The sequence below is a fragment of the Castanea sativa genome, chromosome 1, assembly GCF_040712315.1.
Source record: "Castanea sativa cultivar Marrone di Chiusa Pesio chromosome 1, ASM4071231v1".
Classification (NCBI taxonomy): Eukaryota; Viridiplantae; Streptophyta; class Magnoliopsida; order Fagales; family Fagaceae; genus Castanea; species Castanea sativa.
Genome location: NC_134013.1, coordinates 16918415 through 16990503, shown reverse-complemented (window position 1 = coordinate 16990503; position 72089 = coordinate 16918415). Strand labels below are relative to the sequence as shown.

General features: G+C 37.3%; 3 protein-coding genes and 2 long non-coding RNA genes across 8 annotated transcripts; 3 read left to right on the top strand and 2 right to left on the bottom strand.

The window, feature by feature from the left end:
- Window positions 1-27891: 27891 nt before the first annotated feature.
- On the bottom strand, window positions 27892-29133 carry LOC142621708 (transcription factor MYB123-like). Of its 2 annotated transcripts, none has more exons than XM_075795053.1 (3): window positions 28913-29133; window positions 28672-28801; window positions 27892-28588 (listed from the first exon to the last, which is right to left on the bottom strand). In XM_075795053.1, the coding sequence occupies exons 1-3, from the start codon at window positions 29043-29045 to the stop codon at window positions 28087-28089; spliced, it is 765 nt and encodes a 254-aa protein (XP_075651168.1). In that variant the 5' UTR covers window positions 29046-29133; the 3' UTR covers window positions 27892-28086. The 2 variants fall into 2 exon arrangements, with proteins under 2 accessions (XP_075651168.1, XP_075651169.1); XM_075795054.1 differs by having other exon boundaries at window positions 28672-28817; window positions 28913-29091.
- Window positions 29134-40901: 11768 nt separating this feature from the next.
- LOC142622312 (transcription factor MYB1-like) lies at window positions 40902-42588 on the bottom strand. The gene is made up of 3 exons (XM_075795764.1): window positions 42387-42588; window positions 41948-42077; window positions 40902-41528 (listed from the first exon to the last, which is right to left on the bottom strand). Exons 1-3 carry the CDS (start codon window positions 42517-42519, stop codon window positions 40988-40990), a joined length of 804 nt encoding a protein of 267 aa, XP_075651879.1. The 5' UTR covers window positions 42520-42588; the 3' UTR covers window positions 40902-40987.
- Window positions 42589-51503: 8915 nt separating this feature from the next.
- Window positions 51504-55758, top strand: LOC142626739 (uncharacterized). Of its 3 annotated transcripts, none has more exons than XR_012842628.1 (4): window positions 51504-52118; window positions 54114-54650; window positions 54923-55005; window positions 55095-55758. It is a non-coding gene; the product is annotated as an uncharacterized LOC142626739 (long non-coding RNA). The 3 variants fall into 3 exon arrangements; XR_012842634.1 differs by having other exon boundaries at window positions 54774-55005; XR_012842633.1 differs by having other exon boundaries at window positions 54774-55758.
- Window positions 52129-54059, top strand: LOC142626751 (uncharacterized). The gene is made up of 2 exons (XR_012842641.1): window positions 52129-52988; window positions 53115-54059. It is a non-coding gene; the product is annotated as an uncharacterized LOC142626751 (long non-coding RNA).
- Window positions 55759-58760: 3002 nt separating the features above from the next.
- LOC142621481 (uncharacterized) lies at window positions 58761-59321 on the top strand. The gene has a single exon (XM_075794737.1). It carries the CDS (start codon window positions 58761-58763, stop codon window positions 59319-59321), a length of 561 nt encoding a protein of 186 aa, XP_075650852.1.
- The last annotated feature ends 12768 nt before the right edge of the window (window positions 59322-72089 follow it).

The window sequence follows — 72089 nt, the reverse complement described above, 5'->3', positions numbered from 1 at the left end:
ATTTAGATAATATTCGACATCATTAGGTAATTTACCAAAAACTAAAGATGTGTGTGTGTGTGTGTGTATTATTTTCAGTTTTATTGGATGACCAAACGGTTGTGCAAGCTGTATGAGGAGAGAGAGAGCTAATTTGGTGTCCAAAAATCAGCCTTCATTTTTTTTTTTTAATTGTGTGTGTGTGTGTGTGTGTGTGTTTTGAAAATCAATTGTGTTGTTGAACTCGTTGTCAAAAATAATGTAGAAAATCAAAATTAAAACATAAAGATTCGTACTTCAATTTTGTCAGATTTAAATATTGTTGCAACTTGCATGATCCACAAGGATTCTCACATATTCAGATGGGATTAAAGATTTGTTTGGACTGCTTATTTTGTTAAAACTGAAAACTTATTGCTGAAAGTACTGTAGATAAAAGTAAAAGTTAGTTGAAATAGTACAGTAAAGCCTGTGAATTGTGCCAAAAAGTGCAGTAGGGCCTATGAATACTAAAATAATTTATAATTTTAATCTACATCTAAACACGCACTAAGGCTGTTGATTGGTGGCAGCGTAATCAACATTTAGATTTTATTGTTTTATTTAGGCTGAATGAATCATTGCACAATTGCTATGACAATCAACATTTTTTTACTATATTTGATATGGAAAAAATTATTATAAAGATATTAATAATTAATTAAGAAAAAACGTAATAATATATAATATTTGACACATGATCTTTCCTCTCCTCCACTTTTTCTTTTTCTAGTTTATTTTTCCTGTCATATGGATTGTAAGTGCAAGCCTAGCAAATGTTTCTTATAATTTATTTTATTTTATTAAATAATTTAATAGTTGAACTAGAGGGAATTTGATTATTGAACCCTAGATGTCTTTGTTGAAAACACCAAAATGTGCCAATTGAATGAGCTACAAAGCTTTCGACAATATTTCTTATGATTTAAAAAGTAGTATTGTTATGGTTAAGAAATAGTAACGATTTGATTATTAATATTACTAGTCATTTTCTTTTTTTCTTTTTTGATAGGATAATACCACTAGTCATTAATTTATGTAATACAACATAAGGTTCAACAAAATATGATATTTTCTCTATTTTTTAACTAAGAAAATATTAAAAGTATTACAAGTTTTACTATATAAAACTTAGAAACTGATGTGGTAATAAATGTGATTGGTGGGTTTGTATATATAACTATATTTTTTTTTTAAAAATGTGGCACAATTCTAATGGAGAATATAAATATAGAATATTTGATAGGAAATCTTTATTGGATTTAAAAAAAAAAAAAGAATATAAACTTGGAAAATGTAGACTTTCAAATATATATATATATATATATATATATATATATATATATATATATATATATATATATATATATATATGACAACCTATGAAAAATTCAAAGTTCTTCATTTAACAAAATATGATTTATTTTTGTCTAGAAATGAAATTTGATACTTATGGTGATTATTATTAGGTATTTATTATGATTGTATTAGTATATGGGAGTATGGAACTATCAATCATATAATTTAAAGAAAATGTGATGTTACAAGATTCTAATGGAGGATTTTTTTTTTTTTTTTTTTTGTTGGTTGAGAGAAAGATCATTGCAGCATCTTATGTAATAACTTGAAAATCGAAAACATAATAATTATAAAGATCATGAGGAAAAGACTCCATCTAGACCAATAAAAGAAAATAAAATCTTGCTTTCTTGGCTAAAGCATGGGCAAAGCATTGCCTTGCCTAATTGTATAAGGAAAAAAAAAAGCTATGTAAAAAGTTAGCAGAAGACAGAATGACATGTAACAAATTCCTATGTCAAAGAACATTATATTAATGGATTTAAAATATAGCATATAATTTAAATTCAATAATATATGTTAGAATAATGGCAAATAATATTATGAGGTCTTAAAGGCTTACATGACAAAATATTATTAGGTTAACAAAAATTCAAATGATTTTGGCTTTGTTTTATATATATTATAGCATGGACGATAACCCGTGCAATGAGGTGAAAGTTCAACAAAATTTGATTTTCTCTATATTTTAATTTTTTTTTTCTATATATGATTTTTTTTTTTTGAGCAATCTATATATGAAATTTGATCATTATATTGTAGCAATTAATACACATTTGTTAGCATTATTTTTTTTATTAAACTATATATTCTACCATTTAAAAATTATATTTTTATACTGTTGAATTTTATTTTCTCAAAAAAAATTGTTAAAGGATATTAAATAAAATAATATTTAATTTACTCTAATTTGTGCCATTATAGAACTTGTAAAATATAATCTTCAAAAATAAAGAACAATATTTCTTTATTGATATTAGGAAAACTTCTTTTACATTGTAGGGTACAATATAAATTTACACTATAGACACATAAAAAGTGGCATATATTGTACACATTTACAAAAGTATACAACATTTATCACTTTTTACAAATATGTACAACATTTGCCTCTTTTTGTATATTTACAATATTAGTTTATATTGCAAATGCAATATAAACAATAAAGGTTCTTAATGATAATTTAGACATCCGGAGAAAAACCATGACGTTTCTTACTTTCTTATAAGTTATAGAGACTAGAATCTACTGGCGGAGCTACCAGAGAGCCACAGGGCTCCTAGGTTTGAAAATTTTTTACATATATTTATGTATGTACCAAAATTTTCTATAATTTAAATTTGAATCTCACGGCCCCAAATTATCTCTTTGAACATTTTATAATACTATTCTATAGCTCACAATTTTACTCTACTTCCTAACTTTCTATCCAATAAAATATTAAATATTAAAGGAATTTGGTTTTATATATCGTGACTCAAACAAAAAGTCATATAACTTCAAATTTTTCTTTTACATTCCGTTTAGGACAAAGAAGGGATAGTTCATTTTTCTTTTACATTTTGTTTTTGCAAATTGTGACCAATAGCAAAGCACCACCACACATCTTCACATCACTTTCACTCTTTCATATCAGGTTATAGTAAGAATATATATACACACACATATACATATATAAGTTTTTTCTCTAATTGCATTATTTATTTTCCCCATATTTATTTTATCCTCTTTATCACTAAATTTTTAATTGATTTCATTTATTGAAGCTAAAAAATTCTCAATTCTTATTCGTATTTCATTCCATTCAAAACAATGTTATTAATTCAATATATTAAGCTACATTCATGTTTTGTTATAAACGATATCATTTTATCTAACTAATGTTTCCAAGAATTAGGATGATTTACTATTAATTCTTATTGTAATTTAATTTTTATAATTTAAATGTATCCAAATGAAGAACTACTTATATATTCTTTAAAGGAAAACATATACCTGTTTAAAAAGAAAAACACCTGACCGTCGGTTGATGTGTTTTGTGACAGCAAGTTTGCAATCTCGTTAATATAAAGTGGAGCAAATAACTAAAAAGGAAAACACACCAAATATCATTATATTTAAATATAGTGAAGAGGGGTGAGATACAAGTCCAGTTTATCCCAAATGGAGCCATGGAGGTCGATCATAAGACCAAAGGGTTGACTCTCGATAAATTCGAAAAGCATGTAGTGAAAATGGGACTCATGAATCAAAATACCTAGGTGGACGCTACCTGGATTATTTGCATATAGTATGTTAGGTTCTAAATATTTAGGATAAATGTTTAGATCCTTAATTTATGTATATTGGCAAACCGAAAACAAAAACATGATCAAAAATTGTGTTCTACAAAATTTTAAATCAGGCCCAAACTCATGAAAATGTTTAGGATTTCAGCCCAACACTACTAGGTATAAAAATAAAACCCTAATTACGTTTTAGAAGCTCTTGGAAAACTTGTGAATTACTCTTGTGAGGTTTCTGTAACCTTCTAACTCTACAAGTGTCTACTAGAACAAGATCTACAATCAAGAACTGGTAAAAACAAGTTGCTGCAGAAAGAAGAGTTTAGATTCTGTGAAGCTCGACCAGTCGAAAGAAAGGTACAACTAATCGAAAATCGTGTTCTACAAAATTTTAAATCAGGCCTAAGCCCGATAAAAAATATTTAGATATTAGTCCAACACTACTAGGTATAAAAAGAAAACCCTGATTACATTTTAGAAGCTCTTGGAAGACTTGTGAATTACTCTTGTGAGGTTTTTGTAACCTTCTAAATCTACAAGCGTCTACTAAAACGGGATCTACAATCAAGAACTAGTATAAACAAATTGTTGCATAAAGAACTACTACTAATAGTGATTGATGGGACCGACGAACTCTCTTGCCCAGACGACCTCATCAAGAACATTCGTCCACCTTGCCACAACATGGACGAAGGCAGGCGAATCACTAATAAGAAGTTTCAATACCTCGGACAGTTACCAATTAGTTGTCAAATCGTTGGAAGCTCATCAACACCCACATTAATAAGCCCTGAGGCATTACAAAAAGAGCACTAAAGCCACAATTAAAGCCCCAACGGCTCGAAACTATGAAGCTATATATACAAGTCTATCAGAACCAGACTAGGTACATACAAACAACCGAAAAACACTCTAGCACACATAATTCTGATATTCTGAGCTCTCTTACATCCTAAAAAGCTTCCATTTACTGACTTTATTATCGTAGGCTCTGTGGCAGGCACCACACTGAAGACCATCTGGGGAGAGTTTTACACCACATTTGTAGTTACAGTAACGAGGATTCAACTCTGTCTGGACGAACCTACATTGCTAACAATTTTCGCATTATCAATTTGGTGCCATCTGTGGGGACAACATTTTTGCACTAAGGTTTGAAAGCATAGTTTCAGTCAATTTCCAAGTTTAGATGGAATCCAACCAACATCCTGCAGCACTGGCTCTGCAAATCCAAGCACTTACAGCTAGTGTGGAGGAGCTTACTAGATAGAACCAAGAGATGAGGCTGCAACTCTAGCAGGAAGAAAACCATTCCGAGACCTACCGGGATGACGAGGGAGATAGCCAAAGAAGAAGTGATCGCCTACGAGCGGCTACTCTAGATGGACCAAGCTCGGATCTTCACCGGGAAATGAGAAAGGAGATGGATGAGCTAAGGAATGTCATAAAGGGGAAAACAGACCGAAGTCTAGATAGAATGGTTAGGACGATGGATTCACCCTTCACGGTGGCAGTCCTGGAATGCTCAGTGCCGTCGAAATTTCACCTACCTCAGCTTGAACCACTCGACGGACTGAAAGACCCCCTGGATCACCTCAACACTTTCAAGATGACCCTAGGCCTTCAACAGCCTCCTGACGAAATACTGTGCCGATTTTTCCCCACCACTCTCAAAGGAGCTGCATAAGAGTGGTTCATGAAGTTACCAACATCGTCCACTAATAGCTTCGAGCAGTTGGGCAATTCCTTCTTACGTCATTTCGCCGGGGTACAGCGCCGGAGGAAGCCAGCAGACCACTTACTTACCATCAAACAAGGAGCAAAAGGAGACCTTAAGGTCGTGCGTGAAGCGTTTCACTCGAGAAATTTTAGAGGTCAACGAAGCTATTGACAAGGTGCAACTAACAACCTTTAAAGCTAGATTGAAATCTAGGGAGTTCGTGGTCACACTTGCGAAGAATCTCCTAAAGATGATGGCAGAGATCCTATTGAAGGCGTAGAAGTACATGAATGCCGAAGATGCCTTAGCAGCAATAAAAGACGTAGAAAAGTCCAACGAAAAGGGGAGGAAGGAAGACGATCGGAGAGGACGAAAAAGGGAGCGTTTAGATCGTCAGAATAGTGAAGGGGTAAAAGGAAAGATGATAAAGCTCCTCGGACGGTAAAATTCACTCCTTTAGTTATGCCTGTTGACAAAATTTTAGCACAGATTAAAGATGAGTATTACCTTAAATGGCCAAGGCCAATAAATTCATCTCCTAATGTATGTGACAAGAAGAAATATTGTTGTTTCCATAAGGATCACAACCATTACACAAAAGATTGCAGGGACTTGAAGGATCAGATAGAAGAACTTATATGAAAAGGGAAGTTGCAGAGGTTTGAAGAAGGGAGAACCCAGCAGGTCCAGGGACAATGATAAGGACAAACGCGTAGCCTCTCTAAGGGACGAAGATCATGCGTCTCAACGACCACCAAGTGTGATCGGGGAGACAAAGACAATCACAGGAGAACCGTCAACAAAAGGATTGATTAGATCTCTTAAGAAATCATATCAGAGGTAGGTGAAGCATTCATAGGACACCACCCTTGAAGCAAAGATGGATGGACAAGGATATATTTTTCTCGGAAGAAGACGCTAGAGGAGTGAAGCAGCCACATGACGACTCCTTGGTCATAATGCTTACGATAGAAGGGTTCAATACCAAGAGAGTCCTCGTAGATAATGGCAGCTCTACAGACATCATCTATCTCTCTTCTTTTCGACAGCTAAAGTTAGATCCAGGAAGGCTGCGCCCTTTTGAGTCCCCTCTCGTCAGCTTCGGTGGGGATTGGGTGTATCCCAAAGGCATAGTGGCATTGACAATCACAGTGGGGTCTTATCCGCAACAATTGACTCATCAGTTGGACTTCCTAGTGGTAGATTGTTCCTCTTCATACAATGTGGTCATTAGGAGGCCCACACTCAGTCGCTGAAAGGCAGTCATGTCCACCTATTGCCTGAAGGTAAAATTTCCAATGGAAAACGGTGTAGGTGAAGTAAAAGGAGATCAAGTACTGGCTGGGAGTGCTACTAAGCAATGTTGGTTGCAAAGGAAAACCATACATGGATGATTAAGGAAAAAGAAGATGAAAAGGTGGAAGCCTTAAAGACTGTGAAGCTGGTAGACAGAGAACCAATGAAGACCACAAGAGTAGGGATGCCCATGAGTACGGACATGAAGAAGAAACTAGTCTAATTCCTTAAGGAGTGCCTGGACATCTTTGCCTGGAGCTACAAGGACATGCCAGGAATATCTACAGAGATCATCCATCACAAGTTAAATGTTGACCCCGGGAAAAAGCCCGTCTAGCAGAGACAACGAGTGTTCGCTCCAGAACGAAACTAGGCTATCATGGACAAGGTAAATAAAATACTAACAGCGGGCTTCATCCGCGAGGTCTACTACCTGAACTGGCTGGCCAACTTCATCCTTGTAAAGAAGGAAAATGGGTAATGGAGGATGTGCGTGGACTTCACAGACCTGAATAAGGACTGCCCAAATGACTGCTTCCCCTTGCCAAGAATCGACCAGCTGGTGGATTCCACAGTTGGACATAAGCTTATGACTTTTATGGATGCATTCTCGAGGTACAACCAGATAAAAATGGTGGAGGAAGACCAAGAGAAAACTGCCTTCATCACAAGCCAGAGGCTCTACTAATATAAAGTAATGCCCTCCGAGCTGAAAAAATGCAGGAGCCACCTACCAAAGGTTAGTGAACAAAATGTTCAATCAGCAGATCGGGAGGAACATGGAAGTGTATGTGGACAACATGCTTGTCAAGAGAAAAAAAGAGTCTGGGACGATCTCCAAGAGACGTTCACAACTCTCAAGCAGTATCAGATGAAGTTAAACCCCAGCAAGTGCGCCTTTGGGGTGGCGTCAGGAAAGTTCTTAAGGTTCATGATGTCCTAGAGAGGAATAGAAGCGAACCCAGAGAAGGTGCAAGCCATACTAGAGATGATGTCCCCCAAGACAGTGAAGAAAGTCCAGAAGCTCACAAGGAGAATAGCAGTGCTAAATAGGTTTGTCTCAAAAGTAACAGAAAATGCCTGCCCTTCTTCAAAACTTTGAAGTAAGCCTTTGCTTGGACAGATGAGTGTGAGACAGCTTTCCAGGAACTCAAGCGCTACCTGAGCAATCTACCCCTCCGGAGCCCACCCAAGGAGGGAGAAAACTTGTATTTGTACTTAGCAGTGTCAGCTACAGCTGTGAACGCTGCCTTGATTCGAGAAGAGGACGGAAGACAGCTCCTAGTTTACTATATCAGGCAGGCTTTCCAAGGGGCAGAAGCCAAATACCCATGCATAGAGAAGATTGCATTCGCTTTGATTGTAGCTTTTCACGCAAGCTACACCCCTACTTCTAAGCAAACCCTATCTTGATGATGACGGACCAACCTATAAAGAAGTTGATGAACAAGCCCAAGGCTGCAAGATGGATGATCCAGTAGGCTATTGAGCTCAGCCAATTTGACATTGAATACCACCCTAGGATAGCTATTAAGGCGCAGGTATTGGCAGATTTCATCACCGAATTTACAATCCCAAAGGAGGAAGAAGCTACAGACGAAGTGGAAAGATGGATGATTCAAACTGATGATTCGTCAATCCAAAAAACGAGCGAAGTAGGGGTCATTATCATCACCCTAGAAGGAGAGACGCTCAAATACAGAGTCCAGCTAACTTTCTTGGCCACCAACAATGAAGTTGAATACGAAGGAGTACTGGCGGGACTAAGGGTCAGGAAGGCACTAGGAGTCAAAAACTTGCTCTTCTAGAGTAATTCACAGCTTGTCATAGGCCAGATAAAGGAGGAATTCGAAGCAAAGGAGGAAAGGATGCAAAAATACCTAAAGTTGACGAAACGTTTGACATAGGAGTTTAATCAGGTAGAGTTCACATAGATCCCCAGAAACTAGAATATGGGGGCAGATAAGCTGGCAAAACAGTTGTCGTTAGAAGCAAGACCAACAAATACAAACCTGAAGATTGAAGTTCAGAAACGTCCCAGCATTGAAGAGGTCCCCACCTTCGCAATCTAGAGCGAAAGCAGCTGGATGACCCTAATCCTGTCCTTCCTTCAGGACAGATGGCTTACATAGGACATCGAAAGGCTAGGAAGGTCCAGAAGAGGACAACAATGTTCACGATCTTGAATTGCACCTTGTACAAAAAAGGCTTATCCATGCCTTACTTGAAGTGCGTCAATGAGGAGGAAGCCAAATATATTCTGGAAAAGATCCATGAAGGAATTTGCGGAGACCATGCAGGCCTGAGATCCCTGATTAGCAAAGTTATTCGAACGGGTTATTTTTGGCATACCTTGTAGAAGGATGCAAAGGAGTTCGTCAAGAAGTGCAACAAATGCCAAAGGTTTGGGAACGTCCAACTCATCCCATTTGAGAAACTGACGACAATAGCCTCCCTATGGCCGTTTGCCCAGTGGGGTCTTGACATCATTGGCCCGTTACCTCAAGGTAAAAGACAAGTAAAATTTTCACTAGTTTCCATTGATTATTTCACGAAATGGGTTAAGGCAGAAGCACTAGCAACCATAACGGAGGCGAAGGTCCAGAACTTCGTATGGAAGAATATAGTTTGCCGATTCAAGATACCGCGGAAAATCATATCAGACAACGAGCGGCCGTTTGGCACTCAAGGTTTTAGGGACTTCTGCTCAGGGTTAGAAATCAAAAACCAATTCTTATCACCTGGTCACCCCCAAGCTAACGGCCAGACGGAAGTGACGAACTAGAACCTGCTCAAGATCATCAAGGTTCGGTTAGACAAAGAAAAGGGCGCATGGTCGAAAGAGTTGCCCAAAGTTTTGTGGGCATACAAGACTACAACAAGAACCCCGACAGGAGAGACCCCCTTCAGTCTCACCTATGGCACCAAAGCAATAATCCTAATCGAAGTAGGAATCACTAGCTTGAAACGATAAGTCTTCCACAAAGGCAGCAATGACAATCAACTAAGTGTCAACTTGGATTTCTTGGACGAATCCAGAGACGGAGCATCCCACAAGATGGCAGAGTACCAGCAAAAGATGTCAGATGACTTAACATAGGAGACCTCGTCCTGCGTAAGGTCACGCCTGCTACCAAGGATCCAACCTAGGGGAAGCTTGTCCCAACCTAGGAAAGACCCTACTAAGTCACCCATTATTCCAGGCAAGGTAGCTATCACCTAGAAACGTTTGACGGGAGAAGACTGCCGTGACCATGGAATATCGAGCATTTGAAACAATACCATTAGTAAATGTAATGGATGATTGTATTCATGTTTGAAATAAAGAAATGAAAGAATTATTCAGCAACCATGATGTGTAAAAATAAGAAAAATTTGGCAATCTGACCAAGTAACAAAATTTTGTCTAGACAGATGTAAGTTACTAACGAAGCCAAAAATGACAAAATCTCTTCAATGGGTGTAAGTCACAAAAAATTGGCCAAGTAACAAGATTTCGCCTAAACGGATGTAAGTTACTAACGAAGCCAAAAATGACAAAATCTCTTCAATGGGTGTAAGTCGCAAAAAGTTGGCCAAGTAACAAGATTCCGCTTATATGGATGTAAGTTACTGACGAACCCAAAAATGACAAAATCCCTTCAATGAGTGTAAGTCACAAAAAATTGGCCAAGTAACAAGATTCCGCCTAGACGGATGTAAGTTACTGATGAAGCCAAAAATGACAAGAGCCCCTCAATAGGTGTACGTCACAAAAATTTGGCTAAGTAATAAGAGCCCTCCTAGACGGATGTAAGTTACTAACGAACCCAAATATGACAATATCCCCTCATTGGGTGTAAGTCACAAAAAAAATTGGCCAAGTAACAAGATTCTGCCTAGACAGATGTAAGTTACTAACAAAACCAAAAATGAAAAGATCCCTTCAACGGGTGTAAGTCACAAAAATTGACTAAGTAACAAGATTCTGCCTAGATGGATGTAAGTTACTGACGAACCCAAAAATGACAAAATCCCTTCAATGGATGTAAGTTACGAAAAATTGGCCAAGTAACAAGATTCCGCTTAGACGGATGTAAGTTACTGACGAAGCCAAAAATGACAAGATCCCTTCAATGGTTGTAAGTCACAAAAAATTTTCTAAGTAACAAGATTCCACCTAGACATATGTAAGTTACTGACGAAGTAAAAAATGAAAAAATCCCTTCAATGGGTGTAAGTCACTAAAAATTGGATAAGTAACAAGATTCTGCCTAGATGGATGTAAGTTACTGACGCATAAGAGATAAGTCACAAAAAAAAACGGACCAAGGAAAATCCGCCAAGAAGGAAACAAACTACTGACAGATGTATATCATTTCCTAATCAAACAAACCCCCAAACTGAGGCAGGTAAACAACGAAGCAGACAGAGATCACATATAGTCAAAAAGTATCGTACACAACAATGCAAGAAAGTAAACAGGTAAACACCAAATAGTCAATAGAATCAAAAGCCCAAAAACACGGGGCAAGAGACATTGTTCTTAAATTAGAATAAAAATACTGTTTTGAAGTAGAATAAAAAAGTCCAAGAAACACACTAGGCACCCAAAAAAAAAAAAAAAGATAGGCAAACATAAAGTAGGAACATGAGTAGGTTCAAGTAGTGGTTGCGTCATCACCAGTAGGAGGAGGCAGAGGAACATCTCCGAGAGCATCACCAGCAAGAGCGGCAAACTGAGAGGCCTCGTCCGCCACCATCTCCTGGTCTACCTCTTCCAGGTCCAAGTTCTTCAGATCCACTCCAGAGGGATGCCAAACTAGGTACCAACGAAGGAGCTCAAAGTCCTTGTAGTACCAACTGAAGAGCACAATGTTGTACTCCTCAGTTTGCTGGAAAGCTTCAACAGCCTTGGCAGCAACAGTCTTTATTTTCTCCTTCACAGCCTAGAGTTGCTCATCCTTCTCCAGAGTCAGCTGCCTCTCAGCTCTAAGGTCGTCCCCTAAGACCTTGACCTTCTTCTTGACGGTATTGGCCTCGTCTATGGCAGAAATGAGATCCTTCTTCAATTTAGAATTCTCTGCCTCCAAAGCCTCCACCTTGGACATCGCCGATGCGACCTTTGCTTCATGGGTAAGGTATTCCGAAGTAATATGAAGACACTCCCCCAGCACCTGAAAAGAGGATCCAACTTTTAGAACAATGCAAAAAGAAGAAAAAGAAATGGGTGAAATTGCACAAGTACACTACCTGGATGAATTTGTGGATATGTCGACCCACAACCTCATTAGAGGATGTGCCAGAGAAGACCCTCAGCTCCTTGGTAGTGAAAGCCTCTTGTGCCATTGCCAGCGCAAGGTCAGCGTCGTCCCAAACGCTGGACAATGGGAATCAACCTTATCTTTCCCCTTATCGGCCACGTGTTGCTTCTTCCGGATGGGAATAATCTCTTCAACCGAGGTAGCCAGGGAAGCTGTCCTCGTCGTCTCAGTGCTGGGGGTAGCTGGAGTGACGGAGACCCCCTTCTCCACAACACGCACTATCCTCTTCCCAAGATTGGAAAGGGGCTCGTTCTTCTTAGCCCTCATTTTTGCATACATCACTTGGTTAAATTTAGTCGTCATCTCTACAAAAGGAGAGAACTTGTTAAAAAAAAAGGGAAAGAGGAAAGGGAAAAGCAGAAACAATGACAAGCCAAATAAGTACTTGCTCTTCTTTTCCTCAATCTCTATGGTGCGCAGGATGTAAGTGAAAGGCTCCGGACCAAGGCAGTGTAGAGCTAAGGTACGGGGATCGACCAGATCATCGAAGTCATCAATCATTTTTGCGTACTTAATAGCTGCCTTAACACATTGCTTGTACCTGCTTTTGAGTTTTGGTTGTCTCTTAACTGCACAAGAACAAATAAGAGAATTAGCTACGACAGAATGTATACAAAAGAACAAAAGACGAAGGACTAGCAAAAAAGACGACGCACCTAGACTCGGGGTTCTCCATTAACGGAGCAACCTAGGGAGATCACCCCAAACTTCGTTAAAGGGAGTCTCCCACTCATCCCCAAACATAAAAAAGAATCAGGATTTCCAATGTCTGAATGACAAGGGCAGGTCCCTGATGATCCTAGTCTTCCTCACCCAAGGCACCAGTTCGTAGTACCCATGTTCCTTGGACTCCTTTAAACGATACAAGTAAGTAAACTCGTCCACCTTGATAATATCTCCTTCAGTGGCAGCTAGCCATATCTCCATACAGCTGATCACTATCCTCCATAAGTTTGGTATAAGTTGCTCGGAAGCAATGTTGAAATGATCTAAAAGCTCCATGATAAAGGGTTAGACAGAAAATCTAAGTTTGCATAGGAAAGCAGCCTCGTAGAAACACACCTCCCTAGGCGAAAAGTGACAAGCTCGTTCCTCCCCGTGAGGAAGACGAACCATAACCCTCTTAGAAAATTGAAACCTATCTCTAAACTTGGAGAGCATTTCAGCGTCCAAGCCACACACCTCCCCAAGGGCGTGGAAAGCCTTAATTTCCCATGGGCTAGAAGCCGCAGTGTCCTCCACCTCCACACGATCATCACTAGACGACAACCCCGTCTCGAGCTCACTAGATCTCACCTCCGACATCGCTCTTCACTCACCTACTAAATTCTCAAACCAATCAACTGACTGACGTAGTACGGGGAACAAATCAGCCAACACTACACTTAGGCTATTACCCTAAAAAACAAAGCCTTTAATTAAAGGGAAAAAGGAATGGGAAACACCTAAAGAAGCCCCCAAACGCGCAAAAAGAAACCAAATAGAGGGGCAAACTTGAAGGAAAAAATCTGGTTTTGCATCTCATGCAAAACCCACAGCGGAAGCAACGAACTAGGATCTATTTCATTCATGATTGATAACATGCACTATGTAAATTTCAGAATTTAAGAACAAGATAGCGTACCTTGGTGTGGAGAAATTCAAAACAAATATTAGAAGCACTTGGGAACACTTTTAATCTTCACTCCAATTCCACTTTACGCCCAAGATGTGTGGTCTCTCAATCAGTTTTTCAAGGGGAGAATGAAAGTGTGTCTCACACTCTCTCACACACCGTTTCTTTTTCTTTTCTAATTTCATCTAATAAAAATTCTGTATGTTTCTCCCTTTATAACTAACTGATTATCTAATTGGGCTGGCCTATTAGGCCTTTCCAATTGGGCTTTAGTGTGTGGCTTGGAGTGGGACCAAAAGGGACCAATAAGACACTAGCTCCAATGGGCCTTGGGTTTTTTCGTCAACTCTTGACAAGCCCAAAGTTACCATTAATTATATTTAATACCACTATATAAATATAATTGCACTCTAGGCCTTATTAATAAATTATATCCCAAGACTTTATTATGCATGCAACCCCTTCATTAAAATATTCGTAGTAATCCAAAATCATGAATATAGACTGCCACTTTGAAGATTACTACATTTTAATCCTTGAGTACCCGGTTTAATCCTTTATGTTATTCGTCATATATTTATGAAATCCAATTTCATAAATATATACTTTAGTAACTCCTTACTAAAGTGGTTGGGTCCAACACTCTGAATAACTAAACCTGATGTGGGATGAAAACACTCAAACCACCCAAACCGTCCGTGGACGGTCATCACCTCGGCAGCCGTCCAGAAGTTATCCTCAGGACGAGGGTAACGAACAAGGACGTCCAGAGGGTGATAGCGAAGCTACATCCCTTGTCCGTGGGGTGCGCACAGCTTACCCTGAGAGGACTCGTCCACATGAAGATCCATGGACTAGGATTTTACACTTGGAATCAGCAGGTGCACTCGACGAAGGAAATTCAGGACGAGGGTACCACACTTGGGAGAATCTCCAAATATAATGTGACAATCCCTTATCCCACGCATAACAGTCATGTATCCGTTGTGAAATAGAAGTGTAACTCCTGGACGGTTATGGCAGTTACGTTTGAGCCTCGAATCCAGGAGAGGTTCCCATTTCGATAACCGTCTATAAAGGCACTATATAAAGACTGATTCAGACAAGGCAAAGGTATGTTCAGTTTTTACTCAAGAAAGTTGGAACTCAGATTACTTAGAGGGAAAAACTAACTTTACCATCGGAGGATTTTTGGCCAGCAGCCCCGGTCGCCTTTGATACGCTTTTCGTTCTTTTTCAGGCCGTAGAAGGAACCAGTAGTCCTTTCAAGTCCGAAGCATCCAACCTACTAATTTTCTTGGCATCATCAGTTGGCGCCGTCTGTGGGAAAGGTAAACTTGTTATTCTATCCCAGACAAAAGGTTGAATGGTTCGAACAAGATCAAGGGCTACCAGCCCAGGCCACCAGGAGAGTAGGGATGCTTCCAGCAATCCCCTTCTTGATCGCAGATCAGCACCTGTAATGCAACCGCCTTCTATGCAGCACATACAATCCATGGCTGCCGCTATGGCAGAACTGACGCGTCAGAACCAGGAATTGAATAAGGAGATCAACTTCAGGAGGCAGCGTCAAGGACACATGGAGGGAAGGGCCCCAAGTCAGGAAGGAGGAGAGAATGTAGAGTCCGAAGATCAAACAAGGGGTACCGCTTCAAGAAGGGTGCCGCACTTGGAAAAAGAAATGGACCAGATGAGAAAAGCCATGGATGAAATGAGGGAAAACATGAGGCGAGCAAACCCAGTAGATGATATGGTCCACCGAACGGACTCCCCTTTCACAGCCTCCATCAACAGTCACCCTCTACCCCCGAAGTTCAAAATGCCTTCTCTAGACTCATACGATGGAAATCGCGACCCCTGCGATCACATTGCAACTTTCAAGACGACCATGCATCTGCAGGGGGTCCCAGACGAGATCATGTGCAGAGTTTTTCCCACCACACTCAAGGGACCAGCGCGAGTGTGGTTCAGCAAGATTCCCCCAAACTCAGTGGGATCATTTGAAGAACTGAGTAAGCTGTTTGTCAACAACTTCATTGGAGGACAGCATCACAAGCGTTCCTCCTCTAGCCTGCTGACCATAGAGCAAGGGGACAATGAGAGTTTGCGATCTTTTATCACCCGTTTTAACAGAGAAGCCTTAACGGTGGACGAGATGGATGACAAGCTATTGCTGGCCGCTTTCCACAATGGGGTCAATTCTGACTTGTTTATTCATAAGCTCTACGAGCAGGAACCGCAAACTATGGCCGAGCTTGTCCATTCGGCCCAGAATTTTATGAATGCCGAAGACGCCATCATAGCCAAGAAAAGAAAAAGGGCAGAGCGCTCGGAGGTGGGCCACCATCGCTACCAGGACCAGGGACCTCGTCCGAAGAAAGTTCGGGTAGACGAGAGAAAAGATAAGGATGGTAAGAAGGCCGGTTCCTGCAAGGAATCAGCAATACACGCCCACGACTATGCCGTTAGAGCAGGTCCTTATGCGGATCAAGGATGATCCGTCCTTGAAGTGGCCGGACAAAATGAAGGGAGACCCCAACAAGCGTAATAGGAGCAAGTACGCCGTTTTCATAGGGACCACGGGCATGATACGGACGAGTGCTTTGACTTGAAGCAACAGATAGAAAATCTCATTAGACGGGGAAATTGAGGAACTTCCTTGGACGAGACCAGAGAGACGAGAAAATGAAGGCCAAGGTGGAAGAATCGTCACGCCCCCCACTAGGAGAAATAAGGGTAATTATAGGAGGAAGCTCAACGGTGCGGTCGTCCAAATCAAGGAAGACGTACCCGAGGGTGGTGCGAGAACATCCAACGGTCCGGACGACCTACTAGGACGAAGGAGGTAGACCAACAGCCGTTACTTTCACGGACGAGGAGGCGGGACGAATTCACCATCCACACGATGACGCGATAGTCATCACCCTACTCATCTCCGACTACATGACCGGGGAGGGTATTGATAGACAATGGCGGCTACGCGGACATTCTCTACTACCCCGCGTTCCAACAAATGAAGCTAGGACGAGATCGGCTTCGACCGGTGAACTCGTCGTTGGTCGGATTCGGAGGAATGAAGGTGCAACTGTGGGCACCATCATGTTGCCGGTAGTCGTCGGGACGTATCCGCGACGAGATAACCAAAGAGGTGAATTTCCTTGTTGTTGATTGTGCATCGTCATACAATGCCATAATTGGAAGGCCAACTTTGAACAGTGGAAAGCGGTAACCTCTACCTACCACTGTCCATTAAATTCCCGACCGAGCACGGAGTAGGCCGGGTACAAGGAGACCGGTGGGCGCCAGAGAATGCTACCTAGCCATGCTGGCCATGGACGAGCATATACAGACGATGAGCATAGACGGAAAAAGGGTTGTGGCTGAGCCCACTGAAGCATTAGAGGACGTCCCTTTGGACGATGACCAGCCCGAGAAGTCTACCAAAGTTGGGGCGAGCATGGAAGAGGGGGCGAAGCACGCTTTGGTCCGGTTTCTGAGGAAAAACCTCGATGTCTTCGCATGGAGTCATGAGGACATGCCTGGAATTGATCCAAACGTCATTACCCACAGCCTGAATGTGTGTCCCTATTCGAAACCAGTGCGTCAGAAGAGAAGAGTTTTTGCTCTCGAGCGAGATAATGCCGTTAAGGAAAAGGTGCAGAAGTTGGTCACCGCGAAGTTTATCCGAGAAGTTCATTACCCAGACTGGTTGGCGAACGTAGTCATGGTCAGAAAAGCCAATGGCAAGTGGCGGATGTGCGTGGACTTCACTGATCTCAACAAAGCTTGCCCCAAGGATAGCTACCCATTGCCACGCATTGACCAGTTAGTGGACTCGACGGCAGGTCACAGGATACTTAGCTTCATGGACGCTTTCTCAGGGTACAACCAAATTCAGATGAATGAAGTGGATCAGGAGAAGACCTCATTCGTCACAAGCCAAGGGTTGTATTGCTACAAGGTTATGCCCTTCGGTTTGAAGAACGCAGGGGCGACCTACCAAAGGCTGGTTAACCATATGTTCCGTCCTCAAATCGGGCGAAATGTGGAGGTTTATGTGGATGACATGCTGGTAAAGAGCCAGGACGAGGATAAACATCTCGAAGACCTTCAAGAGACTTTTGACACATTGCAACGGTACCACATGAAGTTAAATCCGAGCAAGTGTGCTTTCGGAGTTTCGTCGGGTAAGTTCTTGGGGTTTATGGTGTCGCACAGGGGAATTGAGGCGAATCCGGATAAAATCCGGGCGATGCGAACATGGAGCCACCGAGAAATATCAAGGAAGTCCGGTCTCTTCTTGGACGAGTCGCCGCCCTCAACGGGTTTGTATCGAAAGCTGCGACAAATGTTTACCTTTCTTTAAGGTCCTTAGGAAGGCTTTTGAATGGACGGACGAGTGTCAAAAGGCCTTCCAAGACCTGAAGGCGTATCTAATGACGGCCCCATTGTTGAGTCCGTCTATACCTGGGGAAGAGTTGTACTTGTACTTGGCCGTGTCCCCACACGCAGTAAGCTCAGCGTTGATCAGAGAAAAGGGAAGAGTCCAGAGGCCGGTCTATTACACAAGCCACGCGATGAGAGGGGCAGAAGGACGATACCCGATGATGGAGAAACTAGCCTTCGCGTTAGTCACGGCTTCCAGGAAGCTGAGACATTATTTTCAGGCACACGTCATCAACGTCCTGACAGACCATCCCATAAAAAAGGCGATGAGCAGGTTGGAAGCTGCTGGACGGCTGGTGGCCGTTGAGCTCAGCGAGTTCGATGTCAGGTACCTCCCGAGGAGCACAATAAAAGCGCAAGCGTTGGTAGATTTCATTGCAGAATTTACCCCCAGTCAGGACGACCTGAACAAGGACGAAGGAAATGAAATGTGGGTGGTAAATGTAGACGGATCGTCCACAATGTATGCAGGAGGGATTGGAATTGTACTGAAGTCCCCTGAGGGTGACAAGCTGGAGTATGCGACCCGTCTGCAGTATCCAACTACCAACAACGAGGCTGAGTATGAGGCTCTACTCAAGGGGTTGGAATTGGCCAAGTCCTTAGGGGTGGAGTCGTTAACAATCAAAGGAGACTCTCAACTGGTCATCAACCAAGTAAATGGGATGTGTGATGTCAAGGAGGATCGAATGAAGAAGTACCTTAACAAAGTGAAACGCCTTGCCCGAAAATTTTCAGCCATAAGTTTTATTCAACTTCCCAGGGAGGAGAATGCAGAAGCAGACGCCTTGGCAAAAGCCGCCTCGGCAGGGGTCATAGACGAGTTCGACGACATCCAGTACATACCGAGTATAGACATCCCTGACATACAGCAAATAGGAGGAGGAGAGAATTGGATGAGTCCGATAATAATGTACCTCAAGGATGGGAGGCTTCCAGAGGACAAGGATGAGGCGAGAAAGTTGAGGGTCAGGTCGGCCAAGTATGTCCTCATTAATGAAGTGTTGTACAAGCGAGGCTTTTCCCAACCCTACTTAAGATGCTTGGCTCCTGACGAGTCAAACTATGTTCTAAGGGAAGTTCATGAAGGATCGTGTGGAAATCATTCAGGGGCAAGGTCCCTTGTCCATAAGGTCATCCGTGCCGGCTACTATTGGCCAACAATGCGGGCAGACGCTAAAGCCTATGTCAAGGTATGTGACCAATGCCGGCGTTATAGCAACGTGCCTAGACGGCCGTCGAGTACCGAGACCCCAATGACGGCCCCATGGCCACTTTGCACGGTGGGGCCTGGATATCTGGGTCCTTTCCCCGTAGGAATCCGTGAGATGAAATTTACGGTAGTTGGAATAGATTACTTTACCAAGTGGGTAGAAGCCGAGCCTCTTTGCGGCAATCACTCGGCGAACGTGAAAAATTTCGTATGGAAGAACATCCTATGCGGAGTTCGGAGTACCCGGGGTATTAGTATCCGACAACGGACGTCAATTTGACAACGCACCCTTCGGGGACTTACGCAATCATTTTGGAATTAAGAATCACTACTCTTCACCCTCCCATCCACAAGCAAATGGGCAAGCGAAGTAGCAAACCGATCCCATGAAAATCATCAAGACTCGGCTTGAGGGGGCAAAAGGGATATGGCCGGACGAGCTACGGGTGTTCTTTGGGCCTATAGGACGACCGCACGAACTCCAACGGGAGAGACCCCGTTCAAACTAGCCTATGGGAGTGAAGGCTGTCATACCGGCGGAGGTCCACACGGCGAGTCACCGAGTGATGGAGTACCGGGAGAAAGACAACGGGGAACAACTTCGCCTCGACCTCGATCTTATCGATGAGGTAAGAATGGATGCGGAACAACGGACGGCAAGGTACAAAAATCTCATGGCCAGACAGCATGACGCCATGGTGAAACCCAGACGGTTCGGTGTGGGGGACCTTGTCCTTAAAAGGGTCTCCTTGGCGACCAGGAACCCGGCTCATGGAAAACCGGGACCCAATTGGGAAGGACCCTACGGGGTGATCAGCGCAAAAGGCAAGGGTCCTACTACTGGAAGCCCTAGACGGGCGGAAGTTAGAGCATCCTTGGAACGTGGAACATCTGCGAAGGTACTATCAGTGATGAGCGGGGACAAGGGAAGTCAGTGGCAAAATTACAGTTGTGATTTGCGTGTTTGCTTATGTTTACTTGTGCTTTTACTACTATTATGGTGTGTTATGAATAAAAGTGCACTAGTTCTTAAACTTTTGCACTACTTACAGACTAGCTTATGAAAGACGATGCTATGTACTTGATATCTTAATAAGGCACTAGCTTGTAAGCGTGTGCCAAGTTTGTGAACAATGTTCATGTAATAATATGGTTTGGATTTCTTATGTACTTGAATTCCAGTTTCCTTGATAATATCCACGGACGAGGCAAAAGCCTTAGACGAATAAAATTTCAGGACGAAGGAAAACTCGTCTAAGACTTCTTTTAAAAAAAAAAGGGGATAAAGCAAGCAAAATGCTAAGGCCTTCCCGTCCAAAGCTTTCCTTTTAAAAAAAAAAAAAGGATAAAGCAAGAGAAAGAAGCCAAGGACTGCTCGTCCAAAGCTTTCCTTAAAAAAAAAAAAAGGATAAATCAAGAGAAAGAAGCCAAGGACTGCTCGTCCAGATCTTTCTTTCAAAAAAAAAAAATATATAAAGCAAAAGGCCAAGGCCCACTCGTCTAAGGAAGAAAAGTAAGTCTTAAGATATAACATTCCATAGACGAGTACTCGTCAAGACGAGAAAGCATAAACATAATAAACTGCTTTCGAGAAGGCGAATAATAATTGCCTAAAGGACAGGCTAAAGTAATGCAGTCATCATCAGTCCTAGGTGGGTCGTCCATAAAAAGATTGTAGACGGTCATTCAACACTTAGAGTATAGTTTAAAGGACAATGACATAAATGATAAACAAACAAAGAAGATATTCTTTAACTTGAAAAGGGTAGACGGCCACCGTCCAAAAACCCTTATAAAATAAACAGTAAAATACATTGTTCATAAGCTCGTCTATAACACTCTAGACGAGGAAATTGTACTTAAAAAACATTTCAAATTCTCAAATACATTTTAAACAAAAAAGAAGAAAGAGAAAAGAAGAAAGCTAAACAACAATAACAACTTCAAGAGGAAGGGGCATCAACGTTGGGGTCGTCCTGAGCCGGCCTGGTGGAAGCGTCGTCCTCGATGTTGACATCGTCTGAGCCTGTGTGGACGAGGGAACTTGTAGCAGCAGCAAGGTTGAGTTTAATGATGCTAAAGTCAACTTCAGGAAAGTTGTCCATAGCATCCATTCTAAAGTCCTCAAACCCTGCTGCGTAGTTTGTATCCATCGGAGTCGGTGAACTCTTTGGACGCTTTGAATTCTTCCTTTGCCTCGTCTTTAGCCTTCTTCAAAAGTAGATTCGGCTCGTCGTTCTCCTTTTGAAGAAGTTCAAGACGCTCGTCTTTCTGGCGGTGTCGGATTTCAGCTCCCCCACCAAAGCCTTGAACTCCTCGGCCTCGTCCTTGGCCTTGTTCGCCACCTCTGCCCACGTCCTGCCGGTCGTTTTTGACCTCTTCTATTCTTTTCTCCGGGAGGACCCTCGTCTGTCCATCTCTGTGGCCTGCCTGGACGCAGCTATGAACTTGGACATTGCCTACATAGAAGAATAGGAAGTTTAGATGATAGAAGTAATATTGGGAAAACATGGACAAATCAGGACGAGGCAAAGATGGTTACCTTGAAGAGGTCGTGGACGCCAGAGTGCTCGAACTCTTTCAAGGACATGTCGTAGCACGCAGCTACGTCCTCGCCCTTCACAGCCTCTTGGAATCGTTCCCAAGCCAGGTCCTCGTTCTCTAATAGATTAGTAGAAGTCTTTCGAGGAGGCTGGGACGAGTCAGGAGCAGGAGACTTGGACGGAGTGGCACTGAGAGGCGTGGACGAATCTACGTCAACGACCAGGACGGGTGGCTGAGGAGGAAGTTCAGTCCTAACGGTTTCAGTCCTGGACGGCCCGGACTTAGCTTTCTTGCCCCGACGACTTGGCAAGCTAGCCAAGTCCACATGCTTGGACAGGCTTTTTCTTTTCTCTCCAGAGGCAGGACGAGGCTCAGGTCTAGCTACCTCGTCGACAACTTCCTTCCCCTTGTTTCCCTTCATGGTTGCCATTCCTAAAAAAAAAAAAAATAATAATAATAATAATAATAATAATAATAATAATAATAATAATAAAATAAAAAAATAAATAATAATAAATAAATATACAAGTAATCATAAACAAAAATGAAAAGTGCACATCTTAAGAGGAGCACTTACGTCTACGGGTAGTTAACTCGTGTGCTAAAGCTTCGACGGACGGTTCAGGGCCGAGTCCCCACTTGTGTAGACGCTTAAGGGTCACTAACGAGTGGAAGTCTCGTTCAGGATGTAGACGGGCCCTGTGGACGCGGTCACGATGGAACTTGCTCAAAGAGGGTCGTCCAATGGCTGGAAAGGGAAGAAAGAAATTAAGGTCAGACCATCGTCCAAATAGAAAGTATAATATAAAAGAAACAAAAAAGAAGAACGTGACATACCTTCTGGACGAAGGTTCCCTATGTCTCCAGTATAAGGAGCAAATGAGTCTCTACCAATCTCAACGGGATGCCCCGCCCAGAAACCAGAGACGAAGAAAAACTCCGTCTTCCAGTTTCTGTCAGACGAGGGCAAAGACTTAATCAGTCTACAGTCATTGCCCCTGGCTGTGAACTGATGGAAGCCTCGAGATTGATTTATCTCGGAGGGTTTATAGCAGTACAAGAACTCGTCCACGGTAATAGGACGGTTCCCGTCAAACACCTCCATCCATAAGACTTGCATGGAGACAACTAGCTCCATGCGTTGGGGTTAAGCTGACACACTCCCAAGCCCAACCTAGTTAGTAATTCCCTAGCAAAGGCATTTAAAGGGAGTCTAAGCCCCCCTAACAAATAGGCTTCATAAACACCTATTCCAAAACGAGGTTGGCAACACCACTCACCTCGGACAGCTAGCCTAGGGTTTAGATCATCAGGAATTTGAAACCAAGTCCTAAGGGAATCTAACCTTCTCTCGTCCGTCCTGGAAGGAACCTCTAGAGCACAACTATATACGGTTTCCTGTTCGTCTAAAGGGGAAGACGGCGGGGAGCTCGTCGAGGTGTCAGCCCCAGAGGCTGTCCTCGTCCTAATACTCTCTTGAAGAGTTTCTACAGGGATTCCAGGAACACCAGATGTATATTCCTCAGTTGTGTGACCACTACTACTACTGACGTTACTAGAGGTGTCATAACTAGAGTCGTCGTGATACTCGTCTATGGCCACGACCACCTTGTCGCTAGACGAGCGGGAGGCCATTGAAAACGTCCTAACACTTAACAAGGAAAACTAAAGTGAGTATAGAAAGATTACCTGGCTCTAGACGAGGGACACTAAGGACGCTGAGGATATTCTTAGACGAAGCGACGGACGAGAGTGTCAAAGCGGAAAATTTGAAAAAGTGAGAAGGGCATGAGAGAGAAACCACTATTTATAAGCAGAAAAGTCTCGGTAACCGTAACGACGGACCTAATCAGAAGGTGACACGTGGCGCATGCCTCGGAGGAGTAAACCGGTTGACTAACCTCCTATGGATGTGCGACACGTGGTGCGTTTTAAGATCTATTGATGCATTGTATAACTCCTGGACGAGGGGCAACTGATGTGGGATGAAAACACTCAAACCACCCAAACCGTCCGTGGACGGTCATCACCTCGGCAGCCGTCCAGAAGTTATCCTCAGGACGAGGGTAACGAACAAGGACGTCCAGAGGGTGATAGCGAAGCTACATCCCTTGTCCGTGGGGTGCGCACAACTTACCCTGAGAGGACTCGTCCACATGAAGATCCATGGACTAGGATTTTACACTTGGAATCAGCAGGTGCACTCGACAAAGGAAATTCAGGACGAGGGTACCACACTTGGGAGAATCTCCGAATATAATGTGACAATCCCTTATCCCACGCATAACGGTCATGTATCCGTTGTGAAATAGAAATGTAACTCCTGGACGGTTATGGCAGTTACGTTTGAGCCTCGAATCCAGGAGAGGTTCCCATTTCGATAACCGTCTATAAAGGCACTATATAAAGACTGATTCAGACAAGGCAAAGGTATGTTCAGTTTTTACTCAAGAAAGTTGGAACTCAGATTACTTAGAGGGAAAAACTAACTTTACCATCGGAGGATTTTTGGCCGGCAGCCCCGGTCGCCTTTGATACGCTTTTCGTTCTTTTTCAGACCGTAGAAGGAACCAGTAGTCCTTTCAAGTCCGAAGCATCCAACCTACTGATTTTCTTGGCATCATCAAAACCCATTAAACTTATCTCAAGGGAATATTTTGTATATCCATTAAGAGACTATGAATTCTATCTTGAGAATATATGTTCCATCAACACTAAATGCGGATGCCCAACATACTGAGATTTTGACCGTAACTAATAGATCTCACTCCTGATATATCAAAGCAACGACATCTCATGATCAGGTCCATTATTCTCTCAGGATTTAGAGTTGATGTAAATAGAAGTCGTGAGATTTATTATTTATTTGACAGTCGTTAGGAGAATAATAAATCTCACAGCGGTCCAGTTCAATAAGTCTTAACTCTTAAAACATATCAACATACCAACTAGAAGTCTCCACTTCCATGATCAAGACAAATCATCTTAGTTGATATGTTATAGTCTTCGCAGATGAAACGCCCAATTTCATCACCGACTACAAACTAAACTTTTGAGTTTACAAAGAACTTGTGATTTATATCTTCTGTGACTTTTCACATAAATCACATACAATGCATCTCATGGACTATGATAATGTCTTAGTTCATTTATAGATAGTCTCATATAATTAAACAATTTAATTATTAAATACATGCCAATAAATTGGGTTTTAGGACATAAACCCCAACAAAACTATCCTAACTTTGGAGCTACTAACCATGGAACCCTAGAAAACAAGGGAAGAGGGACAAAATCCTAAAAACCCAAAACAAAAAAAGGAAATCAGAAACCCATACAATTTATCTATATTACAAAGAGCAAAAGAGGAGGGAAAAATGACATACCTCAAAGAAAGCAACCACATAAAGGAAAAGCTCAAGAAAATCACAAGGCAAAACAGCCCGGAGAAGAAGAAGCACATAGCAATAATGGCGAAGGAGTGGGAAAAGTGAAGGGAAAAGAGAAAAGAAAGGAAGCTTAAAAACTAGGCACAAAAAACTGAAAACCAGCGGGAAACCCAAGAGTCACACAAGTGGGGCATTAACTCCACCAGCTAGAGCATGCCACGTGGCCACGATGTGTACAACGCCGCCACTGCATTAAATGCGAAACGAGATCCCAAGAGCCGTGTTTGGGAAAAAAACCTTTCACCTTCTAGTGGTCGTCATGACATACAATGATGACCACAAATTGGAGAGGCAGCTGATGGAACCGACGAACTCTCTTGCCCAGACGACCTCATCAAGAACATTCGTCCACCTTGCCACGACATGGGCAAAGGCAGGCGAATTGTTAATAAGAAGTTTCAATGCCTCGGACAGTTACAATTTAATTGTCAAACTATTGGAAGCTCATCAACACCCGCATTAGTAAGCCCTGAGGTGTTACAAAAAGAGCACTAAAGCCACAATTAAAGCCCGAACGACTAGAAACTATGAAGCTATATATACAAGTCCACCAGAACTAGACTAGGTACATACAGACAACCAAAAAACACTCTAGCACACGTAATTCTGATATTCTGAGCTCTCTTACTTCCTAAAAAGCTTCCATTTACCGACTTTATCATTGGAGGCTCTGTGATAAGTACTACACCGGTGACCATTTGAGAAGAGTTTTACACCACACTTGCAGGTACAGTGACAAGGATTCAACTCTGTCTGGACGAACCTACATTGTTGACAATTTTCGCATCATCAGTGATTTAAAACCTTTGAATGGGATCTCAAAATCACAAAGATGGGCGTTTGTGTTCAGCATATCCAAGATAGAAGAGTCTGTAGAGTTAGAGCTACAAGTGGTCGTGTTGGTAAGTTCTACAAAAGTAGCTTTAAATTTAGGATTTAAATCTATTGTAAACTTACATTCTATCATAGTGGATTTGTTTACCTTGATAATAGCTAGGTTAAATTCTCCCCAGGTTTTTACTTTAAAATGGTTTGTTTCATTGGTTTTCCTAGTTCATTATATTACAGTTTTCTTTAATTTTTCGCACTAAGTAAAATGTTTGCAGGTTTTTAACTTAGATCTCATAATTAACTTAAGTAACTACTTGGTTAGTTTATTAGGCAAAACTAATATGATTTAAAAGGAGTCTAATTAGAACAAACATAGTGAAATGATCCGGGATGCTTGGAAGAGTGTAAATATGCAGCTTCTACTTGGGGCACATAATTGGTTGGTTAAAGCAGAAGCTCACAGGCAAGAGACAAAAGTTGAAAAAAAAATATTGCAATTGAGACATGTATGTAAAGCACACTAATATGCATCATGGTCCAACTGAGCTTGTTCCAAATTATCAATGGGAAGTTGCTAATTATGAGATCGTCGAGGAAAACCTTTAGGAATAATGGCTTAGAGGAAGTAGATAACAAAATTTCAGCGCAGGTCAACACATAGATAAGTGTGTATATATGGCTGATGTCGTCAGTAATAGAATGTGTGGACTAAAATTCTCACTGCGGCAACAATGCCAAGAGACCCATGTCATTCACTTGAAAGATAGTAAATTGAAATTCATTTAGAGTATGTTACAAAAGTAGTACATAATGAAGGGTGTAGTCAGTGAGAAGTAATGAAGATGTGTTTTCCAGGATCATGCACTAACGCCAATCTATGTATTTGGTAGATGAGAATTGGCATGGGGCAAAACTGTGGGGACCATAATTCATGCTAACTGGAGCTAATACCCTTAGTTATAATCAAGTACAAAACCAGGATTTGAAGTTGGGGCCAAAGAATAAATACAAAAAAGTTTATAAAAATTAAAACTAACATCTACTCAAGCTTTGTCAAATTTCATCACATTCATTAACATTATAATCTCATATTTTCACAATTTGGATTGATACTGATTTAATCAGTGGTAATTTTTTTTAGAATTTTGTTTGAAAATTTTCATGAACTGGGACATCAAGACTAGAGGCAATGCTGCATTATTAACTTCAGATTATTTGTAATTTTTTCACTTTAAAAAAATCAAATATTATAGATAATTTTCCCATCATCAACCATTCAAATAAAAGTTCCATTATTTATATATTATATAGCTCTATAGTTTCAAAATTTAGTCTAAAAATAAACCAAACAAAGATACCCACAAGCTACAACTACATTAATGTTAATAAATTATTTTCTAAAAACGGTTAATAATTCATAAAATAAATCAACAAAAAAATGTTATCAATTAATAACATTTATTGACCCTCAAAAAAAAATTAATAACATTTATTATTATCCACTGCACCCGTTTTTTGAGGAAATTTTTAATTTTCCATATAGAAATGTATACCGTGGCAATGCTGCTTTGTTTTTCAAAAAGAAGGGAGGAGGAGGAGGAGGTATGTCGCTGGTTATAATGCAATTAAGTGAGATATATTATTGTTCAATTGTGATGGGTAATCAGACCGTAGTTGCTCTTTATCCGTGCATCATCATTTAATGTCTTAAAGGCCTCGTCAGACTGACAAGGTGTCGAATAAGACCAGTCTACACAAGAAGACAAGCAGGAGAAGAAAAATAAAAAAGAGGAAGGGAAGGGGGGATCAATAATCCCAAAATGCCTACTTTTATTTTTCACACAAGAAATTTCAACAATGAAGCGAACACTGACCAAAAAAACTAAGAAACCAAACCGGACTTGGGAATTTAGTCAGCTTGGTTAGTTGGCTTTTTCTATGTTAGATTATCTCCAATCTGATGCTCTTGATCTTCAAGAAATGAAGCATGTGACAATCATATCTCATTCAATCCTTGAGGATTTCCTCATAAAAGGAAAAGTTCTTGGCACCAACCGAGCCACCACCTTCCATTATGCCATTTTCAAACTCAAACTGACATTGCTTCCAAAAATCCGAATCCCATATGTCAGACAGAAAAGCCTTCTCCACGTTGAAGTCGATTTCAATGTCGAAGTTATGTGCATTATTTTCCTCAGAAGTGTTTGCCGCGAGATTTGATGAGTCTTCATCTACAGAGGTTGCTGGTGCCAAATCAGTCTCTGGATTTTCGACTTTAGGCGTTGGTGGAGCAACTAAAACCTCTCTGCAACTTGATGCCTTTGTCCCAATAGCTGAACTGGACTTCAATGTGGGAGATTTATTAGTTAGCTTGGTCTTGGTCTTCTGCTTCTCTTCTATCGAATGCTTTGACTGTTCTCCTTTCACCTTCTTTCCTAAATTTGAGTTCCAATAATTCTTGATTTCATTGTCTGTTCGTCCTGGAAGTCTCCCAGCTATTAAGGACCATCTACAAACACCAAAAACAAAAGCTTCAATTTTCACATAATACATAAATGAGAGAGAGAGAGAGAGTGACGAGAAAATTAAGACCTGTTGCCTAGTAGCTTATGAAGCCTAATGATGAGGTCCTCTTCATCAACTGATATATTACCCCTTTTGATATCAGGTCTCAGGTAATTAAGCCACCTTAGCCTACAACTTTTTCCACATCTTTTTAGACCTGCACAAAACAGTAACTATAGTTTTCACTTTTCATGGAGAACCATATAAACCAAAAGAAACCCAATTTGTTTCATAAAAGAAATTATAACTTCTCCCAAAACTAACTTACCTGTTTCCTTGGGAATGTTTCCCCATTTTCCTTCACCATGGGTTTTGATGTAATCAGTGAGAAGTTGGTCTTCAGGTGCAGTCCAAGTCCCTTTGTTCAGTCCCTCTCTAGTGCAACAAGGAATTCTACCCATTTGAACACAAATACAGACACAAAAAACACTTTCCTTCTCTCTCTCTCTCTCTGAAGGAGGTGTGCGTGATCTTAAATTGGGTGTTTGATTAGTGTTTTCTAATGACCAATCATGCCCGGGTCAATCTTTAAAGTTGGATTAAAAAGCTTAAGTGCCCACGTTACGAGAATACCTCCCATGTGAGTCTCAGTGAGTCATTGGGTGGTTTAAAAAAGCCCAAATGCATTAATTGTAAAAATGAGTTATGTAAAAGAAATTGACGCAAGTCGGCAAATAATAATAATAATAAATAAATAAAATTTAAAAGCCAGATTAATTTCCCAAATAAGATAAATAGATAATCTTTACTGAAATTTCTTTCCCTGACAGATACTGATATACATAATATTCTCAAATCAAGATTTAAGATAGTATACCACATTTTATATTTTCGGTACATTGATTCCAGTTATTTAAATTTGTAAATATGTGTTCTTGAAACGAGAGGACAATGAAATTTATTATACAGGTATCTCTCATAAAATTTATCTATATATAAAAATAAAAAAAAGTTCCTCAAAATCATTAATAATTAAAATCATTTATATTGGAAAGTTTATTATAAAAAGTGTTACATCTTTAACATTTTTACATTTTTATAATACTTTCACAACAATTTTTAAGCAATAAGTTATTATTGGTTCTAATTTGAACTCATTACTTAAATAATTTTTTTGTTTACTTTTCAATAATAACCTAACACTTAAAATTTGTTTTTGAAAATGTTGTAAACATAATATTTCTATTGTTATATATCTCTCATAAACATATATTTTTTTTAAAATTAATTATTAATAATATCCAGATTTCACCAACTAATTAGACATGGCAAATCTCTAAAGTCGTTAACAGATCTCTCTGCCCCTCTTAGGGATCCTAACCTCTGTTCAGAAAAGCATCTAGTCTTCGTGGCCACTGATTTAGCTCTGTATTTTTTTTAGCTTAGTCTTTTGTCTCTTTACTTGTATATACTATATAGATAAAAAAAGGTGGTAAAAGTTGTAAAAGCTTCGGCCTCAGGATTTCTATAGCATATGCATATTTGTAATGATGTAGTGTTTCTTTGTTGTGATAATTTTTTTTTTTCCTTTTTTAACTATTAAACTAATCTCAGGTGGGTTCCAGTTAGTTCAACCGGTAAAGTCTTTGATGGTTGAGTAAAAGATCTGGAGTTCAATTCCCGCCTACACCAAAAATAATTTGATGATAAAGAGCATCATCAGGAACAGATGCCATAGATTGAAATTCTTTCAAAAAAAAATATAATAATCACAGACAGACAGAATGATCTTTTTGAAAATAAAATCAAGCTTGGTGGATCAAAATGAAAATTCTCAAACTTAAATGACCAAAATTAAATAATCCCAAGCAATTTGAATTTTTTTTAGAAGAAATAGTCACAAACATTAAGTGTAAAATTAAGTCTAATTTTTAATTACGGGCATGCAATAGCCAATAGTTATGGATTTAGAATCCTGTGTACTTAAGATAATTCCATGTTTTCAATATCCTATCCATTTGTCAAATAAGAATATTGAATTTTATCGTATTATTAGTATTGAAACCAACATTCAAGAACAATACACAAAGGATCACGCTGAGAGAGACAAGATTGGTTGCAGTGCAACTAAAACATATTGGTAGTGGTGCAACTGCAAATTGCGCACACAGAGATTTTGTGGAGGATACGTGCCTTGCGGGTAGTTTGATAACTTTGATTAAAAATTCATTACGTGAGAGTGGAGACTATCGCAATACTAAATAGTCGCATAAATGGGCGTGATTATGGGTTGTTCTATTTTTGGACAGAATTATTATGGATTGTTCTGTTTCTTTAATTTGACTAACTAGTACCAAGTACCAAGTTTTTTTTCTTGACTTAAGATTTTTTTTTTAGCATATTGTTATAGACCCGCCCTGCCCACCAAAAAGAAACCTGGAAAAATAAATCATGTAACAAAAATCCTGGTACAAGATTTTTTTACCATTTCTCTAATTATATACCTGTCGTAAACATATAGTAAATCATGGGGTTGTCATATCATATCTATCGCTTTCCACTATCCACACACTCAATTAGAATACAAATTGGAAATTTATTTGGAAAAATTTTTAGGATTACACTATTGTAATTTTGTCAGAATAGTGAAAAAAAAGTAATAAGTCGATGTAAAAGTAACAGACAGTCAGTCACAGTCTATTATATAGGATAGTTGCCAACAATAGTTTGGCAAATAGTGTAATTTTAAAATTGCTAATATGAAAGTCTATACAAGAAAGTTTTTTTGACTAATATAGTATAAAATTTCAATTCATGATGTCTAGTCCATGGATCTTTAGTTCGATGATTGCTAGTTTTATGAGAAAAAAGACACATAGATCTTTAGTTTGATGATTGTTAATCATTATTCTAAGGGCATTCGTTAGATCTTTAGTTTAATAATTATTAATTATTATTCTAAGGACATTCGTTAGCATGACCATATAAAAAATAGCTTCATAAAAAAAAATACAAAAATATGATCTAAAAAAGATATTTCAAACTCCAATTCCTCAGCTAAGCAATCATCATTATTGGCGGCTAGTTGTGGAAAATAAAATGAAACCTAGCAGCCCAGGCCATTTGCCTTTATCTTTACTTGCTCCTGCTTGTTTATAGGCTTTTTCCTCTACCAACGCGTCATCTATAGACCTTTTCGTACGCCAACTATGAACCTCTCCCATTTAATTAATAAAGTAAATAGATTAAAAAAAAAAGTTAAGTAGAAAGTAGAAACATTAATTCAAATAAAAATACTTTTATAATAATGCTGGTGTTTGTTTTCTACGTGAGTTTACAACCTCTCTGTGATACAAGAACAAGGTATTCAGACACTCATCCAGTTTTGGGCAAAAAGGTAGTATATCTCTAAGTCTGCTTTTCAAAACAAGGTCACACAACAAAAGATACATTGAAGAAAAGTGAACAAATAGCATAAGTCCAAACGGTATCTCCTCTCCAAACGGCCTTTATTTCAGGGAGGAAAGGGATTGATAACGCTATAATCGTCCAAGAACTTCTTCACTCGATTAGTAAGAAAAAGGGAGGTACAGGCTATATGGTAGTGAAAATAGACATGAAAAAGGCTTATGATAAGATTGTGTGGAGTTTCATCCGAGAAGTGCTTACGAAGATTAATTTGCTGCAAAATCTTCTCAACCTTATTATGAGCTGTGTGAGCTCTAGTTCCTCGTCGATTCTTTTTAATGGGGGGAGTCTTGAGCCTTTCCTTCTGTTGAGGGGTATTAGACAGGGTGACCCATTGTCGCCTTACTTGTTTATTCTTTGTATGGAATACTTAGGGCAACTTATAGAGGAGAAGTGTGGCCAGAAGCTTTGGATTCCGGCTAAAATCTCCCAAGGTGGCATTGCCTTCTCTCACTTAATGTTTGCAGATGATATTGTATTGTTTGCTAAGGCTGATCAAATCAATTGTTTAACTATTAGGGAAGTTCTAGATGAGTTTTGCAGCAAAACTGGTAAGACCATCAGTGTGGCTAACTCTCGGGTATTTTTTTCGCCAAATGTTGACATGGAAGCAAGGGAGGCTTTTTGTGATACTTTGGGTTTTGCATCCACTCCAAATATTGGTAAGTATCTTGGTATTCCGCTAAAGCATCCGGGATCATCCTCCTTGGAGTTTAATTTCATCTTGAACAGAGTTAAAAACAAACTTGCTGGATGGAAGGCTAATCTCCTTTCCCCTGCAGGTCGGGCTGTCATTATCCAGGCTTCGTCCTCTACGATCCCTTCCTATGTTATGCAATGCAACCTTCTCCCTAATAGAATTCTAGAGGGCATTGATCGAGTAAATAGAAACTTTTTGTGGGGTTCGACAGAATCGGCAAGAAAAGTCCACTGGGTGGATTGGGGGAAGGTGACTCAACCTAAAGTTGAAGGTGGGCTCGGGCTACAAAGTGCTAAAGGGAGGAACTTAGCGTCGCTAACTAAGTTGAACTGGAGATTTCATACGGAAAAATGAGAGTTTATGGGCAAGAGTTCTCAAAGCCAAGTACTGCTCTAACTGTAGACTTAACTCGAGGAATCCAAACAGCTTGCCAAGGTCTCAAATATGGAGAGGTATGAATAGAGGTGCAGATTTGTTTCAGCAAGGTGTTAGATGGACGATTGGGAGAGATAGCAACTTGAGTTTTTGGTATGATCCTTGGATGAAAAATGGCTCCCTGAGACAGCAAATTCAAGGACCTCTACCTAGGAGGGTAGCGGAGTGGAAAGTTAAGGATATAGCTTCTTCTGAGGGGTGGAGGTGGGATCAAATTCCCTTTGATTTTCCTTCTTTAATCAAGCTGGAAATTCAAGCCATTCCCTTTGCTCTAGCATCTTCTAGCAGAGATAAAATTATGTGGACGGAGTCTCCACTTGGGGAGTTCAATCTGAAAAGTGCTTACAGATTGGCCTCTGGCTCGAATCAAAACTCAAGCTTTGGTGGTCAATGGATTTGGAAACTAAACACTCTTCCAAAAATTCAATTTTTTCTTTGGGGTTAATGGGTGTTTATTTGCTAGGGGAATGGAGGTTGATAGCCGGTGTCCTCGGTGTCTGAAAGAATCTGAGACTATAATTCACGCTCTTTTGAACTGTGATTTGGTTAGACCGATGTGGAATGAGTTGGGAGCAGAGGGTGTTGATAGGGACTTTTTTGTATCAAATCTGGAAAATTGGATGGCAACTAATGGCAAGTCCGAAAAAGCTATGAATGAAAATCAGCCTCCCTGGAAAATCATTTTTTCTTTTGCGGTGTGGATTATTTGGAAAAACTGGAATCAATGTGTTTTTAACAATAAGGCACAAAATCCTCACATTGCAAAAGAAATCATGAGCAACTCTGTGGAATATTTCTTTTCTGCTTATCCAAGGAAAGTAAAACCCCACATGGTGATTAAGCAAATTCACTGGGATAAACTTGAAGAGGGGTGGATGAAGCTAGATACAGATGGGTCGTCTTTGGGTAATCCAGGTCTAGCGGGTGGAGGTGGTGTCATTCGAGACTAGACTGGCAGATGGATTATGGGGTTCTCCAGAAAAATTGGTATAGCGTCGAGCCTAATGGCTGGGCTGTGGGCTATTCGGGATGGACTTTTGCTTTGTGTGGATAAGAATCTAGCTATGGTGGAAGTTGAGCTGGATGCGAAGGCTGTTGTGGATATGTTAGGGAATCCCCTGTATTCTAATAGATCGATTTCGTCTCTCCTGGAGGACTGCAGGAATCTGATCAACAAATTACCTCAAGTTCGGATAAAACATTGTTATCGTGAAGCCAATACATGTGCAGATTTCATGGCGAGGAAGGGGATGGTTCAAGACTAGAGTTTCATTGTTTTTAAGAGTCCCCCTGAGGATATGGTTGGTTTGGTTGAGACTGATCTTATTGGGGAAAGTGTGGCTAAACGTTGTACTGAGATGAGTTTTGTCTCTTAGTTTTTCTTTTTTTTGTATTCCTTCTGACCAAAAAAAAAAAAAACAAATTGCATAAGTAGGGGTGAACACAATTCCATAGGTAACACTACTACAACAACAAAAATTAAATAATTTTTTTTTAAAAAGCCCCAATTGACATTAGCGATTATGGGACTACGGAACTAAAATTTCAAACAATCACAAGCACATTTTCTAACTCCTTTGCAACTATTCTCAAAAAGGGGAAAAATCGTCAAATAACTTAATCAACTACACAACTCAAATCAAAACACAGCATTCACTTCTCTCCTTTTTTTCTCTTTAGAGAGAGAGAGAGAGAGAGAGAGAGAGAGAGAGAGAGAGAGAGAGGATATGTCATTGGAAGAGAGAGGATTGACAGCGTTATTTTGGCCCAATCAACAGCTCGTCCTTAGAGATGGAATGAGATGAGAACTTTGATCTTTGAGTTTTGTGAAAAATGAGTGAAAGAAAAATTAGAGAAAAGTAAGGAAAATCAATGAGAAAGTACAGGAAAACCAAATAAATTAGGGTTTGTGATTAGTTATAACAAAAAATTCAAGTTTTTTTTAGTGCACTCTCTCTCTACATTATTTTCTTCTATATATTTTCTCATATACGTTATCATGGTTCTATGTATCACATTCTCTAACATTATAGTGACAGCCAATCCTTTGCCTCGTTTAGTTTCATGTGATACACTTATTTAAGATTTTTCTGTCTAAAAGGGTTGTCTCCAATTTAGGAGAGGTAAATGATAGAAAATTGGCAAAAATACTATTTTGATCCTTACATTTTGGAGTCACAGTCAATTTAGTCTCTACATTCTTGTAACAGTCAATTTGGTCCCTGTTATTTTTAGCTTGTAGCCATTTGATTATTGCCATTAACTCACTAACAGAAAAATGCTTACATGGCAAACGGTTTATATTGTTAGCACACATGTGGCTAAAATAATAATATTATATTAAATAATTAAACATTAAAAAAAGCTAAATAAGCATTTTAAATGAAAAAAAAACGCCATGTTAGAAATAGAAATCTTTTTAATCTTTTGATTGGAAGAAATAGAAATCTTGACAAAACTAATTGAAAGAAAAATACAAGGAAAATGAATTTTGAAAAAAAAAATCATCAATTTCTTCTTTTATTTTATATTATTTTTGTATTTTTGCTCTTTCTCAGCTACCAAACACAACACTTTCAATTCAACTCAAATCAAATCAAACAAACCATGGTGTTCATCAAATCCCAAAACACTCCCTCCATTAGTCCATCACCACACCCACATCCCCATCTCCCAACTCCCACCCTATCCCACCGCTGCTGCCATCAGTGGGCATTCGGGGTTCTAGGATGGGTTTCCGTCTAGGCCTTACGGTGTTAAATCTATTGTTGGATTCGAAACAATAAAACAAATCTGTGGTATTTATTAAGAGGTTACAATTTTGGGTGGGTTTAGCTAGCCTTCGGTAATTTTTGTGTTGATGGTCCAAGTGGTTTTGATAGTTTTGTGATTAGCGTTTGATTTCTAGGAAAAGGGATGAAAAGTAAAGAACAAAAAAGAAAAAGTGAGTCTTGATAATTGTGTGATTAGTGTTTTGTTTCAAATTGTTGTGCCACTGGACATTGTGTTTGGTAAATAAGAAAGTGCAAGAATACAAAATAAAATAAAAGAATTTGATGGTTTTTTTATAAATTAATTTTCCTTATTCTTTTTTTTTTCTGGCATTTTTTTTATTATTACTGAAATGATTATGTAGCTTTTTTAATGTTTAATTATTGAGAAATGATATGTCCACAATATTTTTATAACATTTTTACAAAAAATTTTAAGTGGCAAGTTGTTACTGATTGTTATTGTTGGGGCAAAAAAGTAATCTTAGTTTTAGAATCAAATTTGAACCAATAACAACTAACCACCTATGATTTGTTGTGGACGTAGCACATTTCTTAATTATTTGATTTTATGTTACTATCTCCGTCCCACTTTGTTTGTCCTGTTTGAAGAGTTAAACTTTTTAAGGGAACATTATTTATTATCTTGTCTGTTTTATAAAAATGTATAAGTTTCCAAAACTATCCTTAAATAAATTTATCAAAAAATATTTTTGAAAATAAAATAGGAATATAATAGGAACATTAATAAATTAATGACTTTTATTTTTAGAAACAGGATAATATTATTTTGGGACATCCCAAAATAGAGTAGAAGACAAACAAACCGAGACGGATGGAGTATTATTTTAGCCACATGTGTGCTAACAATGCAAACCGTTTGCCACATAGGCTTTTTTTTTTTTTTTTTTTTATACAAGATAGAATATCTACTCTAGCCTAATTTAAGTGTATATGTATGTGAAATTCCCTCCTAGAGACTTGAATCCCAGCTATTACCTTCCACACCCCACAAACACTTATACCTGTAAAGTGAACATCGCACTAAGGATGTGCGGTGGTCACGAAAGTATTTTTTATTAGTGAGTTAACGGTAAGGACTAAATTGATTGCAAGTTGAAAATAACATGAGCCAAATCAAATCAAAATGTATTACTTGGACAAAGAAAGCTTACCATTACACCAAGTTCTGACCCCTAATCCTTAATCTTAAATAATTGTTCATCAATACATCTAAAAGCATTCATGATCAAGTTTCACACATTTATGACTTAATGTAAGAATTTGTAAGTCAATGACATTGTCTAGAATGCGTAACAATTGAACTATCAAAATATTCCAAAGTCTATGCTCCGAAACCATCAATTTGTGAAATGTCATCAAAAATAAAGAAACGAAATAGCAACACGTGATGTGTGACATCAGTGTTCCAATTATCCATTGGGCCAGCGTAGCGTGCGAGTAAACTTCTAGTTTTGTACCTTTTTTCGGAATTATTGTCTAATTAATCTTTGTGGTTTTGTACTTTTTAGAATTATTGTCTAATAATTTATTTGAACAACTACAAACAGCTAGCTGTCACTACTGTGTTTATTGTTGTCACTACTATAATTATTATAATTAATTATTACAGTAATTATTTACTTTGTGCGTAGGTTTTTTTATTTTATTTTTTTGCTGAGATACTTCGTGGGTAGGTTTAGACTTAAGAAAAAGAGCTCGATTAATTGGACCTTGGAGTTGACTAATAATCTTCACCCGATGTTGCTGGGGGGCTTAGAGACAAACCGAAGATGCCGGGCTTAATAAGTAGCTCAACTCCTCCACATTAAGCAAGGTTTTATTTTTTAATAATGCCCACGTTTCGAATGCCCCATTTTTTTGAGTGTCATACTGTACTAGTGAATCAGATCGAGATCGTCGGGGAGCAAGGACAACCGTGGGTTCCATTTGACTTCTGATTATTATTCTAGTGCTTCAAATCCTTTCAGATGCTACCACTTAATTTCTTAAGGATTTTGCAGGTTCTTGGAGATTGTGAATTTAATAAGAAATTGTTTTTTTGAGCATTACTGAGGATGGTTTGGTTGATCAAGAAATGATTCGTTTTCTGCAATAAAGTAGTTCGAAAATTGTTATATAGTTAGATATTTTTGGTCAAAGATTTACTAGTGCCAGTGTTTTGTTGCATTAATTGAACAACCTCTCTTCAAAATAATATAGACCTTTCCACTACAAATGAACTTTTAGCTAAAGTATTAGATATATGTTATTACTCTAAATTATTCATGATTTTTGTTTTGATAATTTCATAGGAATTTGAACCTTAGACAATGGATATTTTTATTAGAAATATTAGAACCTTAGACAAATTATTTGAGAAGTTTATTTACCATTAGGAAAACTCTAAGTTCAGAATTCCCTAACTTTATTTTTCAACTTTTACGGTTCATTTTCTATCTATGTGTTTCGGCATCATTTTTTCCTGAGCCACAAAAGGCCCAATCTTGAAAATCCAAACCTGGTAATTAACAAAACTTTGGAAAAATAACCTAAATCATGGCATAGGCAGAGAAACCTCATTCGATAGAACAAAAGATAACATTTCAAGAAGGAACCTACAAAGGGTCCAATGGCCAAAGACTGCCCCAAATTCAAGGTCGGCTCAAGCATGAGATAAGTAGGCAACCTCCTAAGGCCTCTAAATCTTTACCAATAGAGATGTCCATGTACCAATAGGTGTATTAATTAAGCCTCAAATATTCACCAATAAATAAAAAGTAATTTTTCTAATAAAATAAAAAATAGAAAAAGAAAAATATTTTCATTAGATGAAACAATAATTGTTCGTTTTTCTCAGTTTGAGAGTGTAGAACTCATTAATCTCCCCAACACAAATATTGAAAAACACATTGATCTCCTACTAGTAAATAAATTTATATTTAAATTTTATTTAGAAATATTGTTCGTCTAGAATAAGCTTATTTAGTTGAAATTAAAACTTTTCACTGAAAGTTTATCTGTAGATAAAACTAAAAGGTAATTGAAATAATATCAAAAAGTGCAGTGTGACCCATGAATAATAGCAAAAATAAACTATATAGTAAAAAAAAAAATTGAATTTTTAAGTCGTGCTAAACGCTCACTAAATAATAAATATATAATTTTATTAAAATTTTCAACCAGAATTTTTTAGTATAGCTTCACTCAATAAATTTCCTTTATTTTAGTTGTATAGTCATTAAGTAATACAATAATTTTGTTTTAATTTGTAATTTCCATCTGAAAAAATAAATTATAAATGAAAAAAATACAAAAATTAAATGAATCTTTTATTAATATTTAAAATATAAATATAAGTCCCACTTAAGTTAGTCGCCTTTACGTCCTGCCCAAAAATGAGCCATAACAAACAATTATATCCAACCCAAGATCTTCATTGGGTTGCCTAGCCTACAACCCAATCATGCAAAGTGTCCAACTGACTGAAAAACTCTCAAAATATGGAGATGCTCTTTGGTTGGAAGGGGAGTGAGTGTCATTATGGTTGTCTGCCACACTCCTTTGGTGTTGTGTTTGTTAGGAAGTAGTAGTACATGCAGCACCAACAAGGATAAGGCAAAAGTTAGCTACAGCATGCATGTCTAGACCCTTTACAAATCCTTAAGCTTATCACCAAGATGAATTGGCCTCTACCAATATTTATTACCCTAAACTACCCCCATTTGTTTTTACTAAACTAAACCAATCTTTAAAATTTGTCACATCACGGTTTCATCTTGTCGAGCAAAGGAATTTTTCCTCTCGAAGTTTAAACCACAAGCAACTTTCAATCGTTCAATGATTACTCATCTCCCCAAGGTTGCTATTTCAAGCTATTTGAACCAAAATATGGGAAAGTGTGTACCATGGGCGGGAATCAACCTACATGTCCTTATAATAGAAGGAGAACCCAATGGGGAAGAACAACACAGAAACACAAGGAGCAACCGCACAATGAGCTGAGCTCCAAAACTAAACTTTTCAAGAACAATCCATGAATTAATTATCATATCGCATCCTCCATCAAAAGCCAAAAACTACTCTACTCTGGCCAAAATATCCATAAAACTTAGAAAAATACATGAGCTTCATAATCTATGACCTGCACCATTCGAACTCACTCTCTCCCACAAAAAACCCACTCACCTGTTTGATTTCTTTTATGCTTCATAATCCATTTTATGTTTTACCAATTCCAATATGTGATGTGTGTGATTTTTTAAAAAAAATTTATTTATTTTGTTGGAAAAGAAAAGGGAATATGTTCAAATTATAATGAGTGTAACCTAAAGTGAAAGACAAAGATGGACAATATTTTTATTTGAGGTTGACTACACGTTGTCCCTCCACACAAGTCTAAATTTTTTATTTTTTTATTTATTTTTTATCTAATCTTTTTGAATGTTTCTCGTGTATCTCGGGCAAGGTTGGCGCCTTTCTAGCTGGGTCTCAACTCTCAAGGGCCATAGAGAATATTCTCACACATTCAATAATGAATGATCTGCGCAACTAAATATAAAAAAGTGATAGTGTATACGGAGTGAATAGACTAGTGAGAGTAGCTGTATGATAATTATTACTTATATAGATATTATAAAGTATTTAAAGAAAAATGAAAGAGAATAATTTTAAAACTACAAATTATTTCACAATTTTTTTGTCACAATTTTGACATGATAAATTATGAGTAGTTAACTATATCACTTACACTTAGACTAATAATTTTTTCTTTATCAATCGCACTTTGTTACATCATAATTGTGACAAAAAATTGAGAAAAATTATGTTGTTGTAGACTTTTCCAAACGAAGAGGGAAGTCGAATTTTGAACGAAACATTTTATCTTACTCGTGGAAATAACAATGACAAGGTGATGAACTTGAATGCTAGTAGCCTCACCCTAGGTATAATAATGAAATTATTCGAAATCTAGAATGTTTAAATGACCAATAATATATGCAAACTGAGTTTAAAAAAACAACACTATTTAGATTGTCCATTCCTCGGCTGATTCTAGAAAAGAAGCCAAAGATCTGAAATCTGATTCCATGCTAGCTTGGACACTCCAATTCTCCGACACATCCTTAGGTGACAAAAGTGCGTGACTGACAAAAGCTGGTTTGCTAACATCTCCTTCTATCAAACTGTTCATATTAAACATTTCAAAATCATTGAGCTTTGTGAAGTCGGAATTAAGAAAATCTGAAAGGCCTATTTCTCCCACATCGAAATCCATCAATAAGTCCAATGAGTTTTCCTCTGTAAACGTGGATGGTGATAACCCATCGCTGGATCCGGAATGTACTTCAATGCTGTTCACCACGTTGCCATGCATGGATGGACTTTTTTCCTTGCTGTGTATCACATCTGGGTTTTGTGATTCATCAACTTTTCGGGTTATTGCTTTCTTCTCAGTTTTGCTATGGTTTAGTGGCTTCCGTTGTTCCCGCTTAGCCAAAATGGTGTTCCAATAATTCTTGATTTCATTGTCTGTTCGCCCTGGGAGTCTCCCAGCTATCAAAGACCATCTATAAAAATCACACACACGTCAAATAGAGTAAAAATCTATTCCTTTTAATGGATATGAATTTTCTCTCCTTACCGATTATCCATTTTACATTTTAAATATAAACATTAATAAAAAATGAGATTATAACATGAAATTATAAACATTATAGGTATAAAGTGTATAGTTATGAACATGATACAAAATTTTCCACATTTCAAAGTATAATAATGTTGAATGCGTCTAGTTAATATATGCCTTAGAATATGCATTAATCATTTATTTTAAAATTTTTTTATAAAAAACTAAAAAATCAGTAATTTTTTTATTTTTCTATAAAAATTTTCTAAAAACATATGTTAAATTATGGTCTACGTACAAAAGTTTTTAAATTGTGTGAAATATCGGATAAAAAAATAATAGATATATCATGCACAAGACCTGTTGCCTAAGAGTTTGTGTAGCCTGATGATAAGGTCTTCTTCATCATTTGTAATGCTGCCTCTCTTGATATCAGGTCTCAAATAATTCAACCAGCGAAGCCTACAACTCTTCCCACATCTCTTAAGCTCTGCACATGAACAATTAAACGTCATTTCCATGAACAATTAAAATTCCTATTCCTAGTAAAAGCAAGCTAAGCTTTTTTTTTTTAGATAATGCAAACCTAATTGAAGATATACTCTTACATAATTTAATGTATTTTTTTCAAGCAAAGGAACCACCTGCATCTTTTCTTTTTAATCTGTATTAGCTTTCATGAACGCTCTTCATGGTTTTCTTCCCACAGCAACCTAGCTTTTTTCTACTATCTATAAAGTCTAAAATAATGCTAAAAAACTTGCAGTTAGAGAAGTGAAACCATCCATTAGTATCTAACCTGTGTCTTTGCGAACTTTTTCCCACTTTCCTTCTCCATGGGCTTTGATGTAATCTGTGAGTAACTTGTCTTCTTGAGCTGTCCAAGCCCCTTTATTTAGTCGCTCTTTAGAACATGAAGGACTCCTTCCCATTTCGTATTTAATCCGATGTAATCTCTCTCTCTCTCTCTCAAGTTTCTAGAGAAATTTGCAAATTTGTTTCCGACATGCATGAAGGTGGGGAGATCGTTTTATAGAAGGATTAGTCGGTTTAAAAATGGACAACCATTTTACAATTCATGTAGGGTCGTAACCAGTAGGATCTGAGAATTACAATCCACACGATCTGATTTTGATTCAGCTAGACAACAAAACAATATAATATAATTAATTGAAGTATCCAACGTGTTTCAGACTTTCAGTCGCGTGAATGTGTACATGGATTGGGAATCGAAATGACCCCATGTGATAAATTTATGGGTTCAACTTGTTACAAATTGTTCACACAGTTTTACCGTTTGTTAGGATGTGTTATTTAAATAATAATTTTTATTGTTTAAATAATATAATACTTATTTTTATAATATTTTTTTTATATATATTTTTACAACACTTAAGTAATATTTTAGGGTAATATTATCAAACAGGTCTTTAAATATATTTAAAACACAGTTTTAGTTGTGTACACAGTTTTGAAAAAAATTATGAGTTATTTTTTGCTTTTTAATTTTTACGTACAGCTTTTTAAAACTTTATTTTGTTTTTTTTTTCTCTTTTATAAAATATAAATAAAATGTTTTTTGTAAAAAGTCAAATAAGTTATGTTCTCAAACAAATACTTAATTGTGACTAAGAGAGGGTTTGGATAGCGTGTCTGCGTCCAGCCCTCTGCATTTTTTTTTTTTTTTTTTTTTAAGACCAGCGCTTAGTGCACTGTTCATGGGACATGAACAGTGCACTAAGGCATATGAACAGTAAAAAATAGTGAACAGTGTTTTTTACACATTAAAAAATTATTTTGCTACAGTGTTTTCAGTTTTCAGTTTTCAGTTTTCAGCAATAAGTTCTATCCAAACGGACCCTAAGTGTGCGTGTTTGGGTTAGAATTAAAAATTAAAATTATTTCATTATTCAACTTATTTTTGTTACTATTTATGGGCTCCATTACACTTTTTGGCACTATTTATGAGCACCACTGTACTATTTCAATTAACTTTTATTTTTATCAACAGTACTTTTAGCAATAATTTTTTAATTTCAACAAAATAATCGGTATCTAAACACACCATTAAGTCATGATTTCAGAAACTTTTATTAGGAGTGTGCAAACCAAGTTGTCTCTAATTTATCACTAAAAACTAACAAATTCATCCATTTTAATATAAGTGCATGGTCCAAGACCCCCGCCATTTGTCGAACAGGCTCTGGTACTACGTGGATTTTTTTTTTTTTTGTTGAGAAACTAGTAGTACGGGGATGTAATAATATGGTTCTATATAAATTATTAACCAATTAAAAAATGTTTTCAGGGACCATGGGATTACGTATATCATAGTGTTGTAGCGGGATCACAAGATTTATGCTTTTATATAATATGTTAATGTTGATGAATTAATTAAGTTATTTTTCTTCTACTAGGTTTTTAATAATCTTATTCAGCTACCATTCAGATTATCTCTAGTCTATACAGACTATACTCTTTCAAACTAACTTTCACAACGTGGTCTAGAAACTTGAAAGTTCGTTGCTCCGCTCTCTCTGGTGAAAATGATCCAACGACTCAAAAAGAGAGGACAATTAAAGTACCAATAATTGCTCCTTTTATGACATGACCGGGTACAAAGTCATGATCAGAGAGAGATTTGGGTCAATTATGTCATCAACTTTGCCCCATTGCACCCAACTCCTTAACTCTTAAGACGTGTCCTTATATGTCTTAAAATTCATAGTATTTTTAAATTCAAGGTACGTACAAAATTAATGTTAATTTCTTGTCTTTTCCTTTCAATTTTTCGTGCAATATTCATGTAATAAAATACATAAAGTCAGACACAAAATGACGATCATCCATATGTGCTTTTTAAAAGATTATCTTAGCTTGCATATGGGATGCACTCTCACCAGGTGGGAACACAAGAACATGACATGGGTGAGAAAGGAGTTCTATTGAAAAATATGTACCTCTCTCTCTCTCTCTCTCTCATGCATTTGTTTTGTGCACACCTTTCATCTGCATTATCGATTATGAACAAAGGGACAAATAGAACAATTTCATGTGATTTTAACAACGTAAATGACAGATGTGTGTACAGGAAATTCATACAAATTAAAGAGATTTGATAATATAAAAGTATGCATAAGCGTGTAGCTTTTATTTTCTTAATACCAAATACTGAAATAATAAAGGATTACTATTAACTACAACGTAATGATAGTCTAATCCAAGCGTATCTAGAAGTGGTATATAACTATAGTCTATATATGAAATGGTGAGATCAAACCTAATGAAATAAAGCATGTATAACAATTTATAGTTTTAAAAAAACATCATTGCAGAAGCACTTCTAGCTTAATTCATGACTTTCACCAAATTAAGTTTGTAACATTTAAATATTGTTGGAGAATTTCACACGTATCATATATGGACGTGTATGAATTATAGGACAGATCCAGGCTAGCTATTGGCTTCAGTATCTTCTTTGCCCTGCCCCCAAAGCTTATTATTCTGGAATCTGGCACCATGGTTTCTCTCCTCTTTTGTCCTTATATACAGGCGTACGTTTTAGGTTTGGATTTTATCGATCCCCATTCACAATGACGAGCCACTTGCAAATGATGCCTGGTACGAAAATTCAATTCTCTCGTCTTTTGTCCTTATATCCAGGCGTACGTTTTAGGTTTGGATTTTATCGATCCCCATTCACAATGACGAGCCACTTGCAAATGATGCCTGGTACGAAAATTCAACTCTTTTTTGCTTTAATCTTTAACGTGGAATAAATTCTTCATAGATATATTTATTATAATGATTTTCTTCTTTTGTATCACACTAGTGGAGTGACAATATGTAGGGGGAAAATTTAACAAGTGAACAACTTCATTCAAGTGTACGTAAGAGCCCATATAAAGACGAAAGCAATATATTACATTCCGTTTGTTTTGACAGAAAATGGGAAAATATTTTCGGGACAACAAAGAGATCGAAAAGGTGGGGATTACACCTATGCTATCCTCCAAACTCAGCCAAAAAGATTATCCAAGATAATTGATTTCTCTTCCTATACACCAGAGTCTTCTCCGACAGCAGGTTGATGAAAAATACCAGCGATAACTTTCAATCAATCTTTACCGATAAGAATTGGTAATGAACAAAGTAGAAAGACATAAGAAATCCCATTACTTTGTTTTACTAGTTTCTTTTCTGTATGTTTGCCCATTCATTGATTGTTGATGCCCGATTTGTCACGCTTTTAGGCCAACTAAAAAAAGCCCAGTAACCCAAGCAAGTCAATGGGTCAGGCCCTAGAAACCCCAAGTGAAGAGGAAAAAAAAAAAAGATAATAATGCCTTAGCTTACACTTAGGCAAGAGAGAGAGAATATGGGGAAAGAATTTCTTGTAGCAAATTACCTTTAAATGGGGGTAATAAAGTGGTGACCGAGGATGGTCTATCCTTCCTTGAATGGGGAATGAGACTATAAGATGTTATCTAGGGTTGTAAGCGAGCCGAGTTTTATCAAGTAGTGCATGTTTAAGCTTGACTCATCAGCAAAAATCAAAAACTCGAATTTGGCTTGAGCTTGTAACAAACCTAAAAATAGTGTTTAAACTTGAGCTCGTGGGAATGCCAAAAAGTTTGAACTTGACTTAATTAATTAGTCAAGCCAAACTCAAGCTTAATATCAAGCTCAAGCTTGAGCTCAGGTCAAGTTTTTGAACTTGAGATCTAAAAAAAATTACATTATTAAATGCTTAAATCTCTAAAATTAAGAAAAAAAAAATATACTCATTTTATCATGCATCTAGTCTTACCTATGATTAACTATTATTCAAATTATTAGCCGCGTTTATAAAAAAAAACGGCTATAACTAACCTATAGCCGCGTTTAAAAGAAACGCGGCTATAGACCAAACCTATAGCCCCGTTTCTTAGAAAGGTGGCTTCAGACCCAACCTATAGCTGCGTTTTGTTAAACGCGGCCATAGGATAGGTCTAAAGCCGCGTTTCTAGTGCTTTGAGCTGCGTTTCACGTCCGGACTATAGCCGCGTTTATCAAAACGCGGCTATAGGTCCAGACAAAAATTTTTTTTTTAATCGGGTGCTATGTACAGTAGAACAAATTTTTTTTATAAGGGAGGGTTATAGCCGCGTTTCACAAAAACGCGACTATAGGTCCAATCAAATAATATATATATTTTAAAAAGATGACTTGTATATCCAAATAATTTTTTTTTTTAATATAAGGGGGGGGCTATAGCCGCGTTTTCAAAAACGCGGCTATAGGTCCAGTTAAATAATATATATATTTTAAAAAGATTACCTGTGCATCTGAATAAATTATTATTTTTTTATAAGGGAGGGGTATAGCCGCGTTTTCAGAAACGCGGCTATAGGACCAGTCAAATAATATATATATTTTTTAAAAGGATGACCTGTGCATCCGAATAAATTTTTTTAGTATAAGGGAGGGGCTATAGCCGCGTTTTCAAAAACGCGGCTATAGGTAACACCAATAAAAAAGCCCAGAACCCACTTTCCCACCTACCCCCACTCTTATCTTTTCTTTCTTTGGTCAGTGTCTGCTTTCCTGGGTTCTTTCTTTCTTTCTTCTCTGCAAGTGACGCCGAACTCCCTTCTTTCTTTTTTTTTTTTTTTTTTTTTTTTCCTTCTTCACTCCAACACAGCTCTTTTTTTTTCTTTGTTTCTTTGCTGCTGCTTCTTCTTTTCTTTTTTTCTCTCTTTCCTTCTTTTTTTCTCTCGTTCCTTCTTTTTTTCTTTCAACACAACGCACACTCCTCTCACCGGTATACTCCACACCACCATGTACTTCATTTTTCAAGCAAGGGTCACTGGAAAGCTTCATAAGAAAAGCTAAAGGCTCACTCATCTCTACTATTTGAGGTAAAAATTCTCTAATTTTTTTATGGGTATTATACTTTTTCTAGAAGTTATTTTTGCTATTGTGTTGCTGATATTGTGCTTATGTTTAAATAGATTTGTGTTCTTGAGCTTTTGTGTTCTTTGAATGGATTTAGTGTTAAATTTGAGTTGGTTTTGTTTAAATTTGGAGCACGTTGCATTTGTACTGTCAGTATATTGTGTTTGATTTTCAATTTTCTGGGTGTGTTTGATTTTAAATTTTTTGAGTTTGTGTTTGATTTTGAATTTTTTGGGTTTGTGTTTAATTTAAAAATTCTTTTTGTTTGAATTTTGAATTTTTTGGGGTAAAAAAAAACCCAGAAAATTATTTTTGTTTTTAAAAAAAAAACTGAATTTTTGAATTTTTTGGGGAAAAAAAAAACCCAGTAAAATTTTTTTTTTTTGTTTTTAAAAAGACCTATAGCCGCGGTTTAAACGCAACTTAGGTCTGGTCTGTAGCCGCGTTTTTAGAAAACGCAGCTATAGACCTGAAGCCTACAGCCGTGGTTCAAAAACGCAGCTTCAGGTCTGGTCTGTAGCCGCGTTTTTAAAAACGCGGCTATAGACCCGCAGGGTCTGTTGCTGCGCCACTTAGGCCGGGGTTGTAAACGCGGCCATAGAAAACGCGGCTTCAGGTCTATAGCCGCGTTTTCGGTGTCTATAGCCGCGTTTTTGAAACGCGGCTATAGACCCCGTTTTTTGTAGTGATATTCATCATTCCTTATCTATAGCTTTAACAATTGTTCAAAATACAATTTTTACATTCATGTTAAATAGTGAAGGACTAGAAAAATACATGTTTGTAACTATTATGAATGAGAAAATACTAACCTATTTCATAACTTTACTTTAGATGATTGATAGGGAAGGATCATATGTGGCCTACTTAATTATTTATTTATTTTTAAATGTAACTACAATCTAAAGTGGTTCTTAATCAGTTTAAATGGATGGAAAAAATTAAGGTAATATAGATAGTAGTCTCATGTTGGTCATGTCATTATTAAGATATGTTTAATGAGTATATTTAGCTAACACATACAAACTTATAAATGAGTCTATACTTGAATTGTTGTGTATCAATCTTTATATCTCACAAGCTTGTTCGTGAACAAATTTTTTTGCTTGAGTCCGGCTTGTTTATTAAACAAGCCTAAAATTAAGGCTTGGCTTATTTATAAACAAACAAACATAAATAAGTTTTTCATCAAGTCAAGCCCTAATTATTCATGATTGGCTTGGTTCATTTACTGTCTTAGCATAGCATGCCTTAAGAAGAGAAACTGTGGGCCTACATGAGTAGAAAACCCAACAGAAGGCCGCTGCAGAACGGCCTAGGCAAGCCAAAATAAATAAGGCCCAAGACCCTTTTGTGATCCAAATGCAGAGAATAAGCTCATTGAGGCCCAAACCCTTTTGTATGAAAGGATAAGAGCAACCGTCATTGTAATCCACCATGCACAAAAATAGAAGACACAGAAAAAGAAAAAGGCAGAGAAACAGAGAAAGCTAAGGGAACAAGATAAGCATGACCAAGAAAAAGCCAAGATCCAAGAACGCGATAGCAAAGATGGTGGCATGGATTTGTCCCTTTGCATCCCAGATTCCCAATCATGTTAACGCCTTGTAAATTAACATTTACTTGATAAGAGTTTTCTTTGGGCTTTAGTGTTTATACGCAGAAAGTGGATAAATATTCATTCGAAGAAAGCCTTATCGCACAACAGAAATTTGAGAAAAGTTTGTTCTACAATAGAAGATGGAGAAAGGTTCATTTTGCAGTAGAAGAGAAGAATAAGAGCATTCACAGCAGTGGAGCTAAATAGCTATATTGCTATTTTAGCTCCACTCAAACCACAAAATTCCATACACAGCAGTGGAGGCAAAGCTAAATTTTTTTAGCTTTGCGCTACAGTGCTCATGTATCAATACATGAGCACTGTAGCTGAAAGTTATAAAAAAAAAATACTATTTTATTCGACTCCCTGCTCCTGGCTTTCATTTCACGCTCTCTCTCCTCGCTTCAGTCACTCCGGAAAGCTCATCCATTTCAGTCTCTCCTTCTCTGAAGCTCACCGTCGTTGGGTTGTGGATTGTGCTCCGGCCTCGTGGATCGAAATGGCTTTCCGTGGACTGGAGTGCTTGCTTGTGGATCGGAGTGGTGGGTTTCGGCGTACCGGCGACGGTTTCGGCGTATCGGCGTGGTGGGCTTTGTGGTGGGTTTCGGCGTCTCGGCGTGGTGGGCTTCGTGGTGTGTTCCGGCGTCTCGGCGTGGTGGGTTTTGGCGTCTCGGTGTGGGTTCCGGCGTATTGGTGTGGTGGGTTTCGGCGTACCGGCGAGGTGAGTTTCAGTTTTGGGTTGTTGGATTTTCGGGTTCTTGGGTTTGGTTTGTGGTGACTGTGTATTTGTATTATTTTATTGTAGAAGATGTATTATTTTATTGTGATGTTTATATTATTTTATTGCGTTGAAAGTTAAAATAGATCTACTGCTGCAACATGTTTTGCAAAATGAATAGCTAAAATAGATAAAGTAACTTTTTGTGGAGCTAAAAATTTAGAGCTAAAAAGCTAAATTTTTAGCTCCACTGCTGTGGATGCTCTAAGCTCATGGTCTGAAATAGAAGAGAAGAATAAGCTCATTTTGCAACAATGTCCCTCGAACTTTGGATTTAATATTTACGCACAAACTGACAACAGTAAAATGGGACCCTAAAGCCCATTACACAAAAGCATTAAAGCCGACTTCTTTATTAGAAGAAGCCCATACTAGAAACGGTCAAATAGTATCAAGACACGTGTTTAGAATACAAGAACTGAAAAAAAAAAAAAAAAAAAAAAAAACCCACCCTCAACGACTTATTAGTTGTTGTGATTTATTTTCTTTGACATATTGTGATTGATTATTTGTGATATTGGGATATGCTTTAACTTTGAATGATTATTTGTGACGATTCTTTCGTTGGTTAAATTTTATATTAAAAATATTTATTTGTTTGTTTTTTCATTAATTTTTATTTTTCATTTTAATAAAATCCGATAACAGCACACGACTGACCCGTTTAATAAATGGGTCGTGTTAGGGTTGAGAAATCTTGACCCGTTTAATAAACAGGTCGGGTTAGTGTTGACCTATGTAGTCGAATACTCATGACTTGACACGACACGAACCCGACACGCGAACACGAATTGCCACCCCTACCTCAACCCCAGCACAAATTTGTTTACTTTGTGATGCTCATTAAGAGCACTTTGACTTACATCATCAGCTAAAAATATTAGCCTCAATCATTCTTTTTCTTCTCTTATTTTATTTATTAGTATTAGTAGTAGATTTTAATTAGCTCAACTAAAGTCTCTTTGTAAAACAAAAAACAAAAATCCCTTTGAAATGAGTCTAGAATGAACAGGTTGGGTTCGGGCCTCAAAATCTTTGTGTAGATCCTGGCCAGAAATCGGTCTCTTGCACTGCTTTCCAGTTTTTATTTTCGGGCTGGCTCTACTGAAGAAACTTACTCGAACTCGACCAAGCATGGATTTTGTTGGGCCCGGTCCACAGGTCCACAATAAAAAAATAATAAAAAAATTACTGTTCACGCGTTTGGCACTATTTATAAGCCTAAATCACTGTTCATGGACAATGAACAGTGTCAGACGACCATCTAGAAAAAAAAATGCAGAAAATGCATAAACAAAAAACGCAAAACCCAAACGCGAGACGAAAAAAAAATTTTAGTTATGGGGTCTAATGATAAATTTTTAAATTTAAAAAAAAAAAACTAAAAGAAAAATTAATTTAAAAATGACAATTATATTACGATACAAGACTAAATTAATTCAATGTTACCAAAATCTAATCAACAGAAAAGACATAAAATAATAGTTTCTCAAGACATTTCAAATCAATTTAATCATTTATGAAAACGAAACTCATTCTTATTTTAAATCCTAAAAGTAATGTATGCATTTTCAATTATGTAATAAATTTTGTAATAATTAAAATCAAAGAGTATTTTGGAATCATATTTCTTTTTATTGCAAACCTATTTTTGACAGTATTAATGATTTAGAAAACCCATTTCATAGTTGCAATAGAAATTACAAAGTAAGCACGAGTACAAACACTTTATAGACAAGTTGGTAGGTTGTTGAACTTCTAATTCTTACACACATACACAAATTTTCTTTCCCATTAATCTATCTTAACTTCAAAAACTTATCATTATCACACAAAAATTTATAACTCGTCCCGCGCTTCTTCATCTTTATCAAAAAGAAGTTTATGAGCTCTTCCCGCGCCTGGGTATTATCTGAAAGGAGCCATTAATTGTTCCAACTGAAATTTCTCCCTCTCTCCCACTTCAATTCCGGCTATTATCTAAAGGGCTTATTTTTATCGTTTGAAATTTCAATTTGGGTATTAACTATTATCTAAAAGGGTTAACTGTTTGAAATTTCCCCTCTCTCTAAAATCTCTCATCTGTGGTATTATATTTAAGCACAAGATCATAAGTAAGGAGAGTAGAACAGAACACGAAGAATTGGTCTGCTCTGCCTCTGTCGGGCCTTAGTGAAACGCAAGCATCTTTTAGCTTTTGCTAGACATCCCTCAAGGTATGCCAATTTCATCTTTTCTTTTTTAATTGATTTAACCATTAGTTTTTTTTTTTAATTAATGGAAATAAAACCTAGCTTTAACTTCTTGAAATTTACGAAGTTACAATTCCAGTTAATCTATTTGAACCTTTAAGTGCTATTCTTAAATTAAAGTTGATTATAGGATTATGAGTATTCAACCAAATCTGCCAATATTGAATTTTGGGTGATGGAAGAATAGGCATAATTTAAAAGTATTGTTTATTATCATATCATATTCAGTAGTTACAGTATTTTGCCTCAACATCTACAGAAATCTATTGTTTAATTCATCTGTTAGCACTACAATATTTGTTCATGGTTTATCTGATTTTGGGTGATTTGTATTCATCTTTTTCATTCTCGGTTTATTCCTTCTCTATATTTGATGAGTGCTCTTTTTGTTTACAACTTTATGTTTGATGAGTGCTTTGTAATAATGAACCAGACCAGGTAAAAGTAGAGTCATCTGTCATCATAAATTAAACTACTTTTTAGATTAATGCGAATGATCTTAACTAGATGGCTAACGCATCGAATGAGGCAGATGATACCAAACTATGGCCTCCCACAATAGAAAGGATGTTTATAGATATTATGGTAGATGAACGAGCAAAAGGGAACATGGTACACGGTGTTTTTAAGAGGAATATTTGGGAAAATATTCGAAATGAACTCAACAAATGTGCCAATCGGGTCTATTCGAAGCTTCAAGTTAGGACAAAGTTTAATAGGCTCAGGTCAAGACACCATATATTTTCTCAACTATTACGACATACTGGGATGGGTTGGGATGCTGTGACAGGCACAGTTACTGCCAGTGATGAGGTTTGGGCGAATTTAATTGCGGTAAGTGATTTATTTATACGAAAGAAATGGAAATTGTTTATTAGTTTTTTTCCAGCTACTTACATGTGTTACAATTATTATTATTATTTTTTACATGTGTTTCATTAATATTTTTTTCACCGGCAGGCAAATCCTAAAGCCAAGGAATTTTGAAAGAAGGATGTGAACACTATCATTTGTTGGGAGCATTGTTCAACAAAACTACTGCCACTGATATCCTCCAGATTTCCTCAGCCCAACCAGCCCCAAATAGTGATGAAGAGCGGGAACTAGATGAGGAGTATCTCAATGGTGGAGTACAGATGCTGATAGTGCAGATGACATAGACAATGGAACACAAGATGAAGCGCACACATCACAGCTCGCTAGCCATGCTGAGAAGCGTCTAATGCAACAAGAACAGTCTAAGGGGAAGAAGATTGCTAAAAGGGGGGAGAAAGTTAGTGAGATGACACAAGCTATCCAAAACTTTACTGAACTATCAAGGATGAGGTTTCTAGCTAGGCAGGCAAAAGCAAGTGCTATCACTGAGAACATGGCTGATTCTTCTGATAAGTTCTCTTTGGAGAAAGCTATTGCGATACTCAATGAGTACAAGGAACTTGATGCTTTCGGCTTCTACAAGGTGCAAAAGGAACTCTATAATCGTGAGACTAGGATTGCCTTCATGTCTATGACAGATGAGAGGAAGAGATCCTGGATGGATATCATTGCAAATGGACTCGAATGAGCTCAGGCTATGGTTATTGATGTGTTAGCGTTATTGTTGCCAGTTGGTGTTTGGTAATAATTTGGAGACAATTTTTTATTGTTGCTAGTTGTGTGTTTGGTTAGAATCTGGGGACAATGTTTCACTAGTTGCTAGTTGTGTGCTTAAATAATTTGGAGTCAATGTTTGTGGTTGCTATGTGTTTACATAGCAATGTTTATGTGTTTCAATTGTGAATCTCTTTAGGTGTATTTAAATTTAAACCTATTTATGTTTGTTTACAAATAATTTTATGTGTAACTATGTAACTGTGTTTATTTTCAGCTTTGAATGTATGACGTGAGTAATGGTAATTGCTACTAGTGATTTATTTGAGAACTTGCCTATTGATGTCTCATTATTATTGATGTGAGCAGGGTACACACTATTTGTCATGGCCAACTATGATGATATAGAAGCAGATTATACAGACTCTGATAAAAAGTGATGAAGAATTTCAAATATTTTCAAGACATTTGTATGCCTCGGTTACTTATGTACAATGTCACTATGACAAAAGGCCAAAGTGTACTAGTATTTTATCTGGCCGTGGTTTTATGGATGAAATAAACATAGGAAATCCAGCAGTTTGTTATGATTTGTTTCGCATGGACTTAGAATTATTTCATCATTTATGTGCTGAATTGAGAAGGTATGAACTGATACAGGAAGATGTTGGGGATGTTGGAGTTGAGCAGTCCGTTGCTATGTTTCTATTTGTTGTAGGGCATAACGGTGGGTTTAGAGTGGCTGCAAATCGCTTTCAACATTCTACTGAAACCGTTCAACGGCGATTTCGTCAAGCATTATGAGCAATTCATAACTTTGGAAATATCTTAGTTAAGCCAGATGAAAATGCACGTGAGCTCCCCCATGATCTTCGCGTAATCATAAAGTACTATCCATGGTTTAAGGTATGGAAGCATTCATCAATGATATGTCATAATAATGTCATTATATTAACCATTGTGTTGAGTTGTTTACTATATTTTTTTTGTTAATAATAATAATTAATTAAATTTATGCTATGTTATTAGGCATGTGTAGGAGCCATTGATGGTACCTATGTTAGTGCAAGTTCTCCTAATGAGAAAGTGACGTCATGTAGGAGTAAGAAAAATGAAATCACTCAAAATGTCATGTGTGCATGCAATTTTGATATGAGGTTTACATTTGTTCATGCTAGATGGGAGGGTAGTGCCAATGATTCAAGAGTGTATCAAGATGCAATTAGTGATCCTAAACGTGGATTTCCTTGGCCTACACCGGGTTTTATTTTAATTTCCTTTCCACCAAATTATTGTTTCTATAAAATGACAATATTGTATACATATGTAACTTTGTTTTGTACAATGCAGGATCGTATTACCTTGTTGATTCAGGATACCCACTGGGTGATGGATTCCTCCCACCACACAAATCAATAAGGTACCGTGCTCGAGAATATAAAGGGGGTAATAGGCAGCCTGCAAGTGCTCAAGAATTATTCAATTATAGACACTCCTCATTGCGAATGGTTATTGAGAGATGCTTTGGAGTGCTAAAGGCAAGGTTCCCTGTTCTAAATGCAATGCCCCCTTTTAAGCCAGCAAAACGTCTCATCATAACGGCATGTTGTGCCTTGCATAACTTTATACGCCTGTACAACCGCTCAGATGCTTTGTTTCATGAATGGGAGGACGCTGAATGTGAGACAAGTGATGATCATAATAATTTGGCTGATGCAAGTAGTAGGAGTTGAAGTTATGTACAAGCCTTTATTCAAGAGGCATGTAGAGCAATGGGTCATTTAAGGGATGAGATCACTGAGGTGATGTGGTTAGATTACACAACACGACATCATTGATCCTAGGAACAGGGTGTTTGTCTTTATGCTGAAGTATTTTGTTTGGTATTTAATAATTGTTTACATGGAGCTTTTGTACAATGTGGTTTGAATTGAAATTAAGAACCATGTTTTTGTATATGGACCTTTTGTAAACAAAATATTTGTTCATTATTAATTATTATGAATGAGCTTGAGATGGATTTAGTCTTACACATTAATACATTATCTGATGTTTCAGGTAAGTAGTCTCTCATACACATCTCATCTTGTAAGTAACTTAAGGCATGAACAATCATATGACCATCTTCTTTCTTTCTTTTTTTTTCTCCTTTTGGGGGTGGGGTTGTTTAAAGAACATTAAGAACCATGTTACCAGAAATGATATAAATTGTTATTTTGAAGATTTGACATGGAGAAAGATAAATGTAACATTTTTGTGATGGGTGAAAGTCATGAAGATGCAACTAATAATTCTATCAATTTTTTTTTTTTTAATAAAAAAGATAGATTTTATTGATAGTGAACTGAATTTACGTTCCTCTGTATTGCTTATGCAAGGTGGTGATTCTTCTACCCATATTGCGCTTTGTCCTCCCTGAAATATAGAACTTGCCAATTCAATAACAGCTTGATTGCATCCTTGGAGACCTTCTCAGACACAATCTTTATCATGCTACTATAGCTGCGTAGTATATCAAATACCAAATCACCACCTATCTCATGCTTCTGTATCAATTAAAAACTTTCAGCTATAATGATCGTTTGTGATCAATTTGATCCATGAACAACATTAAGCTTGATGTAATATACTAATTAATAAAAGAATAATCATTGATCTGTTGGCTTAGATATAAAAGACTTGCTATCAATCTATCATGCTCCTTGTCACAAAACTATACCCTTTTGTCAATAATTAAAGATTGAATGATTTAGTTGACCTTTGGTAGCAGCATAAAAAAAAATAAAAAAAACTAAGTGGCAATTATCAATTATATGTGGATAAAACATAGCTGAGACGTATTTCAGGCTCTCAAACTGTTCAAGTAAAACTTTCACCGTTTGAAGGCTATCAGATAGTTCAATCAAAACACCAAACTACTCAAATAGCAACGACTTCACAGACTGCCAATTTATTTTCAAAGCATCATAAGCTTTTTCCAAAGCAAAGTAGTCCAAAAAAGGAAAATTGATGGACTTGTTTAATTTTATTTCCAAAGTCCTAAAATTGAATACCATTATACTCAAATAACAATGACTTCGCAGACTAAATTCAAGCAATATTATTATTGTTGATTTAGTAATAACAACAAAAACAAGCACCTACACTAGCAGACCCAAATTAGACCACCTCTTCACATTGTGAGTGAGTTAATACATTAAAATTCAAAGAAAGTTGTAGACCCTTGTAAAGGAAACCACGGTTAGTAACTACCATCTGTTGGAAAAATAACATAGAGTGAATAAGAAATTGATGTTTTCTATGTTCACTTGAAGATATTATTAAAAGTGGTAAAATCTTGAATCCCACATAGGAAATGAAAGAGATAATATATGAGTTTATGTGCTCATGAGTTGGACATTGGGTTGGCTTTTGGCATATGTGAACTGAGCCTACTTGTCCAAATAATAATATTTTACTATTTTAATTTTTGAGTCAGTTAGTCTGAGTATAACAGTTATAACTGAAACAGAGTTTCTGTTCAATAACGTATAATTTTTCATAATCCCTCATTCATAAAAAACTACTTTTCAAAAAACTCTCATAGTGAGAATTTTTTGTGCATTTCATTTTGTGTCAAAGAGAGAGAAAGAGACATTGAGTAATTTGCATAGCATGACCTTGTGTGCTTCATTTTCGTGCTGTAGATTATTTTATCCTAGGAGGCAGACGTCTGTGAGTCTCAAAGCACCACAGTGATTGTGTGAAGGGCGAAATCTGCTTTAAGGAGATTGTGTCAAACACAAAACTTGATCTAAATCATTCATCCTTCACGCATTTGGTTTGTGAGTTTTTAATTATTTGCAGATTTCGTCTTATATATATTCAGTATTTGTTAATTGCCTTTGACAATCACATCTATTTGTGTTATTGCTTATTTTTAGATTTGTGTATTGTTCCTTTTGTTTTATCACAAAAGTAAATTGTTGAAATATATCCAACAGTCTTAAAGTAGAATTTCAATATATTTTAATTTATTTTTGTGATTTAACGATGAAAGGAATTTGTGTTTGTTGAAAAATGCCTAAATTGGCAACTGTATTCTTCTGCACAAAATTTGGGAAAAACTGATTTTGTGTTTATCCTTTATTGTGATTATCTTTGTACTGGTTTATTTTATAAAGTTAAACTGTGAACTTTGATTTCTTGGAAACGTTGTTTTTTGTGCTGCAGAATTTGTTTTATACATACTAGTTTGTGTTTGATCTTTTCTTCTTGATTATTATATTAGACTAGGACCTTTCTCTTATTTGGCGTGTCTTGTGTCTTAGATATTTTCCAGTCATTTGATAAAGTTGATTGAATGCTTGACAGTAGTGGTAGGTTTAATTAAATTATATTATATTAGGATATTTGTCTTTTTGAATCTTTGTTTGACTGTGAATTGGTCTATATATTTGCTGGTATTGTGTTTGCATTGTTTGGTTTTGAAGTATAGTTGGTTTATAATATATTGTATTAGGATATTTGTGAAACTTGAATTATTTTTTGGCTGGGGATTGATTTTATTTGTTCAATCACTATATGTGTTTGCAATCCGGTATTTTAAATACTTATTGGATACAATATTATATATTATATATGCTTATGACCTTTCATATTCATGTGGCTCTAGAACCTCTATTACTGTGTTGGTTATGTATTGTCTAGTCTACAAAACTGATTGTCAATTGTTGATTTGTTTTTAGTGCAAATTCATGTTATGTTGAATTTTGATTGTTCTTCTTTAGTACTTGTGTAGAATACTTTTACTATCAAAATTCTTTGTATATTCTGACATTACATAGAGACTAGATGGCTTATTATATTTTATATGATTTTTACTTTAAAGTGAAACTTGAATGCAGTGCCGTGTCTATATATTTTGGTTGTTGTGTAATATAAAACAATGCTTCAGTATCCGATAGAGTTTTATTTTGACAAAAATGTCAAATGAAATGGTGTCTGTTGCTGCCCCTATTACTATTCCTGTTAATCATGGAGAAAAGCCAAAGAAATTCAATGGTACTGAGTTTAAGAGATGGCAACAAAAATATGTTGTTCTATCTCACAACACTGAATTTGGCAAAATTCTTGCATGAGAATTCTCCAAAACTCAAGGAAAATGAGACAGATAGGCAAGTGGTTGTTGTTGTGGAAGCATGGGAACATGCTGACTTCCTGTGCAAAAACTATATTTTAAATGGATTGGATAATACATTGTATAATGTGTATAGTTCAATCAAGACAGCAAAAGAATTGTGGGATTCCTTGGATAAGAAATACAAGACAGAAGATATTGGAACTAAAATGCTCATTGCGGGCAAACTTTTGGATTATAAAATGGTGGATTCCAAAATTGTGCTTAGTCAAGTGCAAAAGCTACAAGTAATCTTACATGAAATACATGCTGAGGGTATGTCTGTAAGTGAATCATTTCAAGTGGCTACTATCATTGAGAAACTGCCTCCTGTTTGGAAAGATTTCAAAAATCACTTGAAGTATAAGTGCAAGGAGATGCGGCTAGAAGACTTGATCATAAGATTGAGAATTGAGTAAGACAATCGTTCTTCAGGAAAAAAAAACCGTAGGGAATCACTACATGGAATCTAAAGCAAACATTGTGGAGCATAATAAGAATAAAAGGAAATACTCTGGTGAAAGTTCGAGTCAAGGAACTAATGGGGGTAACTTTACAAAGTTCAACGGAAAATGCTATGTGTGTGGCAAGATGGGGCATCGTGCTAAGGACTGCCATAAGTGTAAAGATCAAGGGACCAAGAAAGGCTTTCAAGCCAACATTACTGAAGTGGAAAATCTTTCTAAAAATGTGGATGATATAGACCTTTCTGCAGTGTTTTTGAAGTGAATTTAGTAGCAGGAGATACCAAGGAATGGTGAATGGACACTGGTTCTACTCGCCATGTATGTTTAGATTAGAATTTGTTTTCTTCATACCATCTTATGGACAATGGAGAAGAAATATTCATGAGGAATTCCTTAACCTCTAAGGTTGTAGGAAAAGGAAAGGTAATATTGAAGACGACTTCAAGCAAAAAACTTACTTTAAATGATGTGCTACATGTGCCAGATATTCGTAAGAATCTTGTTTCTCGCTCACTTTTGAGTAAGAATAGTTTCAAATTGGTCATTGAAACTGACAAGTTTGTACTCACAAAAAATGGCATGTACATGGGAAAGGGTTATATGAGCAATGGGCTTTTCAAAATTAATATAGAGTAAATCTGGATTATTGCAAGTGTGGATTTGGTTTATTATAATTTAAGTGTGATATTGTAGTTGTGTGATATAGAGATGACTTATATTATATTATATTATATATATATATATATATATATATATATATATATATATTCAGCCAGTTTGTAGTTTATGTACCTTTGTATTGTAAAAGCATATATATAATCTTCAGTTGACTTATATGTATGTTTGATGTAAAATATCTAGAATTATTTATTACTTTTCGGCTTCTCTTTATTTGTGTATATAATTCTTTCAATTTCTCCTCTTGACTGCTTTTTAGAGAAAGTAGTTTGGCATATTACAAAGGGAAAAGTTGTGTTGGCACATGAATTGACATGCTAGACTTATAACATTATTTAATATGCTTAAGCCATGTGAACTTGTTCAGTGTCAATGTGAGGCATAAGAGGGAAGACATTCTTATGTGTGAAAAGTGTTAGATATATCAAAAGGAAGAGTTCCTTTTGTTAATATCATATTCTCTAACTAGTTGCCTCAAATAAAATACGTAAGACATTATGATTTATGGAAAAGTCAAATAACTTTTTTATAATTCTTTAAATGTAGGAGTGTCTTCTTAAAATGAAGGTGGCTCATTTAAAGAGGCTTTGATTAAGATACGAAACAATGACATGAGAAATATGCTACCTATTTCTAAATGTGTAATTACCAATTAAGTGTCTTGGAAGTACACATAGTTATGGTAGGTCTTGACATATTCGTCAGAGACATATTACCATGAGGTAGTTACTCTCAAATGGAAATTGTTCCTAATTACAAAACGGATCCGTAATCAGTTGTTTGAGTGGAGAGCAAGTAAACTGCTCATCGAGGGGAATGGGGTTAAAGCCTATAACCTAAAGTTTCCACGACAGTAACTCCACCTAGTTGACTGGAGATCCCAAGATCTAGGTTTTCAAAGGGACAACAAAATTGTGGAGACTAGTTTTTATCACTATGGAGATTACATCTCCCGCCCGTTCCTATGATGAAATAGTGATGTCTGTAAGCGATGTTTAGGGTAAGCTTTACTTTTAATGATTCTTATATATTGGAATTCCGAGTGGAGTATAGCAAGATACTCTTAATAAGAATCACCTATATAAGTGTGAAGTGGGCTGCTTCCATGAGAGTTTCAAGGCTGAATTCTCTAAAGCACTTCGTGAATTTACTAGGATATGTTCGAGACTGAAATGAACACAACTATAAGAAAGAAATATGTTTGAAAATGAACTGTGTGAATTCTATTGTCTTAGTATACACAAACGGCTGAACAGTTCAAGACATCATGTTCACTAGTTAGCTAGTATATCCGATAGTCTTTTACAAAGGAAAGTTCAAAGCCATAAGCTACTTCTCCCGATACAGTAACTTTTCTTCTACTCTCTCTGTGTCTGCATCATCATTTGCATTGTGTTTATCAATTTCTATTCATGTGGGGGATTGTTGGAAAAATAGTATGGAGTGAATAAGAAATTGATGTTTTCTATGTTTACTTAAAGAGTTATTAAAAATGGTAACATCCTGAGTCCCACATAGGAAATTAAAGAGATAATACATGAGTTTATATGCTCATGAGTCATTGGGTTAGGCTTTTAGCATGTGTGGATTGGGCCTACTTGTCCAAATAATAATATTTTATTAATTTAATTTTTAAGCCAGTTAGTCTGTGCACAGCAGTTATTACTGAAACAGAGTGCCTGTTCAGTAACGTATAATTTTTCATAGTCCCTTATTCATAAAAAATTACTTTTCAGAAAACTCTCATAGTGAGAATTTTTTGTGCATTTCATTTTGTGTCAAAGAGAGAGAAAGAAACATTGAGTAGTTCGTAGAGTACGACCTTGTGTGCTTCGTTTTCATTCTGTAGATCATTTTATCTTGGAAGGCAGACGTTCATGAGTCTCAAAGCACCACAGTGATTGTGTGAGGGGCGAAATCTGCTTAAGGAGATTATATCAAACACAAGACTTGATCTGAATCATTCATCATTTACGTATTTGGTCTGTGAGTTTTTAATTATTTGCAGATTTCGTCTTATATATATTCAGTATTTGTTTATAGTTTTGGCTTATTGAATCTATTTGTGTTAGTGCTTATTCTTAGATCTATATATTTTTCCTTTTGTTTTATCACAAAAGTAAATTGTTGAAATATATCCAACACTATCGCAATCAAAATCAACCCATTTGTTATTTCTCTCTCCCAAGTTAGAAAATGGAGGGGAGAAAGAATGAGTGGGGCTAACAGATTTCTCAGTAGCCAAACAGGTCAACATAGATGCGTTGTCTGTTATTGTACCTTAGATGCAGAGTCGCAGGGGTGGAATTACAGTGTTTGGTGACCTTGCTATGGTTGTTCCAATGGTGGTGCCGACCGGAATTTCAGTTTTTGCAGGAGAGAAACCAGTCATTAGTGCTGTCAATTGTGGTAAGTACAAGAGAGAAGATGGTGTGGTATTGGTATAGTGTTTTTGAATAATCTACCAGTTAAATTTTTTTCATAAAAATAACTTTTTGTTTAAAATAAAAATTGATCTCAAAACCTCTTTTTTTTCTTCTTTGTTTTTGTTTTTTGTTTCAGTACTTTGAAAATTGTTTTAAAAAACGGGAGCCAAACACTTATAATGTAAACATTGTTATCTAAAAAGCAATTTCAATTTCAATTTTTTGAAAACTATTTTCACACTGTTTTGAAAACAAAATCAAGAATCCTCTTACCAAACATGCCCTAAACGTAAAGGGTCAAAATGAAAACAATTTCAAACTTTAAATACCAAAAGTGTACTTCAAAATAAAAGAGTAATTTTCTTAAAGGCCCTTAGCTTCTTATTTTTTTGATTTGCCCTTAATTTTTTGTTGATTAGGAAAAGATATTTTTGTTAAATAATTTGACAAAGTACAAGAAATTATGAGCGTTTAGGATAGCTGATCATTTTTTTCTTTCTTTTTTTCTTTTCCCCCCTCTTTGGACCAATTGAATTCTTGGCCAAACATCAAATGCTTATATTTAAGTATATCTATTATTAAAAAATTTATATTTTGGGAAAAAAAAGAAGAAGAAGAAGGAGAGGGAGGTTTAAGGGCCATGCCCTTGGTCCTAATCTAGGTCCATCTCTGCCTAGCTTGAAATGGTGGTGTTAAATAATAATAATAATAATAAAAACCTTCTATATATATACAGCCACTGTGCCATTATGATGAGAGTTCAGCCTTGTTGCAATTCAAAAATGGCTTTATCATAAACGGGTCTGCTTCTACTGGCTGATTTGTTTATCCTATGGTTGCATATTGGACTCTAGAAGGTCAAAACAGTGATTGTTGTTCATGGGATGGTGTTATTTTGATATGGGGACACAGGTCATATGATTGAACTTGACTTGAGTAGCAGCTCTATGAATGGTTCAATCTATTCCATGGTGGTGTATGAGTGTAGAAATAGGGGGGCTATTAAGTATTAAGCCAATTATAAAATGTAATATTAAAATTTAGTGATGAATCCTAAATTTACATATGCCACTAAATTAATGTCGAAGAACAAATCTATTGGTGTCATGTGTCGTCTAAGTTGTTGATATCATATTGATAGATTAAATTAAATAATTGTCGTGTCTCACTTGGACACACAAGATATAGTGATAGGCTCTTCTCAAAAAACAAAAAAAAAAACAAACCAAAAGGTGTTGGGATGGCCATCAAATCAAATTAATTGATCTTTCTAAAATAAGAATCAAATTAGTTGATAATTATTTTCAATAAAGTAAATAAAATCATGGATTATTATCAACGTACACAAAGTTCCGATGACACCTTTTAATTTTGGGCTTAAAAAAGTGACGGCTTATCTTCAAATATAATAATTTAAAATAAGATTCATACTGAAAAACGACTATTAATAGAATCATCTCTAGCTCATTCAAAACCAATTTTTCAAGAGTTGAAACTCTTGAAAGATATTTAAAGAATACTATTCATTTGAATCATTTTTTTCAAGTCTCAAAGTTTTATTGGAGTCAAAACCAATTTATATTGGTGGATGTTCAAAGTTTTTCAAAAAAAAAAAAAAAAACTTGAATTTTCAAAGAAGAATGGTAGTGGTGGATTCAATGTACTGGAGGCCAATTTGTATTGATGAGAAAATTGAAAGGAAAAAAAAAAAAAAAGGAAAATTATGCATGCCTATTGTTGATTAGAATCAACCTCTTGGTTCGTATGCTCCAAGGTAAAGTTGACCAAGGGCAGGGCAAATAAGTCTGCCAATCAGACCAAAAAAATAAAATCACTCTCATTCTTGTCAAAACACATTCTCTTCTTGACTCTTGTTGCAAACTTCGAATTGTCCGTGACTGAACATGATCGTCCTGAACTCAAAGGCCTGATGAATAATCCACCGTAAAAATACGAGCTCTTAACAACGACTCAATCAGCCAATCTTTCAGTACGGGCTGCACCATAGACGGAATTTTCTCTATTAAATGTGGTTGGTGAATAGAGAGAGATAAATTGCAACGTGATTAAATAAAATATTGAATTTGCCAACTACCGTTCAAGTATCAAGATGAGTTTTAGTCAAAGACTGAACTGAAGTTTAAAAGTCGGTTGTGATCAAAAGTGCCCAAGGCTTTTCTTATTTTTTAAGGGCTGAAAAATGGACAAATGTTTCACTTCGGTTGCGTGTTGAGAATTGTTTCTGGACTGTTAAGAAACGAAATTTAATAATGCTTTCCTACCGGAAATAAATATGACTGTTTTACGTCAACTTATAACCTCAATGTTTAACTTCTACGCTTTTAACTTTTATATACAAATTTTTAAAATTTTATCATTTTTTTCTTTTTTAACCTAACCCTCTCTCTCTCTCTCTCTCTCTCTCTCTCTCTCTCTCAGCCTTTACCTCCCACCTCCCTCTCCTTCAAGCAGAGGCTATCTCTCTCTTTGATGAGTTTTTCTCTCTCTCTGATACAAGGCTAAGTACTGAGGCACGAGCAAAAGCAGTTGGTGGCACGTGCTAAGGCAATTGGTGTCTGAAGGTGTTGTATGATGTACAGCTGTGTGCATTGAGATGTGCATTGAGGTGCGTGGGTTGTTGCTGTGAGGGGTGTGGGTTGCTGATGTGATGGCTTCAAGGGTAGTCAGTCACTTAGGCAGTTAGAGCAGGGGGTTGTGGGTAGTTAGTTAGGTCGTTACTCACTTACTGTTTAAGCAGTGATTAGTGTGATGTAATCAATGATTAGTGAATTAGTTAGTTACATTGAATTCTGTACATAAGATGTTGGATTGTATTGATGAGGCATGAGAAATAACACATTGTTTTCCATTGTTTCCTTTATTGCTCTGTTGTCTCTCCTTCTCACTCTTTCTCTACTATCCACCATTCTTGGAGGTTGGCTGTCCTTGAATTCAACTAATTCTTATCAGATTCTTAAGGATCTTATCAATTGGTATCAAAGCAGGCTTGTCCTGTGATTACAAGTTCCACCATGACTGAAACCCGTTCTACTACAATTCTCAATGAAACCATAGCTTCCCTAAAATCCACCATTGATCACCACAATAAAGACATCCAAGAAATTCACAAAATTACTAACATCCATACCCGTACCTTGAAAAAATGAGTCAACAATTGGCTACCATTTTATAGAAATTGAATGCAATGGATAATGTTGAGCACAGTCTTAAGAATCCACACATTCTAGAAGGTCGTACCTGTCACCAACTTGTTTCAAGTTTGTCAAGGCCAATGAAATTGGATTTTCCCAGATTCTGATAAGATCCTTAAGAATCTAACAAGAATTAGCTGAATTCAAGGACAGCCAACCTCCAAGAATGGTGGAAAGTAGAGAAAGAGTGAGAAAGAGAGAAAACAGAGCAATAAAGGAAACACTGGAAAACAATGTGTTATTTCTCATGCCTCATCAGTACAATCCAACCTTTTATGTACAGAATCCAATGTAACTAACTAATTCCCTAATCATTGATTACATCACACTAATCAATGCTTAAACAATAAGTGAGTAACTAACTAACAACCCACAACCCCATGCTCTAACTGCCTAACTTACTGACTACCCCTGAAGTCATCACATCAGCAACCTACACACCTCACAGCAGTAACCCACGCATCTTAGTGCACACCTCAATGCACACAACTGTACATCATACAACACCTTCAGACACCAACTACCTTAGCACTTGCCACTAACTACTTTAGTTTGTGCCTCAGTACTTAGCCTTGTATCAATACTTCCTTCCTCAAAGAACCTTGCCCACAAGGTGAGGAAACTTCTGTTAGAGCTCACTTAAATCTTCCTAGGTAGCATCTTCAGAAGTACAACATTGCCATTGGACTAAAATGTGGGTAATGGTCCTGCTTCTAAGCCTGATTAACCTATCCTTCAAGATTGCCTCAGGTTCAAGCATAGGAATACCTTCAGATGAGATAGAAGGCAGTTGAGAAATAGGAGTAACCTACTACCCCAACTTAGCCTTGAGACAAGAGACATGAAAAACAGGATGAATCAAGGAATCAGGTGGTAAAGCCAGTTTATAAGCCACTTCTCCAACCCTTTGTAGCACTTGGAAAGGGCCATAGAACTTGGGAGAGAGCTTACCAAAAACATTAGGCTTCAAGGACTTCTGCATATAAGGCTGCAATCTCAAATACACCCAATCACCCTCTGAAAAACTCCTTTAAACCCTATGCTTATCTGCCTAAACCTTTATTCTCTCTTGAGCCTGCAATAAGTTTTGCTTAAGTAATGACATAACCTGCTGCCTACATTTCAAATGATCATCAACAGCTGCTACCATAGTTGTGCCAGGGATATAATCCAACAACCTAGGAGGTGGATATTCATATAAGGCTTCAAAAGGAGTTAACTTGGTTGAAGAATGAAAATTGGTATTAAACCAAAATTAGCCAAGGGCAACCACTCCATCCAAGCAGAAGGTTTAGCTGTTGCAAAAGCTCTTAAATACTACTCCAAACTTCTGTTGACCACCTCTGTTTGGCCATTTGTTTGAGGGTGATAAGCTAAGGACATAGCTAGGTCTACCCCTTGGAGCTTCATCAATTCACTCCAAAAACGAGAAGTAAAAAATTGGGTCCCTATCACTTACCACAAAAGCAAGCATACCATGGAGTTTGAACACAAAGTACATATAAACAGAAGCAACCTTGGATGCAGTGTAAGGATGGGACAAGGTAATGAAGTGAGCATACTTAGTTAACCTGTCCACAACCACCAAAATCACAAACTTCAATTGAGACTTAGGTAAACCTTCAATGAAATCTATACTCACAACTAACCAAGGCTTGGAAGGAATAGGTAAGGGCTGAAGCAGACTAGCTGGTCTACAATTCTCATGCTTAACCCTTTGGCAAACATCACACTCCTTGATATACTGCTTCATGTCTTTCTTCATACCAAGCTAGTAGAAGTCTTGTTTAACCCTGTGTAAGGTCTTCACATAGCCTGAATGACCTCCCAAGGGGCCATTGTGAACATGTTGCAAAATTGAGGACTTGAGAGTACTAGTAGGACCCAAGTAAATTCTGCCCTTAAAGAACAACAATCCAACCACTAAGGAAAAACCTTTAGGGGGTATACCACCCTCCTGAAAAGCAGACAAGTTAGCTTGAATGGCAGGATCTGCTACATAACTAGCCTTCAGTTCAGCTACCCAAGTTGGAGTGGGAAATGAGATGATATATAAAGTGGCAGATGAGGAAGGCAACTCAGCAACAACCTTATCCCATCCCAAATTAGATTGACCACCCCCCATCAAATTCAAAGCAGCAATACCCTCAAGCACACTCTGACTATCTTGAACCTCATGCTCAGACACATCACCCCTCCTTGACAAAGCATTTGCCACCACATTCTCAGAACCTTTCTTATATTCAACCACAAATGCATAGCCAAGCAATTTGGACAACCATTTTTGTTGAATTGGAGTACCAATCCTTTGATGTAGCAAATACTTAAGGCTTTGCTGGTTTGTTTTGATGATAAAAGGTCTACCTACTAAATATGGCCTCCACCTCTTCACTGTAGAGATCAGGGCAAGGAACTCCTTCTCTTAAGTGGACAAGGCTAGAGCACTGCCTCTCAAAACAGCATCAATGCCACTGCCAGAAGCATCACATTCAATCGTGAAAGTCTTAGTGAAGTCAGGCAAGGCTAAAACAGGTGGGCTGGTAATAGCCAACTTAAGTTGGTGGAAGGCTTCTTCAACTTCAGCACTCTAAGAAAAGGAATTCTTCCTCAAAAGGGCAGTCAAAGGAGCTACACTCTGACCACAGCCTTTGACAAATTTCCTATAATAACTAGCAAGGCCTAGGAACCCTCTCAAGGACTTCACATCCTTAGGCACAGGCCACTCTTGCATAGCCAAAATTTTCTTGGGATTTGTTTTTACACCTTCCCTAGAAATGATATGGCCCAAGTACTCAACTTCCAACCAAGCAAGCATAAACTTAGACATCTTAGCATACAACTGGTTCTTAGCCAACACCCCTGAAACAATTCTGAGATGCTCCACATGATCAGACATACTTCTACTATCAACCAGAAGATCATCAAAGAAAACCAAGATAAACCTCCTAAGGAAAGGCTTGAAAACTTGATTCATTAAAGATTGGAAGGTAGAGGGGGCATTTGTCAACCCAAAGGGCATGATGAGGAATTCATAGTGCCCTTCATGAGTTCTAAAAGTTGTTTTTGGAATATCTTGTTCCTTCATCCTGAATTGATGGTAGCCAGACCTCAAGTCTAGCTTGGAAAAAATGCAAGCTCCATGCAATTCATCTAATAATTCATCTATAACAGGGATAGGATATTTATCTTTTATAGTGGCCTGATTTAATGCCCTATAATCTATACACATACGCCATGAACCATCAGATTTTCTAATCAAAAGGACAAGAGAGGCAAAAGGACTTTGACTATTTTGAATAAAGCCTACTTCCAACAAATCCTTCACAATCTTTTCAATTTCATTTTTCTGGTAATATGGATACCTGTATGGCCTCTGGCAAATACGTTGAGTGCCCTCCTTAAGGTTGATTTGGTGCTCATGACCTCTTACTGGTGGTAGGTCCACTAGAGTAGCAAACACGCCATGAAACTCCTGCAACAAGGCTCTGATCTCAGGTGGAAGGGAAGACTGCCTTTCAATTGTGCCCTCTGTTGTAATCTGCAGAATTAAACCCTTTCTAGTAGGTTCTTTGAAGAATTAGACCTCATCTTGAACTTCAAAACCCTTTGGAGTGTTAAGACCATGTAACAACACCTACTGGCCTCCATAATTGAACCCCATTGAAAGATTCTTGGAATCCCAATTAATGACTCCCAAGGTGCTAAGCCACTAAGTACCAAAAACCAAGTTACAACCTCCCAAGGGCAGCATATGCAATTGAACCAGAAAAACATGCCCTTGTATGCACATAGGAACATCCTTGCACAATCCTTGAGTCTTGATAGTATCACCATTAGCCACCTTAACCTCAAGAATTTGTGATTCATCCACAGAAACATGGAGGACAGAAACTATAGCTGCATCAATGATATTGTAACAATTCATCCACTTGTCATCACAATTGTAACAAAGCCCTTTCTTTTTCCTTTCTTCCATTTGAGCAGCAATGATCTTCTTGACAAGAATCTTGGTAGTCCTATTATCAATTGGGGCTGTAAGTCTAGGCACACCAAGCAATGAAGAACTAGCTTGATCTTGTGTCCCTTCATAGCTTCTCTTGCAACCCAATAAGTATTCTTCTTGGATTTTGGCCAACCCAAATGCAACAATGAGAGTGGAAGGATTCAACATTCTAGCAGGCAACCTCACCTCATCCTTCAAGCCACTCAAGAAACAGCTCAGTTTATGCTGTGGAGACAAGCCCTTAACCCTTAGCCAAAGCTTCAAATTCACCTTTATATAAAGCCACAATTGAGGTCTGCCTCAACCTAGTCAAAGCCTCCATTGGGTCATCATAGGCTGTAGACCCAAACATAATTAGCATTGCTTGAACCAAGGCCTCCCAAGTACCAAAAACTCCAGCATCTTCACCTTCTTAAAACCAAACCAAGGCTTCTCCTTCCATATGGAAAGATGCCATCATCAACTTCTCAGATTCTTGAATTCTGTAATACTTGAAATACTGATTAGCTTTGTAGATCTAAGAAGTTGGTTCCTCACCACAAAATCTGATACAAGGCTAAGTATTGAGGCACAAGCTAAAGCAATTGGTGGCATGTGCCAAGGCAGTTGGTGTCTATAGGTGTTGTATGAATTACAATTATGTTCATTGAGGTGTGCACTGAGGTGCGTGGGTTGCTGCTATGAGGTGCGTGGGCTACTGATGTGATAGCTTCAGGGGTAGTCAATCAATTAGGCAAATAGAGCAGGGGGGTGTGGGTAGTTAGTTAGTTACTCACTTACTGTTTAAGCATTGATTAGTGTGATGTAATCAATGATTAGGGAATTAGTTAGTTACATTGGATTCTGTACATAAGAGGTTGGATTGTACTGATGAGGCATGAGAAATAACACATTGTTTCCTTTATTGCTCTGTTTTCTCTCCTTCTTCTCTACTTTCCACCATTCTTGGAGGTTGACTGTCCTTGAATTCAGCTAATTCTTGTCAAATTCTTAAGGATCTTATCACTCTCATGGAAAAACAAAAACAAAGATCTCATGGGTACAAACCCATTTGCAATATGTGGTTTCATTGTAAAACTCATGCCCAAATCTCCAACTTTCACAATTTATCAAATTCCAAAATCAACTAAAGCCACACTTTTAGCAAAAAAATTTCAACAAAAACTAAATAAGTTGTTTCCAAACGAATACGATTCGTCAATCTTGGATTGTATCATGCATTAGTTTGAGATTTAAGATTCTTACAAAGTAAAATTTGATGCTATACATTAGTTTTAGAAATTGTCATTAGGCCCTCATTACCTTTACTTAATCAAGTTGACTTATTACATTATTTCTAGTAGTAAGTTTGACCAATGCCATCCGTAAAGAAGCTATTGCATCGAAGATTGACGTTCACGCATGACGTACATGCCATAAATTTGACTTACTATTATTATTTTTTAAATCAAATTAGATGTTTATTGTGGGGACACAATTTTCAGACTAAGCCCAAAATGTAAGCGATCTTGGCCCAGTGAATCCAGTACAATAAATTTGTAGAGAGTGAGCCAAAGAGCTAGGTTTTAGTGCTTGGATAATAGTTAATATGGTTTTGGATGATGAGCCAACAAGAATTGAACCCGGTTTGTGCGAGAAAGTTGGTTCTCGGCACAATTCGAGAAGCTCTGTTCTAGCATATATTGGATGACAATGCTTACAGGAGTTGTTGAGATTGCTATAGTGCTTTCTCTTCTCCTTTTTTCATCCCCCCTTCTCTGGGATCTCTACCCTTATTTATATTACATCTCTCCCTTCATCCTTACCCTACACGTGGACCACATGTGGACAGTTGATGGTTGTCCCATCAACCCCCTCTAAAAGTCTTTTGGGGTGGTTGTAAGGCTGCCATAATACTGTTCAGAGGTCACTTCCTCATTAATGCGGTGGTAGCAGTTTTTCCTTAGATATTTTTGAGTCCTTATCCCTCTTGTACGTTCATGATGCTCGTTGTTATCATTGGAACTTCCTGGAAGGTCATCCTTAATCATTAGGATTTATACCAGATTTGCGTTTGGCTTTATCTGAGGAGATAGTACTCCTTGGACTCGGACCACCCATGCTTCTCGGCCAAAACCACATGCTCTCAGCCAAATCCACATGCTCTCGGCCAAATCCCAAAATCCATGACCCCACATTTATTAAAACTCCAACAATCTTTGATATAAAGTAACTTCTATATTTCATTTAGCCAAAAAAAAAAAAGAGTACCTTCTATATTTCATAAATAAAAAAATAAAGTAACTTCTATATTGTTTCTCCTTTAAAAAAAGTAAATGCTATATTAATATTTTAAAAAATTACTATATTATTCCTGAATCTTGTAACTCAATCAGAAGCAGCTTCACTTGAAACCTAAGGA

Excerpts from the sequence above, each read along its gene's own strand:
- LOC142621708 (XM_075795053.1), bottom strand. The coding sequence starts at position 29,045 with ATGGGTAGAATTCCTTGTTGCACTAGAGAGGGACTGAACAAAGGGACT. Across the intron at positions 28,802-28,912 it reads AAACATTCCCAAGGAAACAG|GTCTAAAAAGATGTGGAAAA; the intron begins GTAAGTTAGTTT and ends TGTTTTGTGCAG. Across the intron at positions 28,589-28,671 it reads CATAAGCTACTAGGCAACAG|ATGGTCCTTAATAGCTGGGA; the intron begins GTCTTAATTTTC and ends TGGTGTTTGTAG.
- LOC142622312 (XM_075795764.1), bottom strand. The coding sequence starts at position 42,519 with ATGGGAAGGAGTCCTTCATGTTCTAAAGAGCGACTAAATAAAGGGGCT. Across the intron at positions 42,078-42,386 it reads AAAAGTTCGCAAAGACACAG|AGCTTAAGAGATGTGGGAAG; the intron begins GTTAGATACTAA and ends GTTCATGTGCAG. Across the intron at positions 41,529-41,947 it reads CACAAACTCTTAGGCAACAG|ATGGTCTTTGATAGCTGGGA; the intron begins GTCTTGTGCATG and ends TGATTTTTATAG.
- LOC142621481 (XM_075794737.1), top strand. The coding sequence starts at position 58,761 with ATGGAGAAAAGCCAAAGAAATTCAATGGTACTGAGTTTAAGAGATGGC.